Source organism: Salvelinus fontinalis, chromosome 29 (genome assembly GCF_029448725.1).
Source record: "Salvelinus fontinalis isolate EN_2023a chromosome 29, ASM2944872v1, whole genome shotgun sequence".
Taxonomy (NCBI): domain Eukaryota; kingdom Metazoa; phylum Chordata; class Actinopteri; order Salmoniformes; family Salmonidae; genus Salvelinus; species Salvelinus fontinalis.
In genome coordinates this window covers 13,335,877-13,386,610 of record NC_074693.1, presented here as the reverse complement: position 1 = coordinate 13,386,610, position 50,734 = coordinate 13,335,877, and the positions used below count along the sequence as shown (strand labels likewise).

Genomic DNA, 50,734 nt, shown 5'->3' with positions numbered 1-50,734 from the left:
AGGAATCTGATGACGTATTCCATGTCATGCAGTGCTGAAGCAACAGAGAGCAGTATATCAAATCAAAGTTCATTGGTCACATACACAGATTTGCAGATGTTATCGCAGGTGCAGCGAAACGCTTATGTTTTTTTTTTAGCTCCAACAGTGCAGTTATATCTAGCAATATAATAACCAAAACATTTTTAAAAAGCAAGAAATTAGCAAATATCAGAACGAGCAATGTCAGCTAGTGATGACTGTTAAACAGTCTGATGACCTGGAGATAGAATCTGTTTCTCAGTCTCTCGGGTCCCAGCTTTGATGCACCTGCACTGCCTCCGCCTTCTAGATGATAGTGGAGTGAACAGCACGTGGCTCAGGTGGCTGAGGTCATTGGTGATCTTCTTGGCCTTCCTGTGACACCGGGTGCTTGTGGGCGGTGCAGTTGCCGTACCAGGCGGTGATACAGCCCGACAGAATGCTCTCAATGGTGTATCTGTAGAAGTTTGTGAGGGTCTTAGGTGCCAACCCGAATTTCCTCCACCGCGGCCTCCGTCGATGTGGATGGAGGCGTGCTCTCTCTGCTGTCTACTGTAGTCCACTATCTGTTCATTTGTTTTGTTAACTTTGAGATAGAGGTTATTTTCCTGGCACCACTCCACCAGCGATTTCACCTCCGCCCTGTAGGCTGTCTCGTCGTAGTTGTTAATCAGGACCACCGCTGTTGTGTCGTAAGCAAACTTGATTAATAGAGTTGGAGATGTGGGTAAGCCACGCAGTCATGAATGTGCAGCGCAACGGGCGATTACGTCGTCAGTGGATCTGTTGGGGCGGTATGCAAATTGCAGTGGGTCTATGGTGTCGGGTAAGTTGGAGGTGATATGATCCCGAGCTAGCCTCTCAGTGCACTTCATGATGACAGAAGTGATGGCTACAGGAGATAGTCATTTATATTACATTTGTTGTTATTAAAGTTGTATTTACTTTTTCCTTATATCCACAGAACAAACAAACAAATAAAAATGTAATAAAACATTGCACAGCATTAAAACATTGAGCCTGGCATCCAAGCATATCCTCCAACATATCAAACAGTCAAATATTATCTCACAAGCTACAATACAGAACTAAATCGGTTCACAAGCTACAATACAGAACTAAATGGGTTCACAAGCTACACTACAGAACTAAATGGGTTCACATACTACAGTACAGAACTAAATGGGTTCACAAGCTTCACTACAGAACTAAATGGGTTCACAAGCTACAATACAGAACTAAATGGGTTCACAAGCTTCACTACAGAACTAAATGGGTTCACATACTACAGTACAGAACTAAATTGGTTCACAAGCTTCAATATAGAACTAAATGGGTTCACAAGCTACAATATAGAACTAAATGGGTTCACAAGCTACAATATAGAACTAAATGGGTTCACAAGGTACAATACAGAACTAAATGGGTTCACAAGCTTCAATACAGAACTAAATGGGTTCACAAGCTTCACTACAGAACTAAATGGGTTCACAAGCTTCAATACAGAACTAAATGGGTTCACAAGCTTCAATACAGAACTAAATGGGTTCACAAGCTACAATACAGAACTAAATGGGTTCACAAGCAGAAGTAATAACCTCCCAGTCTTAGAAACATGACAAATACACGCCCAGCTTCTAGAATTGTCGTTTCTACCAGTGATCCTAGCAATAATTTGCTCATAAGATGCCACCGCCAAAATTGATTCTACACTGTTTCAGTGCAGGAGGGCCCTTCCAGATTCTAATGATGACTCTAGCTACTGTAACCATACCAACAGTGATTCTATCCACTGTTTCAGAGTAGAAGTGACCCTTCAGATTCTAATGATGACTAGCTACTGTAACCATACCAACAGTGATTCTATCCACTGTTTCAGAGTAGAAGTGACCCTTCAGATTCTAAGGATTACTCTAGCTGCTGTAACCATACCAACAGTGATTCTATCCACTGTTTCAGAGTAGAAGTGACCCTTAAGATTCTAAGGATTACTCTAGCTGCTGTAACCATACTAACAGTGATTCTATCCACTGTTTCAGAGTAGAAGTGACCCTTCAGATTCTAAGTATTACTCTAGCTGTTGTAACCATACCAACGGTGACTCTATTCACTGTTTCAGATTAGGAGTCAACCTTCCAGATTCTAAGGAATGGTCTGTTTATAAACGTCCATGTTCCCAGTACCCTTGCCGTGGTTAAATGTGGTGGTTTGCGTTTTCGGTTTTGTGTGAATGCTGCCAGCTATCCACTGTTTCTGGTTTGGATAAGTCCTAATCGTTACAGTAGGAACAACATCCTCTATGCACTTCATGATGAACCCAGTCACAGAGTCAGTGTATACGTCTATGCTAACGTTATTCCCAAAGGTGACCCGGAACATTTCCCAGTCCGGGTGATCAGATTAATCTTGAAGCATAGATTCTGATTGGTCAGACCAACTTTGAACAGTCCTTATCACGGGTGTCTCTAGTTTAAGTTTCTGCTTTTAGGTGGGGAGGAGCAGGATGGAGGCATGATCTGATTTGCTGAAGGGAGGGAGGGGGAGGGTACTTGTAGATGTTCCAGAAGGTAGAGTAACAATGGTCAAGCATGTTCTCTTTGCGTGTAAAACAAGAGATGTGTTGGTAGAATTTCAGGAGCGTTTTCCTCAGATTTCATTTTTTAAAGTCCCCAGCTACAATAAATACAGCCTCAGGATATGCAGTTTCCAGTTTGTGCAAAGTCCACTGTAGTTCTTTGAGAGGGGTTGCAGTGTCGGCTTGGGAGTGAATATACACGGCAGTGACAATAACCAAAGAAAATTATCTTGGGATGTAATGTGGTCGGAATTTGATGGTGAGATATCCCAGATTGGGAGAACAAAAGGACTTGAGTTCCTATAAGTTACCACATTCGCACCATGAGTTGTTAATCATTACATACCCTTCCACCTTTGTTTTCCCAGAGAGTATGTTACAGCCCCTTATGTCTCTCTGAAAGGAGATCCTCGCCCTGAGCTCGTGTCTTTTATTGTCCAGGGACTGAACGTTAGCGAGTAACATACTCAGAAGCAGTGGATGGTTCGCTCACTGCCTGAGCCTGGCTAAAACCCTTCCTCTCCTCCCACTCCTCCAGCATCAACATTTTGATGTGGCACCCGAGATGAATGGGTCTGCCTCGTGAAGTCCAAACAGAGGATCCAGGTCAGGGAAGTCGAATTCCTGGTTGGATTTCTGGTGAGTGACCGCCGATCTAATGTCCAAAATGTATTTTAAGGCTGTAGGAAATAATACTAGAAACGTTTTGAGCAAATAATGTAAGAAATAACGCACAAAAAAAAGTACAAACACTGCAAAGTTTGCTAGGAGTTAGGAACAGGGTAACAGTGTCTGTCGGCTCCATCTTGCATATATAACATCTCAGTGATCACATTGCTGTGTAATCTGGCTAACTATATGGGGAGAAAATAGCCTTGAGTGTCTGCAGTAGACAGCTACTTTTTGTTCTATAACCATGACAGTAATCCAGGGCATAGTTTCACATTCTGCTCAGGGAAAAGCAGAGAAAAACATACTTATCTTTCCCTGGGATGTGATTAATAGGTATCAAAGATACTGCACTTACTTGCACATGATCATCTGATGATTTATCACTCCAGTGTTAATCTGCTAAATTTTAATTATTCGCTCCTATGGCCTATGTATTGCCTACCTCCTCATGCCTTTTGCACACAATGTATATAGACTCATTTTTTCCCCCTACTGTGTTATTGAATTGTTTATTGTTTACTCCATGTGTGTTGTTGTCTGTTCACACTGCTATGCTTTATCTTGGCCAGGTCGCAGTTGTAAAGGAGAACTTGTTCTCAACTAGCCTACCTGGTTAAATAAAGGTGAAATTAAAAAAAAATGAAAAATAGAAAATATAGTGGCAGATGAACTAATCCTATAAAAAGTCTCAAAATGCCATCCTACTTTTGGGTTGGGAACATTTTAATCTCCAAAATCTGTCTTCCCTGTTTGTGCTGGAAGGTGCATGAGCAGGAAAGCCAGGTGACTTCTGGGAAGCTAACAGGGGAGAAGTAGTGGCCAGTATTGCTGGCAGTGATGTAAACACAGTCATGATCCAGCTATGAGGGCTGTCAATATCTGTGTTTCTCTCTCTCTCTTTCTGATTCCCACTGTCCCACACACTCATGGGCAGATTATGCGTGTAGACGAAGAATCTGCCTGGACTGAATGGGATGCATGACACAACTGCGACCGCAAAAATTTTGGCAAAATCAACCATTCCTCGCAAATTTGACCAATCTGCACACTATTTCCGCATAAAACAGTAAAATCATTGCAATATTATCACATAAAACTGACCCATCACTGCAGTAAAAAAAAAGAGGGCTTGCAATTTCAACCAATCATCGCACATTTACCCGCATAATATGGTTCAATCAACCACACGTCAACAAACTTTTTCCCTCGTCAGCGCATTTTTTCAACAAAATTGGACAAAATCATTGCAAATTGCCATGCAAAATGTCAGAATTGCGGCAGAAAAATCTGGCATTTTATCCCACAAATATCACAAAACATGTCCGCGAAATCCCGGGTGAACAGGATAACGAGCAGCATTAGTTCCGTTTTTGGGGTTTTCATCACTGGATATTTGGATGTGTGAGGATTGGGCAAAGACTGTGCTTAGGGTGGCTTCATGTGCTCGTGGGAAATGGGAAACTGGGAAGTGGGAAGTCTGACATGATTGTGTTCACGTGCCTTTTGAAATCGGAACAATTGTTCAACCACTAAGATTTTAGCTAGCTTGATAAACTAGCTAACATTGCTAATAATAATAGGTAGCTAGCTCGCTTAACATTGACATATGGTCAAACTGGCTACATTCTCCATATTGATAAGGTTGTACTTGTCAAAAATTGATTTGTTGTCATCTTTTGGTTGAAAAGGTAAAATGTCCTTTCCCTTTCTCTCTGCCTCTCTCTCACTTTTCTCTCTCTCTCTCCCCTCTCCTATTCCCCCAAGTTCTGATCTCTCTGCCCCTCCCCCATCTCTGTCACTATCGCTCTCTCTCTCCTCCTTTCCCCTCTCTCTCTCTCCCCTCTCTCCCTCTCTTCCCATCTTCCCCTCTTGCTCTCTCTCTCCCGCTCTTTCCCTCTTGCTCTCTCCCTCGTTCTCTTTCTCCCCCCCCTCCCTCTCTCCCTCTCCCCCTCTTACCCTCTTCCCCTCTCTCTCTCCTCCTTTCCCCTCTCTCTCTCTCCCCTCTCTCCCTCTCCCTCTCTTCCCCTCTTCCCCTCTTGCTCTCTCTCTCCCTCTCTCTCTCCCGCTCTTTCCCTCTTGCTCTCTCCCTCGTTCTCTTTCTCCCCCCCTCCCTCTCTCTCTCTCCCCCTCTCCAGTCTTGCCTCAGATTACTCTCTGACCGGAATGGCTCCCTCCACAGCCAGCAGAGACAGAAATAGCACAGTCACAATCTCTCACACAGAATGCTCAGCTCTGGCAAAGTCCCAAACCGGTAGGCCTCACAGCTCACACACACCAATCATACCTCTCTCTCTCTCACTAAGGTTCAAACTATTATAACAGCGGGATAGTAGATCTGAATATGGTTGTACAGAAGGCCCTGCATGTTGTTTAAATCTGGCTCCTCTCATAACCTAACATGATTGCAACATCCACTCAGGTGGAGGTGGCTCCTCTGCATGCAACCTGGACTCAGAGGTAGACGTAACATAATATGCACGATTTAAATCAGGTTCATTTTAGTTTTGAATTAAAGTTGAAAATACATATTTTACGGACGTTGAAATCAGATTTCATTTTCGGGTTCTGAATGAAAGTTGAAAAAACATAATTTACAAATGTTGAAAATACTTGTTTTTTTGGTCATGTATTCTATGGATATTTCAACTGAACATAAAGTACGTTCTCAATGAATAATAATGTTTTATAGCCATCCCTAGCACATTAGAGGCTGCTGCCTATTAACATAGACTTGAAATCACTGGCCACTTTAATAAATGGAACACTAGTCACTATAATAATGTTTACATATCTTGCATTACTCATCTCATATGTCTACACTGTATTCTATTCTATTCTACTGTATCTTAGTCTATGCCACTCTGACATTGCTCGTCCACATACACCACCAGTCAAAGTTTTAGAACACCTACTCATTCAAGGGTTTTTCTTTAAATTGACTATTTCCTAAATTGTAGAATAATAGTGAAGACATCAAAACTATGAAATAACACATATGGAATCATAAAGTAAATCAAAAAAGTGTTAAACAAATCAAAATATATTTTATATTTGAGTTTCTTCAAATAGCTTCCCTTTGTCTTGACAGCTTTGCACACTCTTGGCATTCTCTCAACCAGAGATTGTCCCCTAGTTCCCTATTTTAGCAAGGTGGAGATTAAGTACCAAACAAATGTCCTTTTAAGTTCTTAGTACTGAACAAAACAAACAAATTCTTTGTACTGGAGGCAAAGTGCTGGTAAAGGATGTGTGGGGTTAGGGGCTCCCGAGTGGCGCACTTCATCTTGGTGCAAGAGGCGCCACTACAGTCCCTGGTTCAAATCCAGGCTGTATCACATTCGACCACAATTGGGAGAGTCCCATAGGGCAGTGCAGCGTCGTGCGGGTTTGGCTGGGTGAGGCCATCATCGTAAATAACTGACTTGCCTAGTTAAATACAGGTAAAGGAAGTCTACCTATCCTGAGATGGTATATTACCCAGAGGCTCACTCCACCCAATGGGCTTCCACTCTATTCACTTTGTGGGTGGTGTGAGCCGCTCCCCATATCAATACGTTTTTAATAAAGTAAATATCCTCATAGGTGATTGACATTGTCTCTCCTCATTATGGGTAATTTTAAATCTCCACTACACCCGACCGGACAATAGTGTGCAACTGCGGCCCGCAATTCAAGGTGTTCGAGCATCCCATTGGTCCCTGGATGAATGCCCCCCCCCCCCCCCCCCCCCCCCCCAACCCGAGCACGACATGACACGTTTGAATGTGGGTCAAAAGGGAAATAAAATTATTATCTGAGTTTTCTCACGCCCCCGCTTCCCAGAGTCCTCCTTGCTAGCTAGCGGGAGTGACACCGGTAGACAGTGTCCTTCGCTCCTACCTGCCGAACACCTGCGTTAACAGAACTGCTGGAAAACAGTGCCCAACAGGCGGGGACGAAGGACACTGTCTACCAGTCGCCTGCTAGTTAGCTAGCTAGTACACAGTGTTGATTCCGCCTGCTGTGTACCGGACCAGCTGGCAGTGTCCGGTAGACAGTGTCCTTCACTCCTGCCTGCCGAACACCTGACCTCGTAGTCATTAACAGAACTGCAGGGAAACAGTGGCCGACAGGCTGGGACGAAGGACACTGTCTACCGGTGTACGGCTTGCTAGCTACCATTGTCACCTCCGCCCCTTCTTCTGTGAGGTTTATCGGCGGCTGGCATCCAACGTTATTGTGCATTAAAGCCACCTACTGTACTGGACCGGCCCCACCTCCCTCCTGTCCTAGATTAAAAATGGACCAATAGAAGTATAAAGAGGGTTTCCAGCAGATGCCAGAATTCCCACATTTGCCAGGTCGCAATTGTAAATGAGAACGTGTTCTCAATTTGCCTACCTGGTTAAATAAAGGTTAAATAAATAAATAAATAAATAAAACATGCAGGAACACCCTGAATTGCTGGCTGCAATTGCATCCCTCTTTGACCTGACAGGACCAAAAATAAGTCCTAAAAGAAGGTCCATGCTTAGTGGGTATATGGAGCGTCCAGAAAGACCAAACAGCACAAGTAAATTAGTTGTTTACATCTTTGTTCATTTACCGTAAAACCATTTTTATTCAGTGTGGAAGGGCTCGCTGTTTGAAAGGGAAACTCTTTTTGACGCACTGCCGGTGAGCGCCGCAGTTATTACGTCAGCTCGAGGACACGGAATAAGACAGCTGGCTGTTTCAACACCGGGCAAAACGCAGGAGAGAGCAGGTCAGCACTGCGGCGCGGGTTGATTTGGATCAAATTAGTTCTGTAAAAGAGGTGAGTTTGCATTTTGCATTGTAACGAGTTTCCTTATAGTGTCAAATGCTCAACCAATATAGGCTAAGATAATGTTGTCGCAAGTCACGTAAAGACAATAACGGAGCTATAACGGTTTGTTTGGGCTATTATTAGCCTAGCCCAAGCGTATAATAGCAAGTTTGTGATATGAGACTAATAAACAGACAGTCCCATTTTACAAACCAAGAAGTGTAAAGAACAACATAGAGAAAAGAGTGGAGAAATGTTGTCAATGTAAAGCAATGGATTGAACATAGACATGAGTCATGTTTATCATTAATGTCCATTGTGTAAATAGTCAAATTCTAAGTTACGCTTTATGAATATAAAGTTGTATAATTTGTTTTTGGGTGGGAGACTGGGAGATGGGGTGTGGTCGTGGACAGTCTGTGGCTATAGGGATTGTGGATTAGACTATTTTAGGAGACTGAACACTGCTGTGGGCTTATCTTAAACAAACTAAGATACTTTTCTTACATTCTTTATCTCATATCCTCACTAATGGAGAAACTCTCAGAAATCATACAATTGACTGCACAACTGCGTGCTATGCCAGAGGGCAGCTTGTCCTCACTGAGTGCTTCTCCTGCAGTATATATTCTTTAGGAGAATCTGAATGACTCTCATTTGGAAGTCCAACAGCATTCCTTTTACTTATACACAATTTCTTAAGCTACACTGTTTTTCCATCTACTGTACAATCCATCATCATAGACCATGTGTGCTTTGGTTCAACGTTGAGATGCTACAAAACAGTTCAACAAGAGCGTCAGAACAAGTTTAACGTAACCTTTGTAAAAGTCGATGTTTCATTATTAGATGTTCTATGTCCCTTTCTCCACCTCACCAGATGCTAAAGCTAGCTACCACTCTGAAAGGGATCACTGTAGCCTTACTGAACTGCAGGAGAGGAAGCAGCCAACATTTTTCCTGTGGAAAACGTGGCTATGCTTTAACCACTAGGCCATAAGCCAACCACCCTACATTTACCGGGGAACGCGTCAGCATGTGGGTGGTCCCCTTCGTCTCTTCTCCCTGCATAATCCTATAGCAAGCCTACTAGTGACTTATATTATGAAACAGTATTTTGATCTTCCAATGCAGTCTTCTCTAGTGCTGGTTCTGTGGGTGTCGTTGTTGTGTTGAAAGAGCAGAACCCTGACCGCCACCAATCAATGACATATCAAGTATATTTTCATTAGCCTATGGTCCAATAGCATCTCTTTGTTCATCCGGCCATACACGTTGATCACAATCATATCATGTATCCCCACCTATTTAAGGAATACCTAGGATAGGATAAAGTAATCCTTCTAACCCCCCCCCCCCCCTTAAAAGATTTAGATGCACTATTGTAAAGTGGTTGTTCCTCTGGATGTCATAAGGTGAATGCACCAATTTGTAAGTCGCTCTGGATAAGAGCGTCTGCTAAATGACTTAAATGTAAATGTAAATGTAAACGTTGACAGTTAGGATCGATAAGATGGCACAGCCAGAAGAGGACTGGCCAACCCCTTTGGTTTCTGTAAAAAGCACTTTGTGACAACTGTGAGTTGTAAAAAGTGCTCTATAAATACATTTGATTGGTTGATATTGATACCATCTTAAACAGCATGTCACAATGTTTCGTACATATCTTGTCTTGCAGGTCGATTGTTTCCTGCATATCCTTAAAAGACCAAATATGGGAATGGTAAGTCAATATGGTAATCCTGTGTCTGCCATTCTCTCAGTGCTATGTGTAGCTACAGTAAAGCTATAAGGATAAACATATCTTATTCCATAATGACTGTATGATAATGAGGTAAGGACAGAGGAGGGGTCAGATGAGCAGTCATCGGCCTTGGGGCGTCTGTTTATTGTAATGGCAGCAGGCTAGTATAAGGTGTCACTTCCCTCTGGCAACCTGGACATGCCATTGACAGACACACAGAGAGAGCTCCAGAAGGCATACGGCAGGCCCGCTTCTCTATCTAATACCTAGTCTCGGACCCCCAGGTTCCGCTCACGTAAGCTCTGAAAGTCCAGTCAACAAGAGGAGATTTGCAAGGATGGCCCTGCTAGACTATCTAGTATCAAAACCATGTCCAAGGATGGCCCTGCTAGACTATTTAATATCAAAACCATGTCCAAGGATGGCCCTGCTAGACTATCTAGTATCAAAAACCATGTCCAAGGATGGCCCTGCTAGACTATTTAATATCAAAACCATGTCCAAGGATGGCCCTGCTAGACTATCTAGTATCAAAACCATGTCCAAGGATGGCTCTGCTAGACCATCTAGTATCAAAACCATGTCCAAGGATGGCCCTGCTAGACCATCTAGTATCAAAACCATGTCCAAGGATGGCTCTGCTAGACCATCTAGTAGCAAAACCATGTCCAAGGATGGCTCTGCTAGACCATCTAGTAGCAAAACCATGTCCAAGGATGGCTCTGCTAGACCATCTAGTATCAAAACCATGTCCAAGGATGGCTCTGCTAGACCATCTAGTAGCAAAACCATGTCCAAGGATGGCTCTGCTAGACCATCTAGTATCAAAACCATGTCCAAGGATGGCTCTGCTAGACCATCTATTAGCAAAACCATGTCCAAGGATGGCCCTGCTAGACCATCTAGTATCAAAACCATGTCCAAGGATGGCTCTGCTAGACCATCTAGTATCAAAACCATGTCCAAGGATGGCTCTGCTAGACTATCTAGTATCAAAACCATGTCCAAGGATGGCCCTGCTAGACCATCTAGTATCAAAACCATGTCCAAGGATGGCTCTGCTAGACTATCTAGTATCAAAACCATGTCCAAGGATGGCCCTGCTAGACCATCTAGTATCAAAACCATGTCCAAGGATGGCTCTGCTAGACTATCTAGTATCAAAACCATGTCCAAGGATGGCCCTGCTAGACCATCTAGTATCAAAACCATGTCCAAGGATGGCCCTGCTAGACCATGTCCTTTGCGGTTCGGCTGGATCTGTTGGTTGGAGCATGTTATTAGCTACACCAGAGTAGCAAAACAAACGACAAGTTAGCCATAGCACAGACAGACTGGTGCCAAGGATAGTGCAGTGTCTGGATGGAAGTTGCGAGCAGCCAAGCACTGCTGTAGTTTAGTTTTAGCATCAAAACAAATAGCTCTAGTAATTCACTTGTATCATCTGAACATACTGTGATTATTATCTATGTTCTACTACGCTTATTTGCTGCTTGAACAGTCTGTTTGCTGAAAGGACCGTTGCTATAGGCCCGTTGGTTTGGTCCTGTTGCTATGTGGGTGGGACCTCCCAGCTGTCCTGGGGAATGATGGTCTCTATGGTAGAGCTGTAGTAGGGGCACATCTGAGCATGGGCAGTGGCCTCCTTGGCTGTCTGGCTGGCTGGATTTCAGGGTAGGAGACATTGGCTGTGTGCCTCAATGCAGCAGAAAGAATCTCCACAGAAACAGCAGCTGAATGGATATGTTTCTCAGATACAGGATAAGAAATACATATCAGATATAGGCTGGGGATTCTTCAAGACAGATCTATAGTCTCTGAGCTATTTATTTGGTTCTTGTTTATCACGTGATCTTCAACGTGTATTTTCACGTGATATGAACACGGGTATTTTCCGCACTGCATATTTGATTGAATTGCAGTCCTGGCGGCTGTATTGTGTTTCATTGTTACTGTATTGATTTGAAGTCAGCTTCTCTGAAGCCGTGTCAGACCCCTGCAGAATGAGCAGGTCTCTGTGTGTGTAACCTGACTCCCCGTTCCTCCCTGCACACACACTGCTGTTCTGGAGGGGGCAGCTGTAGGCAGGGGGGCAGACTGGTGTCAGCTGTCTGTCTGCCTGTTAGCCCTCTGCTCAGGGCAGGCTTGGCCACAGAGACTGCAGCCACAGTCCTTTCTGCTCCCTGTACACCCACACAGTCCCTTCCTGCTCCCTGTACACCCACACAGTCCCTTCCTGCTCCCTGTACACCCACACAGTCCTCCCTGCCCCCTGTACACCCACACAGCCCCTCCCTGCTCCCTATACACCCACACAGCCCCTTCCTGCCCCCTGTTCACCCACACAGCCCCTCCCTGCTCCCTATACACCCACACAGCCCCTTCCTGCCCCCTGTACACCCACACAGCCCCTTTCTGCCCCCTGTACACCCACACAGCCCCTTTCTGCCCCCTGTACACCCACACAGCCCCTTCCTGTCCCATGTACACCCACACAGCCCCTTCCTGTCCCATGTACACCCACACAGCCCCTTCCTGCCCCCTGTACACCCACACAGCCCCTTCCTGCCCCATGTACAACCACACAGCCCCTTCCTTCCCCCTGTACACCCACACAGCCCCTTCCTGCCCCCTGTACACCCACACAGTCCCTTCCTGCTCCCTGTACACCCACACAGCTCCTTCATGCTCCCTGTACACCCACACAGCCCCTTCCTGCCCCCTGTACACCCACACAGCCCCTTCCTGCCCCCTGTACTCCCACACAGCCCCTTCCTGCCCCCTGTACACCCACACAGCCCCTTCCTGCCCCCTGTACACCCACACAGCCCCTTCCTGCTCCCTGTACACCCACACAGCCCCTTACTGCCCCCTGTACACCCACACAGCCCCTTCCTGCCCCCTGTTCACCCACACAGCCCCTTCCTGCCCCCTGTACACCCACACAGTCCCTTCCTGCTCCCTGTACACCCACACAGCTCCTTCATGCTCCCTGTACACCCACACAGCCCCTTCCTGCCCCCTGTACACCCACACAGCCCCTTCCTGCCCCCTGTTCACCCACACAGTCCTTCCTGCCCCCTGTACACCCACACAGCCCCTTCCTGCTCCCTGTACACCCACACAGCCCCTTCCTGCTCCCTGTACACCCACACAGCCCCTTCCTGCCCACTGTACACCCACACAGCCCCTTCCTTCCCCCTGTACATCCACACAGCCCCTTACTGCCCCCTGTACATGCACACAGCCCCTCAAAGGCCATCACATACTCCCACACAGCCCACAAACACACCCACAACCCCTCATTTCCCTGTGACTTTAATTAAACCTGGGATAGGCCCAGAGCAATTCCTGGACCCTCATTCATTCTTCTGTGCCCAACTAGTCATACCAAGCTTCCAGTTGGCTCAATCAACCTTTTCCCCCCTGCTCTGAAACTCATTGTTATGAATGAAAATGTGTTCTTTAACAACTGACCTGATAAAGTGGATAAAATATAATTAATATTTTTCTAGGGGTTCCGAGGCACAGTAACCGATGCTCCAGACTTTGATGCCAGTGTAGATGCAGAGACGCTCTACAATGCCATGAAAGGCATCGGTGAGTCACACTGTAGCTACGCTCAAGATCCACTGTAGGGCAGGGGTACACTAGCCTGGTAAAACCAAACAGAGCACTGCACTGCACTTTGTTTCAGTTTACTTCAGTTCTGTCTGGTTTTATTAACCAGGCTAGAGATACACAACTCCAACACCAGTATTCACGGCTGTTTAGAACAGGGCTGTCCAACCCTGTTCCTGGAGAGATACCCTCCTGTAGGTTTTCACTCCAACCCTGTTCCTGGAGAGAGACCCTCCTGTAGGTTTTAACTCCAACCCTGTTCCTGGAGAGAGACCCTCCTGTAGGTTTTAACTCCAACCCTGTTCCTGGAGAGTTACCGTCCTGTATGTTTAAAACTCCAACCCTGTTCCTGGAGAACTACCCTCCTGTAGGTTTTAACTCCAACCCTGTTCCTGGAGAGCTACCCTCCTGTAGGTTTTAACTCCAACCCTGTTCCTGGAGAGATACCCTCCAGTAGGTTTTAACTCCAACCCTGTTCCTGGAGAGATACCCTCCTGTAGGTTTTAACTCCAACCCTGTTCCTGGAGAGATACCCTCCTTTAGGTTTTAACTCCAACCCTGTTCCTGGAGAGCTACCGTCCTGTAGGTTTTAACTCCAACCCTGTTCCTGGAGAGATACCGTGCTGTAAGTTTTCACTCTAACCCTAATCTAGCACACCTGATTCTGGTAATTAGCTGGTTGATAAGCAAAAATATAGAGGAGGGTAGCTCATAGGAATAGATTAGAATCATTCTATTTCAGTGGTGTAGCTCTCCAGAAACAGGGTTGGACAGCCCTGGCTTACAAGGTTTTAAAGTCAAATGTTACTAATGATGTTACTGTTGATCTTCCTCTGTGCTCTGCAGGCAGCGACAAGGAGGCCATCTTGGATTTGGTCACTGGCAGAAGCAATGCTCAGAGACAGGAGATTGTACAGGCGTACAAGTCTAGCTATGGGAAGGTACAGGAACATCACATCATAACATCTAATATCACGTCTATCCTCACGTTTCTGTACCTTTCCAGAGCTGGACCTGGATTGCATTGAAATCATATATTTTTTTAGGGGGAGGGGGGATTCATGTACATAAACATCACTATATATCATCTGGTGTTGAATGCTTTGCGATAAATACCAGAAAGTACCCATTGTTACTGTGACCCACTCTATGATCTATAGTTAATACCAGGTAAATACTGGATCAGTACCAGCTAAAACCACAGTGTAAAATTTAGCTATACCACAAATTGCACAATTCAGTGTGCCATTTATTAGAAGGTACAATACATTCTTATTTAAATTCCAGAGGTGCATGCATCAAGGGAAATAGTTTGTGAACATTAGCTAACATTTCCCATTTGTGTTGTTTTATACTAACGTTAGTATAACATTTCCCATTTGTGTTGTTCTATGCTAACATTAGCTAACATTTACCGTTTTTGTTGTTTTATGCTAACGTTAGCTAACATTTCCCATTTGTGTTGTTTTATGCTAACGTTAGCTAACAGTCTGTGAAGGTAGTGTGCAGAGAACGTCAGTGTCTGTTTCGGGGTCTAAACTGCCGCTACAAATATTAATGTAACCTTTTAGGCTTTCTTTTACATGTAGTAGGAATAGCAAAGTAATTTGCAGTTTGACTATTGTCCCTAAACTACCTCAGTTATCCTTACAAAACATGATCTGTTTGATGTTTCACTGTAACATTTTGGAATATTCATTCAAATCGTTCAACTGAAATTGTTGCTAAGCAACATGTTTGCCGCTAACAGAAGCGTTGTTGAACTCACTATACTCTACTGAGCCCATTGTGTCACAAATCATGACAGGATAACTTCAAAACAGACACGTGTCTTACTAATTGTGTTGAATTAAGGTAAGTTTGTCCAGTCAATTTGCAATTCACAATTCAGTGTGCACACACCGTGAGAGGGTAACTTCATAATAGACGTCTCTCTTCCCCAGGACCTGATAGATGACCTGAAGTATGAGCTGACGGGGAATTTTGAGCGCCTCATCGTCAGTCTGATGAGACCCCAGGCCTACCATGACGCCAAAGAGATCCACGATGCCATCGAAGTAAGATAATGTATTAGAGATCCGTGATGCCATCAAAATAAGATAATGTAGTAGAGATCCGTGATGCCATCAAAGTAAGATAATGTAGTAGAGATCCGTGATGCCATCAAAGTAAGATAATGTAGTAGAGATATGTGATGCCATCAAAGTAAGATAATGTAGTAGAGATCTGTGATGCCATCAAAATAAGATAATGTAGTAGAGATCCGTGATGCCATCAAAGTAAGATAATGTAGTAGAGATCCGTGATGCCATCAAAGTAAGATAATGTAGTAGAGATCTGTGATGCCATCAAAGTAAGATCATGTAGTAGAGATCCGTGATGCCATCAAAGTAAGATAATGTAGTAGAGATCCGTGATGCCATCAAAATAAGATAATGTAGTAGAGATCCGTGATGCCATCAAAGTAAGATAATGTAGTAGAGATCCGTGATGCCATCAAAGTAAGATAATGTAGTAGAGAGCCGTGATGCCATCAAAATAAGATAATGTTGTAGAGATCCGTAATGCCATCAAAGTAAGATAATGTAGTAGAGATCCGTGATGCCATCAAAATAAGATAATGTAGTAGAGATCCGTGATGCCATCAAAGTAAGATAATGTAGTAGAGATCCGTGATGCCATCAAAGTAAGATAATGTAGTAGAGAGCCGTGATGCCATCAAAATAAGATAATGTTGTAGAGATCCGTAATGCCATCAAAATAAGATAATGTAGTAGAGATCCGTGATGCCATCAAAATAAGATAATGTAGTAGAGATCTGTGATGCCATCAAAGTAAGATAATGTAGTAGAGAGCCGTGATGCCATCAAAATAAGATAATGTTGTAGAGATCCGTAATGCCATCAAATGGTTAAATTTTGGAAGTAAAAAGTTAAGAAACAGGAAAATTATCAGAATTGAGAATAGCCACATCAGACACCAACTGTTACACAGTCCAGTTAGTAACTTGTGCCATTCTGTATTTAATGTAATGCTTTATTTTCTAAGGGGGCAGGAACAGATGAGAAGTGCCTGATTGAAGTCTTGGCCTCCAGGAACAACCAACAGATACACGACCTGGTGGAAGCATACAAGGATGGTAAGATATATTTCCTTCCTCCCATTACATAGTAAGATATATTTCCTTCTTCCCCTTAGATGGTAAGATATATTTCCTTCCTCCCATTACATAGTAAGATATATTTCCTTCTTCCCATTAGATGGTAAGATATATTTCCTTCTTCCCATTAGATGGTAAGATATATTTCCTTCCTCCCATTACATAGTAAGATATATTTCCTTCTTCCCATTAGATGGTAAGATATATTTCCTTCCTCCCATTACATAGTAAGATATATTTCCTTCTTCCCATTAGATGGTAAGATATATTTCCTACCTCCCATTAGATGGTAAGATATATTTCCTCCCTCCCAATAGATGGTAAGATATATTTCCTCCCTCCCAATAGATGGTAAGATATATTTCCTCCCTCCCATAAGTCGCTCTGGATAAGAGCGTCTGCTAAATGACCTAAATGTAAATGTAAATTAGATGGTAAGATATACCGTAATTTCCGGACTATAAGCCGCTACTTTTTTCCCACGCTATGAACCTTGCGCTTTATACAATGATGCAGCTAATTTATGGATTTTTCCCGCTTTCACAAATTCATGCCACCAAAAAACTGAGCACCGTCACATAATGTGAAGTAAATCGAGCGCGCTCAAACTTTCCATCATTCTGATTACGGTAGTCATTTTGTCACCCTCATCATGGCAAAGACACGGAGAAATGCATATGATGCAGCTTTCAATTTGAAGGCGATCGATCTGGCTGTTGGAAAAGGAAATAGAGCTGCTGCACGGGAGCTTGGCCTTAATGAGTCGATGATAAGACGTTGGAAACAGCAGCGTGAGAAACTGACTTAGTGCAAAAAGACAACAAAAGCTTTCAGAGGAAAGAAAAGCAGATGGCCCGAACTAGAAAATGAGGCTTGGATGACAAGTGGGGAGAAATCCTTCACTAAAACGGGCCGCATGCGAAGAGCAACTTATGGTCATGTCTGCCAGTGGGTCCTGACAGCGTGGAGCTGCTGCGTATTGAAGAGGGCAGCATAAGCTCAGCAGGGAATTTGCCTCCGGATGAAATTGAGGAGAGCACAATGAAAACGATCCAACATCGGATGAAGCAATTCTGAGGCTATTCAACTCCGACACCAAAGGAGATGACTTCAGTGGTTTCAGTGCACAGGAGGAAGATAGTGACCAAGGACTTTCTTGGTAGGCTACTGTTTACTGCTATTTAAAAAAAAAAAATAATGTTACTAGCCTGTTTCGTTAAAGCCTATTTATTTTTGTTACAAGATGTGTTTCGTTAAAGCCTATTTATTTTTGTTACAAGCCGTGTTTCGTTTAAAGGCTGTGTAAAGTTCATTTGTTTCAATGTACTGGTAGGCACCTGCGGCTTATAGACACGTGCGGCTTATTTATGTACAAAATAAAAAAAACATTTAAATTCAGTGGGTGCGGCTTATATTCAGGTGCGCTTAATAGTCCAGCAATTACGGTATTTCCTCCCTCCCATTAGAAGGTAAGAATATATATTTCCTCCCTCCCATTAGAAGGTAAGAATATATATTTCCTCCCTCCCATTAGAAGGTAAGAATATATATTTCCTCCCTCCCATTAGAAGGTAAGAATATATATTTCCTCCCTCCCATTAGAAGGTAAGAATATATATTTCCTCCCTCCCATTAGAAGGTAAGAATATATATTTCCTACCTCCCATTAGAAGCTGAATGGTGGAGATGCCTGCAGATCCATCAAACAATCGATCTTGATCTTGAGCATCAAAACATAATCACAATGAGTGCAAAAAGCCAAATAAAGTTACAGTATGACACACACCATATTATAATAATAATAATGTATTCAACTGTTATAGCATGTTTTACTAAATCTCAAACAGCTATAAGCAACAAGAAAAAAATAAAAAAAGATACAATTTAGAAAAAAACAAAACAAATAGTTCATGACCGATCATGGCAGGCAGGGTAGTTAATTAATGTCTTGAGGCAGTCGACACCAGGAGGAAGGCTCGAGGAGAGGCAGTTCAGAGGTGAAACAGAGGGGGGGGGGGGTCACATCCAGGGGGTGTCAGACTGGTCCAGAGCTGTTCATCAAGGGCACCCTGGCCCTTGATGAAGTAATCTCTGAGTAATCTCAGTAGTAATCTCTGAAGTCAATCTCCATGGGTAGAACTCCTTCACTACAGTACCGATGTGTAGCATCCACCAGGGTAAACCCACGACAGCCGCGAAAGCACCAGAAAAGCACACTGCACATCAGTCCAGAAGCTAATCACTGGAGAAAACTGCTCAAAACTTCAACTTCAGCATCTTCAACGAGTCTGCCATCTCCAAACAACACCCCCTTACTTTGAATCAAAACATAGCTAGCTAACTAGTTTGCTAGCAACCTAGCTATCTGAGCTTCTTGATGACAGTGACACATTAGTTAGGTGAATCCAACTGACTTACCAGTCATGCCATGCCGATAGCTAACAAATTAGCTAACAAAAGCAAAAATGTTATTAAAAAAATGCAGTCAAAAGTACTTCAAATGTATTCAAGATTTACACATTTACAGGAGCTCCTAGCCTAGGCTGCTATTCCGGCGTCATGGCAATGATTGAACCTCAAATATAGTACATCACAGCTATAGTATGAAATACACCTGCATTCAGCTGACACACCAGATACAGATATATGATTTTGATTTGATCACTCTTTTGTTGCTGAGAATGTGGCTACACAGCAGGAAATGCAAACGTGTAGTGTATTCAAGGCTTCTGAATTTTGTCATTTCCACTTGAATTCCCATTTCCTGTTGCTGCAGCTACAGTGTGACATACTCTACAAAAGTATGTGGACACCCCTTCAAATTAGTGGATTCGGCTGTGTGTGTGTGTTTATATATATATATATTTCAGCCACACCCGTTGCTGACAGGTGTATAAAATCGAGCACACAGCCATGCAATCTCCATTGACAAATATTAGCAGTAAAATGGCCTTACCGAAGAGCTCAGTGACTTTCAACGTGGCACCATCATAGGATGCCACCTTTCCAACATGTCAGTTTGTCAAATTTATTCCCTGCTGGAGCAGCCCCGGTCAACTGTAAGTGCTGTTATTGTGAAGTGGAAACGTCTAGGAGGAACAACAGCTTAGGCCATACAAGCTCACAGAATGGGACCGCCGAGTGCTGAATCGTGTAGCTCATAAAAATCGTCTGTCCTCGGTTGTAACACTCACTACCGAGTTACAAACTGCCTCTGGAAGCGACGTCAGCACAAGAACTGCTTGTCGGGAGCTTTATGAACTGGGTTTCTATGGCCAAGCAGCCACACACAAGCCTAAGATCACCATGTGCAATGCCAAGCATCGGCTGGAGTGGTGTGAAGCTCGCCACCATTGGACTCGGAGCAGTGGAAACTTGTTCTCTGGAGTGATGAATCACGCTTCACCATCTGACTGACGAATCTTGGTTTGGCGGATGCCAGGAGAACGCTACCTGCCCCAATACATAGTGCCGACTAAAGTTTGGTGGAGGAGGAATCATGGTCTGGGGTTGTTTTTCATGGTTTGGGCTAGGCCCCTTAGTTCCAGTGAAGGGAAATCGCTACAACATAGAATGACATTCTAGATGTTTCTGTGCTTCTAACTTTGTGGCAACAGTTTGGGGAAGGCCCTTTCCTGTTTCAGCATGACAATGCCCCCGTTCACAAAGCGAGGTCCATACAGAAATGGTTTTCCGAGATCGGTGTGGAAGAACTTGACTGGCCTGCACAGAGCCCTGACCTCAACCCCATCGAATACCTTTGGGATGAATTGGAACGCCGACTGCGAGCCAGGCCTAATCGCCCAACATCAGTGCCCGACCTCACTAATGCTCTTCAATCAATCAATCAATCAATCAAATGTATTTATAAAGCCCTTCATCAGCTTATGTCACAAAGTGCTGTACAGAAACCCAGCCTAAAACCCCAAACAGCAAGCAATGCTGGTGTAGAAGCACGGTGGCTAGGAAAAGCTCCCTAGAAAGGCCAGAACCTAGAAAGAAACCTAGAGAGGAACCAGGCTATGAGGGATGGCCAGTCCTCTTCTGGCTGTGCCGGTTGGAGATTATAACAGAACATGGCCAAGATGTTCTAATGTTCATAAATGACCAGCATGGTAAAATAATAATAATCACAGTAGTTGTCGAGAGTGCAACAGGTCAGCACCTCAGGAGTAAATGTCAGTTGGCTTTTCATAACCGATCATTCAGAGTATCTCTACCGCTCTTGCTGTCTCTAGAGAGTTGAAAACAGCAGGTCTGGGACAGGTAGCACGTCCGGTGAACAGGTCAGGGGTTCCATAGCCGCATGGCTGAATGGAAGCAAGTCCCTGCAGCAATGTTCCAAAATCTAATGGAAAGCTTTCCCAGAAGAGTGGTGGCTGTTATAGCAGCAAATGGGGGACCAACACCATATTAATGGCCATGATTTTGGAATGAGATGTTTGACGAGCAGGTGTCAACATACTTCTGGTCATGTGGTGTATGACAAACACAGCATGTTCCAGTGAAATCCTGGTTGTGTTATTAACTGTCTGTGTTCTTACTGTCTTCAGCTTACGGCTCAGACATCGAGGAGGACGTTACAGGAGAGACCTCAGGGCACTTTAAGAAGATGCTGGTTGTTTTACTCCAGGTAAGTTGTTTTACAAGGTCACAGCCATGGAAACAGGACATGTAATTGATCTAAATGTGATTTGACTATTTGAAAGGCTGTCAATAGCTTGTTTTCTAGTTGTTGTTTTTTTCGCAAGTAGATCTAGTCTGGGTACCAATCTGTTACCTAACTTGTTGTTGTCCTAACCAAGGCATTTGTATAGCTGTTTAGTCAGACTTCGTGTGTGTGTGTGTGTGTGTGTGTGTGTGTGTGTGTGTGTGTGTGTGTGTGTGTGTGTGTGTGTGTGTGTGTGTGTGTGTGTGTGTGTGTGTGTGTGTGTGTGTGTGTGTGTGTGTGTGTGTGTGTGTGTGTGTGTGTGTGTGTGTTCAGGGAACCAGAGATGAACCAGGAGTAGTGCATGCTGACCTAGTGGAGGAGGACGCTCAGGTGAGTGTTTTAAAGCAGTAGAACACGTTCACCATAACAGAAACACCAAACATTTGTTACCCTTTCTAACCCTATCAACCTCACCCTGTTCTTCCTGTCTCTAACTATCCCTTTTCAACACTTTCAGGTGCTGTTTGCAGCCGGGGAGGAGCAATGGGGCACAGAGGAGTCCATATTCATTATGTTGCTGGGAAACCGCAGTTTCGACCACCTCCAGATGGGTGAGTATAACACCGGGGTACATAAACATGAAGCTGAGAGCGACAACAGTATCATGACATCAGCCTGACCAGAACACTGGCTAGGTCCCAAATGGCACCCTACTCCCTACATAGTGCTCTGTCTATAAGCCATAGATGTTAACAGTAGTGCACTATGGAACGAATAGGGTTCCATTTGGAACGCATTCATTATGACGTCAGTGTGACATTTACTAGTGTGAATCGGTCATTTCTTCTCACACCCACAACACACAGGGATCCTGGTTGTATCAGGCTGTTGAGTTATGTGTCTGTGGTCTGGTCTCAGTAGTTCACTCACTAGGATACCATGCCAGGGAATGACTCCGTTCTCTGTCTTCTTCCTGCAGTGTTTGATAAGTACCAGGAGATAGCAGAGACGTCCATAGAGGACAGTATCAAGAATGAGCTGTCTGGGGACTTTGAGAGACTCATGTTGGCTGTCGGTACGTGTTGACTCTTTCTGAGAGCAAACATGAAAATCCTTTCGCCTGGTTAAAAATCAGACGGAATCAACTTGAAATCAAATTGAACACCACCGTTGAGTACACTCACTGTCGTTTAGTCTGGTCTAATCATACCTAGTCAAGTCATCCACGAACTCTTATTTCAACATGTCTGTCTTGTGCTCACTGTCTCCTACAGTCCAGTGCATCAGGAGTGTACCTATGTACTTCGCCAAGCGTCTCTACAAGTCTATGAAGGTAAAATCAACTGCTTATTCTTATTCAAGTCTTTCAGTCTCAGCTCCGCTCATATCAACCTCAATCTGAACAACAAGCTCTCAATTCAATTCAAGGGGCTTTATTGGCAAAGCAAGTGAAATGGATAAACAAAAGTGAAATTAACAATAAAAAGTGAACAGTAAATCTCTCTCTCTCTCTCTCTCTCGCCATCCCTCCTTCTCTCCAGGGTCTTGGTACGCAAGACAACACTCTGATCAGGATCATGATCTGTCGTTCTGAGATAGACATGCTGGATATCCGGGAGTGCTTTCGTATGTGCTATGAGAAGTCCCTGTACAATATGATCAAGGTGATACAACTTAACTTATCTTAAACCCGTAGATGCTTTGATCCTATAGATTGTAACCTCTAGACGTTACAATGCCTCTTATTTGAAGTTCTGTCATAGTTCTTCGTCACCTTGTCTAGTGACTGAGATAAGAGTAACGTTATGACTCTATACTGTACATCTCCCTGTCTATCTGTATATATCTCTGTCTATCTGGCTGTCTAACTAGCTATCTGTCTATCTGTATATTTCCCTGTCTGTCTAACTAGCTATATGTCTATCTAACTAAATATCTGTATATCTAACTAGCTATCTAACTAACTATCTGTAAATCTCCCTGTCTATCTAACTAGCTATATGTCTATCTAACTAAATATCTGTATATCTAACGAGCTATCTAACTAACTATCTGTACATCTCCCTGTCTATCTAACTAGCTATATGTCTGTCTAACTAGCTATGTGTCTATCTAACCAGTTATCTAACTAAATATCCTTATATCTCCATGTCTGTCTAACTAGCTATATGTCTATCCAACTAAATAAATGTATATCTAACTAGCTATATCCCTGTTTATCTGTATGTCTCTCTGTCTATCTGGCTGTCTAACTAGCTATATGTCTATCTACCTAGCAATCTAACTAACTATCTGTAAATCTCCCTGTATATCTAACTAGCTATATCCCTGTTAATCTGTATGTCTCTCTGTCTATCTAACTAGCTACTGTATCTCTCTATCTGTCTATCCAACAAGCTATATCTCTATCTGCATATTTCCCTGTCTGTCTAACTAGCTATCTGTATGTCTAACTAGATATCTGTCTATCTGTACATCTCCATGTCTATCTAACTAGCTATCTGTATATCTAAATATCTAAATAGCTATCTGTCTATCTGTACATCTCCATGTCTATCTAACTAGCTATCTGTATATGTATACACCACCTTCTGTATACACCACCTTCCGGAGACACCTGAAACCCCACCTCTTCAAGGAATACCTAGGATAAAGCAATCCTTCTGCCCCCCCCCCCTTAAAAGATCTAGATGCACTATTGTAAAGTGGCTGTTCCACTGGATGTCATTAGGTGAATGCACCAATTTGTAAGTCGCTCTGGATAAGAGCGTCTGCTAAATGACTTAAATGTAAATGTAAATGTATATCTAAATAGCTATCTGTCTATCTGTACATCTCCATGTCTATCTAACTAGCTATCTGTATATCTAAATAGCTATCTGTCTATCTGTACATCTCCATGTCTATCTAACTAGCTATCTGTATATCTAAATAGCTATCTGTCTATCTGTACATCTCCATGTCTATCTAACTAGCTATCTGTATATCTAAATAGCTATCTGTCTATCTGTACATCTCCATGTCTATCTAACTAGCTATCTGTATATCTAACTAGCTGTCTATCTGTATATTTCCCTGTCTGTCTAACTAGCTATCTGTATATCTAAATAGCTATCTGTCTATCTCCATGTCTATCTGTATATCTAACTAGCTGTCTGTATATCTAACTAGCGGTCTATCTGTACATCTCCATGTCTATCTAACTAGCTATATGCCTATCTAACTAACTATCTCCCTGTCTATCTGTATAAATCTCTGTCTATCTAGCATCTGTAGATCTAACTGTCTGTATGTATATCTAACTAGCTATCTGTACATCTCCCTGTCTATCTAACTAGCTATTTGTCTATCTAACTAAATATCTGTATATCTAACTAGCTATCTAACTAACTATCTGTATATCTCCATGTCTATCTCCCTGTCTATCTGTATGTCTCTCCGTCTATCTGTCTATCTAACAAGCTATCTGTCTGTCCAACTAGCTATCTGTCTAACTAGCTATATCTCTATCTGTATATCTCCCTGTCTATCTAACTAGCTATCTGTATATCTAACTAGCTATCTAACTATCTGTATATCTCCCTGTCTATCTAACTAACTATCTCTCTATCTCCCTGTCTATTGTATATATCTCTGTATATATGTCTGTCTAACTAGCTTTCTGTATATCTAACTAGCTGTATGTATATTTAACTAGCTATCTGTCTAACTAACTAAACTGAGTTTAAATGTATTTGGCTAAGGTGTATGTAAACTTCTGATTTCAACTGTATCTCCCTGTCTATATTTATGTCTCTCTGTCTATCTAACTAGCTATATGTATATCTCCCTGTCTGTCTAACTAGCTATCTGTCTATCTAACTAGCTATATGTATATCTCCCTGTCTGTCTAACTAGCTATCTGTCTATCTAACTAGCTATTTGTATATCTGTATATCTCCCTGTCTATTTGTATATCTCCCTGTCTGTCTAACTAGCTATCTGTCTATCTAACTAGCTATTTGTATATCTGTATATCTCCCTGTCTATTTGTATATCTCCATGTCTGTCTAACTAGCTATCTGTCTATCTAACTAGCTATTTGTATATCTGTATATCTCCCTGTCTATTTGTATATCTCCCTGTCTGTCTAACTAGCTATCTGTCTGTCCAACTAGCTATTTGTATACAGTAATCCCTCGTTTATCGCGGGGGTTACGTTCCGAAAATGACCCGCGATAAGTGAAATCCGCGAAATAGAAAACTTTTTTTTTTTTTACAATTAGCAACTATTACATGTATACAAATACAGTGACTCACGTGTAGGCCGTTTCACTGCTCTTCAGACTGGGCCGCTGCATCCTGACTGCGCTCTGCAGTGTTCTCTTCTTCTGAAGCCCGCGGTGCAGGTGTGTTTGTTCGGGAGAAGAACATAGTGATAGGCAGCTGTTGTCGCTCTTTTTTCTTCTTTGCAAAAAGATCCTTGTACACCGACATGCCACCATCGATTACGTTGGAGAACTGTAATGAACGGCTCATCAAAGGGTCCCATTCCTCAGCTACTCGCTTAAGTTCAGTGGCCATTCGCACCATGGTTGCTAAGCGACCAAGCGTTAGTCCTTCCTCCTCATCTCTCGTGTCCAATTCGTAGCATGTTTTGATACAAGAAGCGGGAGTGAGTTTTTAGCGAATCAGAATGCAGAGCACAATGCACAAAAAAAAAAAAAAAATGCATTATGAAAATCCGCGAAATAGCGAATCCGCGATAAGTGAACCGCGAAGTGGCGAGGGATCACTGTATCTAACTAGCTATCTCTCTATCTGTATATCTCCCTGTCTGTCTATCTATCTATCTGTCTATATCTCCCTGTCTACTGTATATCTAACTAGATGTATGTATATTTAGCTATCTGTCTATCTAACTAGCTATCTGTCTATCTAACTAGCTATCTGTCTATCTAACTTGCTATCTGTCTATCTAACTTGCTATCTGTCTATCTAACTTGCTATCTGTCTATCTAACTTGCTATCTGTCTATCTAACTTGCTATCTGTCTATCTAACTTGCTATCTGACTATCTAACTTGCTATCTGTCTATCTAACTTGCTATCTGTCTATCTAACTTGCTATCTGTCTATCTAACTTGCTATCTGTCTATCTAACTTGCTTTCTGACTATCTAACTTGCTATCTGTCTATCTAACTTGCTATCTGTCTATCTAACTTGCTATCTGTCTATCTAACTTGCTATCTGTCTATCTAACTTGCTATCTGTCTATCTAACTTGCTATCTGTCTATCTAACTATCTACATGTCTATCTAACTAGCTCTTTCCCTGTCTATCTGTATACCTCTGTCTGTCTAATTATCTATATGTCTATCTGTATATCCCTCAGTCTGTCTGTCTGTCTAACTAGCCAGCTGTCTAACTAGCCATCTATCTAACTAGCCACATGTCTGTCTAACTAGCCACATGTCTGTCTAACGATATATCTGTCTATCTAACTAGCTATCTGTCTATCTAACTAGCTATCTGTCTATCTAACGATATATCTGTCTATCTAACTAGCTATCTGTCTAACTAGCTATCTGTCGAACTAGCTATATGCCTATCTGTATAGCTCCCTGTCTGTCTAACTAGCTATCTGTTTGTCTAACTAGTTATCTGTCTGTCTAACTAGCTATCTGTCTATCTAACTAGCTATATGTTTGTCTCACTAGTTATCTGTCTATCTGTATATCTCCATATCTATCTAACTTGCTTTCTGTATAGCTGTATATCTCCCTGTCTATCCAAATAGCTATGCGTCTATCTATCTAGCTGTCAGTCTATCTGTATATGTCCCTGTCTATCTAACTAGCTGTCTGTCTATCTATCTAACTAGCTGTCTGTCTATATGTCCCTGTCCAGCTAACTAACTATCTGTATATCTATCTAACTAGCTGTCTGTCTATCTATCTAACTAGCTGTCTGTCTATCTATCTAACTAGCTGTCTGTCTATATGTCCCTGTCCAGCTAACTAACTATCTGTATATCTATCTAACTAGCTGTCTGTCTATCTATCTAACTAGCTGTCTGTCTATCTATCTAACTAGCTGTCTATCTATCTAACTAGCTGTCTGTCTATATGTCCCTGTCCAGCTAACTAACTATCTGTATATCTCCCTGACTGTATATATTTTAACATGGTGTCTTAATGTTCTGTCTGGTCTTCTACCCATCAGGAAGACACATCAGGAGATTACAAGAGGACTCTGCTCGCCCTATGTGGTGGAGATGATGAGTAAGTTAGTTACTGCTGATTGATGGAGCTTATCATTACTGGGATTTTTTAGTAGTTCATTTTCACCGCTTGGGGGTGACATTGCACCATCTCAATTTATCCACAGTTGGCAGATTCGACAATGCCTTTTTCTGAGAAAACATTAAGCCAAGGAGCTGAAACCCAAAGCTTCCCTAAAAAGTGAGATAATTTCGAATGAAATGTGGTCATAGTTCAGGAATGAGTCAGAGGAGAAATACTGTTCTTATATAACTCTCAACGGGCAAGCCTGAAGGGTCAGAACAGGGTCTGCTTATAGTGTAAGGGGTGGGGGAGTGCTAAGCTGACACAAGGAATTGTGCTCATGCTATTGATATTGTGGTCATACTAAGATGGTCATACTGTGAATAATTTTGCTATTTGATTTTGAATTATATAACCCCTTTATGTATCAATATTTAAAAAAAATAGGTATTTGATAAAATAACAATTTTGGCCTTTACTACTAAAGCCGATAGAAACGCATTGAATAATACATTCATAAATGTCAAAAAAGGACAGTCAGAAAATAAATCATAAAGGCAAGGTTCTGAAGTGTCTCTGTTATATCTAGGCGATACAGTGCATTCGGAAAGTATTCAGACCCCTTCGCTTTTTCAAAATGTTGTTACGTTACAGCCTTATTCTAAAATAGATTCAATTATATTTTTTCCTCATCTACACACAATACCCCATAATGACATCACAATACCCCATAATGACATCAAAATACCCCATAATGACAAAGTGAAAACGGGATTTTAGAAATACCTTATTTACATAAGTATTCAGACCCTTTGCTATGAGACTCAAAATGGAGCTCAGGTGCATCCTGTTTCCATTGATCATCCTTGAGATGTTTCTACAACTTGATTGGAGTCCACATGTGGTAAATTCAATTGATTGGACATTATTTGGAAAGGCACACACCTGTCTATAAAAGGTCCCACAGTTGACAGTGCATGTCAGAGCAAAAACCAAGCCACGAGGTCGAAGGAATTGTCCGTAGAGCTCCGAGATAGGATTGTGTCGAGGCACAGATCTGGGGAAGGATATCAAAACATTTCTGCAGTATTGAAGGTCCCCAAGAACACAGTGGCCTCCATCATTCTTAAATGGAAGAAGTTTGGAACCGCCAAGACTCTTCCTAGAGCTGGCCGCCCAGCCAAACCGAGCAATCGGGGGAGAAGGGCCTTGGAGGTGACCAAGGATCCGATGTCTCCCGACACTTGTGGGGGTCGTAGAGCAAAACGGAAAACGCCATCGTGAAAGGCTCATCTTTCCATATAGTGGTCATAATAGTTTGTAGTTCACACCATTTGGACACTACAGACGTTTAACGCGACAAGACCAATTTTCGGGACGTCTCATGTTCTGACAACACTGCTGTAGCTCTGCCACCTTCCACCGCAGATGCGGAAGTGCGACATCGGCGGATGCGGTGGATTGAGTTGCATCCAATGATATCTCTAGTTTAAACTGAAGGATTTTGATGGGGATTTTTTGGTTATTTAACTTAGATTGATATACCCGTGCGTTAATCAACTCTAAGGGGTTAAAACAGCCATAAACCCCGTTGTGACAGGGGAAATGGAAGCTTGTTGTGTGCAACAGGGAGGGGCAATGCAAGCTTCACACATTTTTTTATATTTTTTTGCTAAAATATTTATATTCGGGTAACGATGACGTGGACGTGGATTTTAAGGCAGCCCCCAGCACCTCTCTGGCCCACAGCACCTCTCTGGCCCCCAGCACCTCTCTGGCCCACAGCACCTCTCTGGCCCACAGCACCTCTCTGGCCCCCAGCACCTCTCTGGTCCCCAGCACCTCTCTGGTCCCCAGCACCTCTCTGGCCCACAGCACCTCTCTGGCCCCCAGCACCTCTCTGGCCCCCAGCACCTCTCTGGCCCCCAGCACCTCTCTGGCCCCCAGCACCTCTCTGGCCCCCAGCACCTCTCTGGCCCCCAGCACCTCTCTGGCCCCCAGCACCTCTCTGGCCCCCAGCACCTCTCTGCCCCCCAGCACCTCTCTGCCCCCCAGCACCTCTCTGCCCCCCAGCACCTCTCTGGCCCCCAGCACCTCTCTGGCCCCCAGCACCTCTCTGAGTCAGAGGAAAATGCGGAAGACACATTTGGTTTGAATGCATTCACTTGTGTAACTGAATAGTGAATTCCCCATTTCCTTCCTATTTGTGGGTAACAGGGTGACGTGTAATGCTTGACCCACTCAGGTTTTTCACCACAAAACACCAGGAAATATCCAGAAAGAGTACAACCCAGCTCACATGCTTTTACACGAGGAATTGATTATTCAATGTTTCTTTAGAAAACAAAATTCTAAAGCAATAGTTAATTAAACTAGTTAATAAAACTAGTTAACAAAGCTAGTTAATAAAAATAGTTAATTAAACGAGTTAATTAAACAAGTTAATTAAGCGAGTTAATAAAACTTGTTAATAAAACTTGTTAATTAAACTTGTTAATTAAACTAGTTGATAAAACAAGTTAAGAAAACTAGTTAATAAAACTAGAGTTCAGTTCACGTAACAGGGTTGACCTTAAAATGAGGGACAGATATATATATATGTTAATCACTGATCAAATTAAATAAATAATTATCCTAAGAAAGGATTTGTAACTGTAGCAAGCCTTTTTTCATATAAATAAATCAGATTTATTGAATTCTCCATGTGGTCTATACTAAAGGGCACGTCATTTAATATAACAGGCTTTTGAAAAAATGCAATATTGGTGCACAATTTCTACTTTAAATATCAAAGGGACGCAAAAAGGTACTCTTTTCATAGAACGACACAGCTACTTTAGGGAAGTATTATTAGGAGAGAAAACAGAGATGTCAAGAGAACATGATGTCGTGTGGAACATGTCAGGTCTCAGAATAGCATATCTTATCTTGGAAATGAACCCAGTGTTTAGATATTAGATAGTCAGTTTTGTTGTAGGGGGGGTCAGGGTTAGATCTGTGTTTTCTTGTTGAGGGGGGTCAGGGTTAGATCTGTGGTTTTGTTGTTGGGGAGTCAGGGTTAGCTCTGTGGTTTTGTTGTGGGGGGTCAGAGTTAGATCTGTGGTTTTGTTGTGGGGGTCAGGGTTAGCTCTGTGGTTTTGTTGTTGTGGGGGTCAGGGTTAGCTCTGTGGTTTTGTTGGGGGGGTCAGGGTTAGCTCTGTGGTTTTGTTGTGGGGGGTCAGAGTTAGATCTGTGGTTTTGTTGTTGGGGGGGGGTCAGGGTTAGCTCTGTGGTTTTGTTGTTGGGGGGGTCAGGGTTAGATCTGTGGTTTTATTGTTGTGGGGGGGGGTCAGGGTTAGCTCTGTGGTTTTGTTGTTGGGGGGGGTCAGGGTTAGATCTGTGGTTTTATTGTTGTGGGGAAGTCAGGGTTAGCTCTGTGGTTTTGTTGTTGGGGGGGGGGGTCAGGGTTAGCTCTGTGATTTTGTTGTTGGGGGAGTCAGGGTTAGCTCTGTGGTTTTGTTGTGGGGGGGGGGGGGGGTCAGGGTTAGCTCTGTGGTTTTGTTGTTGTGGTGGGGTCAGCGTTAGCTCTGTGGTTTTGTTGGGGGGGTCAGGGTTAGCTATGTGGTTTTGTTGTGGGGGGGTCAGAGTTAGATCTGTGGTTTTGTTGTTGTGGGGGGTCAGGGTTAGCTCTGTGGTTTTGTTGTTGGGGGGGGTCAGGGTTAGATCTGTGGGGTTGTTGTGGGGGGGTCAGGGTTAGCTCTGTGGTTTTGTTGTTGGGGGGGTCAGGGTTAGCTCTGTGGTTTTGTTGGGGGGGGGGGGTCAGAGTTAGCTCTGTGGTTTTGTTGTTGGGGGGGTCAGGGTTAGCTATGTGGTTTTGTTGTCGGGGGGGGGGTCAGGGTTAGCTCTGTGGTTTTGTTGTTGGGGGGGGTCAGGGTTAGCTCTGTGGTTTTGTTGTTGGGGGGGTCAGGGTTAGATCTGTGGGGTTGTTGTGGGGGGGTCAGGGTTAGCTCTGTGGTTTTGTTGTTGGGGGGGTCAGGGTTAGCTCTGTGGTTTTGTTGTCGGGGGGGGGTCAGGGTTAGCTATGTGGGTTTGTTGTCGGGGGGGGGTCAGGGTTAGCTCTGTGGTTTTGTTGTGGGGGGGTCAGGGTTAGCTCTGTTGTTTTGTTGGGGGGGGGTCAGAGTTAGCTCTGTGGTGTTGTTGGGGGGGGGGTCAGCGTTAGCTCTGTGGTGTTGTTGTGGGGGGGTCAGGGTTAGCTCTGTGGTTTTGTTGGGGGGGGTCAGAGTTAGCTCTGTGGTGTTGTTGGGGGGGGGGGTCAGCGTTAGCTCTGTGGTGTTGTTGTGGGGGGGGGTCAGGGTTAGCTCTGTGGGGTTGTTGTGGGGGGGTCAGAGTTAGCTCTGTGGGGTTGTTGTGGGGGGGGGTCAGGGTTAGCTCTGTGGTTTTGTTGTGGGGGGAGTCAGGGTTAGCTCTGTGGTGTTGTTGTTGGGGGGGTCAGAGTTAGATCTGTGGTTTTGTTGAGGGGGGTGTCAGGGTTAGCTCTGTGGTTTTGTTGTGGGGGGGTCAGGGTTAGCTCTGTGGTTTTGTTGTTGGGGAGGTCAGGGTTAGCTATGTGGTTTTGTTGTTGGGGGGGTCAGGGTTAGCTATGTGGTTTTGTTGTGGGGGGGTCAGAGTTAGATCTGTGGTTTTGTTGTTGTGGGGGGTCAGGGTTAGCTCTGTGGTTTTGTTGTTGGGGGGGGTCAGGGTTAGATCTGTGGGGTTGTTGTGGGGGGGGTCAGGGTTAGCTCTGTGGTTTTGTTGGGGGGGGGTCAGCGTTAGCTCTGTGGTTTTGTTGTTGGGGGGGTCAGGGTTAGCTATGTGGTTTTGTTGTCGGGGGGGGGGTCAGGGTTAGCTCTGTGGTTTTGTTGTGGGGGGGGGGGTCAGGGTTAGCTCTGTGGTTTTGTTGTGGGGGGGTCAGGGTTAGCTCTGTGGTTTTGTTGGGGGGGGGGGTCAGAGTTAGCTCTGTGGTGTTGTTGGGGGGGGTCAGCGTTAGCTCTGTGGTGTTGTTGTGGGGGGGTCAGGGTTAGCTCTGTGGTTTTGTTGGGGGGAGTCAGAGTTAGCTCTGTGGTGTTGTTGGGGGGGGGGTCAGCGTTAGCTCTGTGGTGTTGTTGTGGGGGGGGGTCAGGGTTAGCTCTGTGGTTTTGTTGGGGGGGGGTCAGAGTTAGCTCTGTGGTGTTGTTGTTGGGGGGGTCAGAGTTAGATCTGTGGTTTTGTTGTGGGGGGGTCAGAGTTAGATCTGTGGTGTTGTTGTTGTTGGGGGGGGGGGGGGGGGTTGAGTTGACTCATGATTAGATTTGATTAGATACATTTTATTATTAAAGTGTCTTGCATCTTCAGGATGCCCAGCCCAGATTGGCTTATAAGCCACTGTCTGTTTTTGTGATTCATTCTGTTCCATACTCCTTGACCCATTAGTCTATAATTGGTCATTGCAGCCTTGCAGGAGAGTTCTTCCCAGAGGCTGCTCAGCTAGCCTACAAGATGTGGGAAACAAGCGCCATGACAAAAGTCCAGGTTTGGCCTGTGCCCTCTGCCCACACATCCCAAATGGCACCCTATTCCCCCATTCAATATGTGTCCCAAATGGCCCTATTTAGTGCACTAGTGGACTCTGGTCTAAAGTAGCGCACTGTATAGGGTCACATTTGGGACACAGCATTTCAGAGTTGCTCATAGTATAGATTGCATGTTTGTTCTGGCTCTGCCATGCATCTCAATACCTTTACAACGATCTATTCCCTTGCTGTGACCCCTCAACCCGTGTTGATAACTCTACCATCTATTCCCTTGCTGTGACCCCTCAACTCGTAGTGATAACTCTACCATCTATTCCCTTGCTGTGACCCCTCAACCCGTGTTGATAACTCTACCATCTATTCCCTTGCTGTGACCCCTCAACCCGTGTTGATAACTCTACCATCTATTCCCTTGCTGTGACCCCTCAACTCGTGTTGATAACTCTACCATCTATTCCCTTGCTGTGACCCCTCAACCCGTGTTGATAACTCTACCATCTATTCCCTTGCTGTGACCCCTCAACTCGTAGTGATAACTCTACCATCTCTTCCCTTGCTGTGACCCCTCAACTCGTAGTTATAACTCTACCATCTATTCCCTTGCTGTGACCCCTCAACTCGTAGTGATAACTCTACCATCTATTCCCTTGCTGTGACCCCTCAACCCATGTTGATAACTCTACCATCTATTCCCTTGCTGTGACCCCTCAACCCATGTTGATAACTCTACCATCTATTCCCTTGCTGTGACCCCTCAACCCATGTTGATAACTCTACCATCTCTTCCCTTGCTGTGACCCCTCAACTCGTAGTGATAACTCTACCATCTATTCCCTTGCTGTGACCCCTCAACTCGTAGTGATAACTCTACCATCTATTCCCTTGCTGTGACCCCTGAACCCGTGTTTACCTGTCCATGTTTGCTTCTCTGAGTGTGTTGACATTTCAGAAGGAGGATTATGCAACAACGGCTTTGCCTTTACTGTAGGTGTGTGTGTGTGTGTGTGTGTGTGTGTGTGTGTGTGTGTGTGTGTGTGTGTGTGTGTGTGTGTGTGTGTGTGTGTGTGTGTGTGTGTGTGTGTGTGTGTGTGTGTGTGTGTGTGTGTGTGTGTGTACTATATCTGATTTGACCCCTGCCCCCTCTCATTCTCTCTTCTTCAGCTCAGACCAACCATCCATCCTGCCAGTGATTTTGACCCAGCTGATGATGCTCAGACCCTGAGGAAAGCCATGAAAGGCTTTGGTACATTGCCTCCCATGGAAAACACATCGCCTTCACTCTAACCGTGTTAATGACATTGTTGTAACTGGTTCATGCATCATATGATATTGTATGAAACGGATATATGGAAGTGTTTGATAAAACAGTTATTTATTACCATTGTTTCCGCCATGTTCTCAGGCACAGATGAAGATGTCATCATTGACATTGTGGCTAACAGGAGCAACGAGCAGAGACAGGAGATCAGACAGGCCTTTAAGTCCATCCTCGGCAGGGTAAGACAGACATCCCACCATATCCAAAACTCAATGTGTTTGCTGGAATGTGATGACATCATTCCAGTGAGTGGGCGATGCACAGCAGCCATTTTGTGCCAGTAGTTCCACACATGATCTACAGATGTACACAGGATAAGATGGTCATCTGTTCTGTGTGTTAACTATGACCTCTCCTATAGGACCTGATGAAGGATCTGAAGTCTGAGCTCTCTAAGAACCTGGAGAGGCTGATTATCAGTCTGATGCTGACGCCCGCTGAGTTTGACGCCAAGATGATGAGGAAAGCGATGGAGGTAGGAGGAGATGGTGGTCAGTGTATCTACAGTGCATTCGTAAAGGATTCAGACCCCTTGACTTTTTCCACATTTTGTTATGTTACAGCCTTATTCTAAACTTTATGAAATTACTTTTTTCCCCCCTCATCAATCTACACACAATACCCAATAATGAAAAAGGCAAAAACAGATTTTTAGAAATGCTTGCAAATTTATATTTAAAAAAACAAACCAAAAAAAACACCCTGAATCAGGAGTAAAGAACTATGTTCAGATTTTCCAGTTGGAGGGCGGGGCTTTGTGCTCGTCTCTGTGTGTGTGGAGGAAAGGTGTTCTAGACTTTATTTCCCTCTGGTTGCACATTTAACATCCTGGTAGAAATTAGGGACAACGGATTGAAGTTACCCTGCATTAAAGTCCCCGACCACTAGGAGCGCCGCCTCTGGATGAGCGGTTTCCTGTTTGCTTATGGCAGTATACAGTGTACAGTTACGAACAACGCGGAAAAATGAATAGCCTGTAAGACGGCAGCCTTCCCCTCCGGCACTAGAACGTTTTTACCTTGTCATTATTGGGTATTGTATGTATATATATATATATATATATATATATATAGAGAGAGAGAGAGATCTTGTCATTATTGGGTATTGTATGTATATATATATAGAGAGAGAGAGAGATCTTGTCATTATTGGGTATTGTATGTATATATATATATAGAGAGAGAGAGAGAGAGAGAGATCTTGTCATTATTGGGTATTGTATGTATATATATATAGAGAGAGAGATCTTGTCATTATTGGGTATTGTATGTATATATATATAGAGAGAGAGAGATCTTGTCATTATTGGGTATTGTATGTATATATATATATAGAGAGAGAGATCTTGTCATTATTGGGTATTGTATGTATATATATATATATAGAGAGAGAGATCTTGTCATTATTGGGTATTGTATGTATATATATATAGAGAGAGAGAGAGAGAGAGAGAGATCTTGTCATTATTGGGTATTGTATGTATATATATATAGAGAGAGAGAGAGAGAGATCTTGTCATTATTGGGTATTGTATGTATATATATATATAGAGAGAGATCTTGTCATTATTGGGTATTGTATGTATATATATATAGAGAGAGAGAGATCTTGTCATTATTGGGTATTGTATGTATATATATATATATAGAGAGAGAGATCTTGTCATTATTGGGTATTGTATGTATATATATATATAGAGAGAGAGATCTTGTCATTATTGGGTATTGTATGTATATATATATAGAGAGAGAGAGAGAGAGAGAGAGATCTTGTCATTATTGGGTATTGTATGTATATATATATATATAGAGAGAGAGATCTTGTCATTATTGGGTATTGTATGTATATATATATAGAGAGAGAGAGAGAGAGAGAGAGATCTTGTCATTATTGGGTATTGTATGTATATATATATATATATAGAGAGAGAGAGAGATCTTGTCATTATTGGGTATTGTATGTATATATATATAGAGAGAGAGAGAGATCTTGTCATTATTGGGTATTGTATGTATATATATATAGAGAGAGAGATCTTGTCATTATTGGGTATTGTATGTATATATATATATAGAGAGAGATCTTGTCATTATTGGGTATTGTATGTATATATATATATAGAGAGAGATCTTGTCATTATTGGGTATTGTATGTATATATATATATATAGAGAGAGATCTTGTCATTATTGGGTATTGTATGTATATATATATATATATAGAGAGAGATCTTGTCATTATTGGGTATTGTATGTATATATATATATAGAGAGAGATCTTGTCATTATTGGGTATTGTATGTATGTATATATATATAGAGAGAGAGATCTTGTCATTATTGGGTATTGTATGTATATATATATATAGAGAGAGATCTTGTCATTATTGGGTATTGTATGTATATATATATAGAGAGAGAGATCTTGTCATTATTGGGTATTGTATGTATATATATATAGAGAGAGAGAGAGAGAGAGAGAGATCTTGTCATTATTGGGTATTGTATGTATATATATATATAGAGAGAGAGATCTTGTCATTATTGGGTATTGTATGTATATATATATATATATAGAGAGAGAGATCTTGTCATTATTGGGTATTGTATGTATATATATATATATATAGAGAGAGAGAGAGAGAGATCTTGTCATTATTGGGTATTGTATGTATATATATATATATATATAGAGAGAGAGATCTTGTCATTATTGGGTATTGTATGTATATATATATAGAGAGAGAGATCTTGTCATTATTGGGTATTGTATGTATATATATATATATAGAGAGAGAGAGAGAGAGATCTTGTCATTATTGGGTATTGTATGTATATATATATATATATAGAGAGAGAGAGATCTTGTCATTATTGGGTATTGTATGTATATATATATAGAGAGAGAGATCTTGTCATTATTGGGTATTGTATGTATATATATATAGAGAGAGAGATCTTGTCATTATTGGGTATTGTATGTATATATATATATATATAGAGAGAGAGATCTTGTCATTATTGGGTATTGTATGTATATATATATATATATATATATATAGAGAGAGAGAGAGAGAGATCTTGTCATTATTGGGTATTGTATGTATATATATATATATATATAGAGAGAGAGAGATCTTGTCATTATTGGGTATTGTATGTATATATATATATATATATATATATATATATATATATATATATAGAGAGAGAGAGAGATCTTGTCATTATTGGGTATTGTATGTATATATATATAGAGAGAGAGAGAGAGAGAGAGATCTTGTCATTATTGGGTATTGTATGTCGATTGTTGAAGGAAAAAAATGTAACGTATTTTCCGAATGCACTGTAATATATAGAAATGTATTTACACACTGAATGTTTGTGAAGGATCTCTCGGTATGATACATATCTAGTAGACAAGTCTTACTACGAGATCTTCTGCTCTGTGTGATACAGGTTTAGTATGTTCCAGAGAGAGAGAGAGAGAGAGAGAGATAGAGAGAGACAGAGACACACAGAGACACAGACACACACAGAGACACAGACACACACAGAGACACACAGAGACACACAGAGACACACAGAGACACACAGAGACACACAGAGACACACAGAGACACACAGAGACAGACACACAGAGACACACAGAGACACACAGAGACAGAGACACACAGAGACACACAGAGACAGAGACACACAGAGACACACACACACACACACACACACAGAATTGAGTCAGCCTGGCAGACACAGTGTTGACCAAGGTAGGCGTTTCCATGTTGACTAACTCCAAAGATTCTAAAAGATAAATCTCAGCATTTAGAAGACATGCAATGGATTTGATGTTTGGCTGTTCAAACAAACCAGAATGACAACACCCCTTTCCTATTCCGGGAGTCACACAAACTGTTTCAATATTTTTCCAGGGTGCGGGGACAGATGAACACGCTCTGATTGAGATCCTTGTAACCAGGAGCAACGAAGAGATCCAGGCCATGAACGCAGCCTACCAGGATGGTGAGGCCTATAGCGCACTTTAAGTTTTAGTTACTGTTACTAGCCGGCCTCCACTCAGTACCCTGCCCTGAACCTTAGTTACTGTTACTAGCCGGCCTCCACCCAGTACCCTGCCCTGAACCTTAGTTACTGTTACTAGCCGGCCTCCACCCAGTACCCTGCCCTGAACCTTAGTTACTGTTACTAGCCGGCCTCCACCCAGTACCCTGCCATGAACCTTAGTTACTGTTACTAGCCGGCCTCCACCCAGTACCCTGCTCTGAACCTTAGTCACTGTTACTAGCCGGCCTCCACCCAGTACCCTGCCCTGAACCTTAGTCACTGTTACTAGCCGGCCTCCACCCAGTACCCTGCCCTGAACCTTAGTCACTGATACTAGCCGGCCTCCACCCAGTACCCTGCCTTGAACCTTAGTCACTGATACTAGCCGGCCTCCACCCAGTACCCTGCCTTGAACCTTAGTCACTGATACTAGCCGGCCTCCACCCAGTACCCTGCCTTGAACCTTAGTCACTGTTACTAGCCGGCCTCCACCCAGTACCCTGCCCTGAACCTTAGTTACTGTTACTAGCCGGCCTCCACCCAGTACCCTGCCCTGAACCTTAGTTACTGTTACTAGCCGGCCTCCACCCAGTACCCTGCCCTGAACCTTAGTTACTGTTACTAGCCGGCCTCCACCCAGTACCCTGCCCTGAACCTTAGTTACTGTTACTAGCCGGCCTCCACCCAGTACCCTGCCCTGAACCTTAGTTACTGTTACTAGCCGGCCTCCACCCAGTACCCTGCCCTGAACCTTAGTTACTGTTACTAGCCGGCCTCCACCCAGTACCCTGCCATGAACCTTAGTTACTGTTACTAGCCGGCCTCCACCAAGTACCCTGCCCTGAACCTTAGTTACTGTTACTAGCCGGCCTCCACCCAGTACCCTGCCCTGAACCTTAGTTACTGTTACTAGCCGGCCTCCACCCAGTACCCTGCCTTGAACCTTAGTCACTGATACCAGCCGGCCTCCACCCAGTACCCTGCCTTGAACCTTAGTCACTGATACTAGCCGGCCTCCACCCAGTACCCTGCCTTGAACCTTAGTCACTGATACTAGCCAGCTACCAGCCTGTACTCTGCCCCTAGGCTTCCCAAAGTCGGTCTGGGCAGCAGTAGTTATATAAGAGGAGCCTTGACTAGAATACAGTATATACATATGAAATGGGTAACCCTCCTCTGCCCTGCACCTTAGAGGCTGCTGCCCTATGTGCATAGTCATGGAACACGGGTCACTTTAATAATGTTTACATGCTGTTTTCTCATTTCATATGTATAAGCTGTATTCTAGTCAAGGCTCATCCTATATAACTACTGCTGTACACATTTTCATATACTGTCTATACACACCAGTATATACGTACAGTATGTGCTGTGTATATACAGTACCAGTCAAAAGTTTGGACACACCTACTCATTCAAGGGTTTTTCTTTATTTTTACTATGGTGTATCGCTGCAGAATGCTGTGGTAGCCATGCTGTTTAAGTGTGCCTTGAATTCTAAATAAATCACTGACAGTGTCACCAGCAATGCACCATCACACCTCTTCCTCCATGCTTCACGGTGGGAACCACACATGTGGAGATCATCCGTTCACCTACTCTGCTTCTCACAAAGACACAGCGGTTGGAACCAAAAATGTCAAATTTGGACTCATCAGACCAAAGGGCAGATTTCCACCGGTCTAATGTCCATTGTTTGTGATTCTTGGTCCAAGCAAGTATCTTCTTCTTATTTGTGTCCTTTAGTAGTGGTTTCTTTGCAGCAATTCGACCACGAAGGCCTGATTCACACAGTCTACTCTGAACAGTTGATGTTGAGATGTGTCTGTTACTTGAACTCTGTGAAGCATTTATTTGGGCTACAATTTCTGAGGCTGGTAACTCTAATGAACGTATCCTCTGCAGCAGAGGTAACTCTGGTTCTTCCATTCCTCTGGCGGTCCTCATGAGAGACAGTTTCATCGTAGTGCTTGATGGTTTTTGCGACTGCACTTTTCTGGATTGACTGACCTTCATGTCTTAAAGTAATGATGGAATGTCGTTTCTCTTTGCTTATTTGAGCTGTTCTTGCCCTAATATGGACTTGTTTTTTTACCAAATAGGGCTATCTTCTGTATACCACCCCTACCTTGTCACAACACAGATGATTGGCACAAACGCATTTAGAAGGAAAGAAATTCCACAAATTAATTTTATACAAGGCACACCTGTTGATTGAAATGCATTACAGGTGACTACCTCATGAAGCTGGTTGAGAGAATGTCAAGAGTGTGCAAAGCTGTCATCAAGGCAAAGGGTGGCTACTTTGAAGAATGTCAAATAAATAAATATTGATTTGTTTAACACTTTTTTTTGGTTACTACATGATTCCATATCTGTTATTTCATAGTTTTGATGTCTTCACTATTATTCTACAATGTAGAAAATAGTAAAAATAAAGAAAAACCCTTGAATGAGTAGGTGTGTCCAAACTTTTGACTGGTACTGTATATGCATATAGCAATTATTGGTACCATGATATTTATATTACGGACTCTGACATCACTCTTTCGGATATTTCTTATTTTCTTCATTTTTTATTTGTTGTGGTATTTGCGTGTATTTTTTGTTTGTATTGTTAAGTAATACTACACGGTTGGAGCTAGAAACATCCGCATTTCTCTGCACCTGCGATAACATCTGCATAATATGTGTACACTAACTAATACAATTTGATTTGCTCTTTGAACTGTAGTACCTATTGCTGCCTTTAGGGGGAGCCAGTTGTTCTAGTAGCTGTTACTAAACCATAACACACTAAAGCATTAAACGGGTATTGTAGCTATAAACAGCTATGAAGCATGAATAATAACCATGTATTGACCTTGGTCTGATGTCTTGCAGGCTATAAGAAGAGCATGGAGGAAGCTATCCAGTCGGACACCTCAGGACGCTTCAGTCAGATCCTCACATCGCTGGTGCAGGTAACGTTTATTCCCTCATACGTCTACAAAACAAAGGATCATAATATGGCCGTCCATATACACTGCTCAAAAAAATAAAGGGAACACTTAAACAACACAATGTAACTCCAAGTCATCCACACTTCTATGAAATCAAACTGTCCAGTTAGGAAGCAACACTGATTGACAATAAATTTCACATGCTGTTGTGCAAATGGAATAGACAAAAGGTGGAAATTATAGGCAATTAGCAAGACACCCCCAAAAAAGGAGTGATTCTGCAGCATCCTCCATGTGCTCGCCAGAGGTAGCCTGACTGCCATTAGGTACCGAGATGAGATCCTCAGACCCCTTGTGAGACCATATGCTGACACATGCACATTTGTGGCCTGCTGGAGGTCATTTTGCATGGCTCTGGCAGTGCACCTCCTGGCACAAAGGCGGAGGTAGCGGTCCTGCTGCTGGGTTGTTGCCCTCCTACGGCCTCCTCCACGTCTCCTGATGTACTGGCCTGTCTCCTGGTAGCGCCTCCATGCTCTGGACACTACGCTGACAGACACAGCAAACCTTTTTGCCACAGCTCGCATTGATGTGCCATCCTGGATGAACTGCACTACCTGAGCCACTTGTGTGGGTTGTAGACTCCGTCTCATGCTACCACTAGAGTGAGAGCACCGCCAGCATTCAAAAGTGACCAAAACATCAGCCAGGAAGCATAGGAACTGAGAAGTTGTCTGTGGTCACCACCTGCAGAATCACTCCTTTTTTGGGGGTGTCTTGCTAATTGCCTATAATTTCCACCTTTTGTCTATTCCATTTGCACAACAGCATGTGAAATGTATTGTCAATCAGTGTTGCTTCCTAATTGGACAGTTTGATTTCACAGAAGTGTGATTGACTTGGAGTTACATTGTGTTGTTTAAGTGTTCCCTTTATTTTTTTGAGCAGTGTATATTCTATAGGAATGAGTGAAGTCTATTCTACATTAAAAAAATACCCGCTGTGCTCTTCCTCCCCCCAGGGGGCGAGAGAGCAGGGTCCAGCCGACTGGGACAGAGCACTGGTGGATGCCCAGGTGAGTACATCATGCACCATGACTGGCGCTCATTCCATTTTCAATGGGGTTTATTGTGGAATATTGTTGATGCTCTTTTCAGGAACTGGCCGATGCCTGTAACGAAGACTCTGACGACATGGAGATTAAGTTCATGAGTATCCTCTGTACCAGGAGCTTCCCACATCTCAGGAGAGGTACCAGAGAAACACTGTTTATCACTACTGACCACATCTCAGAGAGAGTTACCAGAGAAACACTGTTTATCACTACTGACTTCATCTCAGAGAGTTACCAGAGAAACACTGTTTATCACTACTGACCACATCTCAGAGAGTTACCAGAGAAACACTGTTTATCACTACTGACTTCATCTCAGAGAGTTACCAGAGAAACACTGTTTATCACTACTGACCACATCTCAGAGAGTTACCAGAGAAACACTGTTTATCACTACTGACTTCATCTCAGAGAATTACCAGAGAAACACTGTTTATCACTACTGACCACATCTCAGAGAGTTACCAGAGAAACACTGTTTATCACTACTGACCACATTTCAGGAGAGGTACCAGAGAAACACTGTTTATCACTACTGACCTCATCTCAGAGAGTTACCAGAGAAACACTGTTTATCACTACTGACCTCATCTCAGGAGAGTTACCAGAGAAACACTGTTTATCACTACTGACCACATCTCAGAGAGTTACCAGAGAAACACTGTTTATCACTACTGACCACATCTCAGAGACAGTTACCAGAGAAACACTGTTTATCACTACTGACCACATCTCAGAGAGTTACCAGAGAAACACTGTTTATCACTACTGACCTCATCTCAGAGAGAGTTACCAGAGAAACACTGTTTATCACTACTGACCACATCTCAGAGGAAGTTACCAGAGAAACACTGTTTATCACTACTGACCACATCTCAGAGTTACCAGAGAAACACTGTTTATCACTACTGACCACATCTCAGAGAGTTACCAGAGAAACACTGTTTATCACTACTGACCACATCTCAGAGGGAGTTACCAGAGAAACACTGTTTATCACTACTGACCACATCTCAGAGAGTTACCAGAGAAACACTGTTTATCACTACTGACCACATCTCAGAGGGAGTTACCAGAGAAACACTGTTTATCACTACTGACCACATCTCAGAGAGTTACCAGAGAAACACTGTTTATCACTACTGACCACATCTCAGAGGGAGTTACCAGAGAAACACTGTTTATCACTACTGACCACATCTCAGAGTTACCAGAGAAACACTGTTTATCACTACTGACCACATCTCAGAGAGTTACCAGAGAAACACTGTTTATCACTACTGACCACATCTCAGAGACAGTTACCAGAGAAACACTGTTTATCACTACTGACCACATCTCAGAGACAGTTACCAGAGAAACACTGTTTATCACTACTGACCACATCTCAGAGAGTTACCAGAGAAACACTGTTTATCACTACTGACCACATCTCAGAGAGTTACCAGAGAAACACTGTTTATCACTACTGACCACATCTCAGAGACAGTTACCAGAGAAACACTGTTTATCACTACTGACCACATCTCAGAGAGTTACCAGAGAAACACTGTTTATCACTACTGACCACATCTCAGGAGAGTTACCAGAGAAACACTGTTTTATCACTACTGACCACATCTCAGAGAGAGTTACCAGAGAAACACTGTTTATCACTACTGACCACATCTCAGAGAGTTACCAGAGAAACACTGTTTATCACTACTGACCACATCTCAGAGACAGTTACCAGAGAAACACTGTTTATCACTACTGACCACATCTCAGAGAGTTACCAGAGAAACACTGTTTATCACTACTGACCACATCTCAGAGAGTTACCAGAGAAACACTGTTTATCACTACTGACCACATCTCAGAGGGAGTTACCAGAGAAACACTGTTTATCACTACTGACCACATCTCAGAGAGTTACCAGAGAAACACTGTTTATCACTACTGACCACATCTCAGAGGGAGTTACCAGAGAAACACTGTTTATCACTACTGACCACATCTCAGAGTTACCAGAGAAACACTGTTTATCACTACTGACCACATCTCAGAGAGTTACCAGAGAAACACTGTTTATCACTACTGACCACATCTCAGAGACAGTTACCAGAGAAACACTGTTTATCACTACTGACCACATCTCAGAGAGTTACCAGAGAAACACTGTTTATCACTACTGACCACATCTCAGAGAGTTACCAGAGAAACACTGTTTATCACTACTGACCACATCTCAGAGACAGTTACCAGAGAAACACTGTTTATCACTACTGACCACATCTCAGAGAGTTACCAGAGAAACACTGTTTATCACTACTGACCACATCTCAGAGAGTTACCAGAGAAACACTGTTTATCACTACTGACCACATCTCAGAGACAGTTACCAGAGAAACACTGTTTATCACTACTGACCACATCTCAGAGAGTTACCAGAGAAACACTGTTTATCACTACTGACCACATCTCAGGAGAGTTACCAGAGAAACACTGTTTTATCACTACTGACCACATCTCAGAGAGAGTTACCAGAGAAACACTGTTTATCACTACTGACCACATCTCAGGAGAGTTACCAGAGAAACACTGTTTAATCACTACTGACCACATCTCAGAGAGAGTTACCAGAGAAACACTGTTTATCACTACTGACCACATCTCAGAGACAGTTACCAGAGAAACACTGTTTTATCACTAATGCAATATTAGATAGACATATTATTGGACATACAAGCCTCGATATCTGGCTTTTACGATCAATGATTGGCATGTCATTTTTTATATTTTTTTCAGTATTCCAAGAGTTTGTCCGATGCAGCAATAAGGACATTGAACAGATCATCAAGAAGGAGATGTCTGGAGACGTGAAACAGGCCATGTATGGCATAGGTAAGGCCCTTGATTGGATGGCTGTGCGTACACTGTTTTTTGTAGTTAGGCCCTTGACCCCAGAGTGGAGTATAGGCCGTTGAGGCTGTTGACAAATTACATCTTACAGGTTTGGATATTGTAATATTTAGTTTTTTTGTTGACCTATCATATTTCTCTTTCTCGTTGCAGTTCGGAGTGTAAAGAACCAGCCTAGTTACATTGCTGACCGCCTGTACAAAGCCATGCAGGTAGGTCTATTTCTGCTGCTTTTAGGAACGGCTCCCATCGCAGTCCAGCCATGTTTCACTGCCCTGTGGATAGCTAGATAAATCCAGTTTTTAACTAGGCTAGCTGTTAGTACTAGCAGGCCTAAAGGGGATGGATTTTCTAAGCACTTCATGTTGTTGTTTCGGTCTACCTGCTAGAGCAGGCTATGTATGTTTTGTGTTTTGTTGTGTTTTGTATTGTGTAGTGTGTTTTTGTTTTGTAGTGTGTTTTGTGTTGTTGTGTTTTGTATTGTATATTGTGTTTTGTGTTGTTTTTTATTGTGTTTTGTGTTTTGTGTTGTTTGTTTGTGTTGTTTGTATTGTGTTTTGTATTGTGTTTTGTGTTGTTGTGTTTGTATTGTGCATTGTGTTTTGTGTTGTGTGTTGTGTTTTGTATTGTGTTTTGTGTAGTTTGTATTGTGTTTTGTGTTTTTGTGTTTTGTGTTGTTTGTATTGTGTTTTTGTGTTTTGTGTTGTTTGTATTGTGTTTTTTATTGTGTTTGTTTTGTATTGTGTTTGTATTGTGTGTGTGGACCCCAGAAAGAGTATAGCTGTTTCTTCATCGACTGTGAATACTAGGGATCCAACTATACTGAACTAAAATATAAACACAACATGTAAAGTGTTGGTCCCATGTTTCATGAGCTGAAATAAAAGCTCCCAGAAATGTTCCATACACACAAAAATATTATTTCTCTCAAATGTTGTGAACAAATTTGTTTACATCCCTGTTAGCCTGTATTTCTCCTTTACCAAGATAATCAATCCACCTGACAGGTGTGGCATATCAAGAAGCTGATTAAACAGCATGATCATTAGACAGGTGCACCTGGGGACAATAAAAGTGCTGGGGACAATAAAAGGCCACTCTAAAATGTGCAGTTTTGTCACACAACACAATTCCACAGATGTCTCAAGATTTGAGGGAGCGTCAATTGACATGCTGACTGCAGGAATGTCCACCAGAGCTGTTGCCAGATAATTTAATGTTCATTTCTCTACCATAAGCCGTTTCCAACGTCGTTTTAGAGAATTTGGCAGTACCTCCAACCGGCCTCACAACCGCAGACCACGTGTGGGTGAGCGGTTTGCTGATGTCAACGTTGTGAACAGAGTGCCCCATGGTGGGATTATGGTATGGGCAGGCATAAACTACGATGAACATTTTACCAATAGCAATTTGAATGCACAAAAAGACTGCGATAAGATCCTGAGGCACATTTTGTTTTCAGTATCTGTGACCAACAGATGCATATCTGTATTCCCAGTCATGTGAAATCAATAGATTAGGGCCTTGTGAAATTCGAGTTGTTTTTTTGGGGGGGAGGGATTTTATATATTTTTGATCAGTATATATGTATAAACATGTTTTCTCTATCCTCTGCAGTGTATATATGTGTATACATTTATAAACATGTTTTCTCTATCCTCTGCAGTGTATATATGTGTATACATTTATAAACATGTTTTCTCTATCCTCTGCAGTGTATATATGTGTATACATTTATAAACATGTTTTCTCTATCCTCTGCAGTGTATATATGTGTATACATTTATAAACATGTTTTCTCTATCCTCTGCAGTGTATATATGTGTATACATTTATAAACATGTTTTCTCTATCCTCTCTGCAGTGTATTGGCACAGACGACAGGGCTCTGATCCGCATCATGGTCTCACGCAGTGAAGTCGACCTTTTCAATATCCGCAAAGAGTTCAAGGAGACTCACGACTGCTCTCTCCATGAATTCATCCAGGTAGAAACCATGGTTGTAAGTTTTCATATTTTACATGTCGAGTAACACTCGACGTGTGCGTGTGCGTGTGCGCGTGCGCGAGTGTCCTGTTTTCTGTTGTACTACTGTGCTGCTACACATCCTATTTTTGGCGAGACGGGTGGAACGGGGAACGGTGCGCTATAGCTTCCTGTGTTGGGCGGGGCTTGTGGGGCTGCGGCTGCCATACAGCTGTTTAGGAATTTCCCCTGCATGCTCGACTTCCTCTCTATAGGCCGACACCCGTGATTGGCTGGAAGATGTCGAGGCAGGAAGTGCCCAATAACAGGTCTATACTGGCTCTCACATGTAAAAGACCAGGGTTGTGTACTGAATGGCACCCTGTTCTTCTATGGGCCCTGGTTGAAAGTAGTGCACTATATAGAACATAGAGTAGGATTCTATTTGGGACACGTACACCAGTACTAACTTCTGCAGGTGAGGGTGGCCCTTAAATAATGTCAATGATATTATCTATGTACCAGAGGAGGATTTAAGAGCTATAATGGAATGGTGGGGGTTGATATATGGATTGGTTGAAAGAGTCTCACTTGCTGTAAATACAGTTGTGTCATAAAAATACAATCTAACCCGATCCGGAGACATTCTTTATTGCTGTCGGCGTAAAGTAAATTGCCGTTTTGCTAATATAATGTATTTCAAAACCAATTTTGAACTTCGATTCTGACAAGTTATAACGTCTTTGCTTTCTATAAATGTCTGTCCACTAACCTTGTGTGTCTGTGTGATGTACTGTGTGTGTCTCTGTGTTACTGTGTCTGTGTGATGTACTGTGTGTGTCTCTGTGTTACTTGTGTCTGTGTGATGTACTGTGTGTGTTACTGTGTCTGTGTGATGTACTGTGTGTGTCTCTGTGTTACTGTGTCTGTGTGATGTACTGTGTGTGTCTCTGTGTTACTTGTGTCTGTGTGATGTACTGTGTGTGTTACTGTGTCTGTGTGATGTACTGTGTCTCTGTGTTACTGTGTCTGTGTGATGTACTGTGTGTGTCTCTGTGTTACTTGTGTCTGTGTGATGTACTGTGTGTGTTACTGTGTCTGTGTGATGTACTGTGTGTGTCTCTGTGTTACTGTGTCTGTGTGATGTACTGTGTGTGTCTCTGTGTTACTTGTGTCTGTGTGATGTACTGTGTGTGTTACTGTGTCTGTGTGATGTACTGTGTCTCTGTGTTACTGTGTCTGTGTGATGTACTGTGTGTGTCTCTGTGTTACTTGTGTCTGTGTGATGTACTGTGTGTGTTACTGTGTCTGTGTGATGTACTGTGTGTGTCTCTGTGTTACTGTGTCTGTGTGATGTACTGTGTGTGTCTCTGTGTTACTTGTGTCTGTGTGATGTACTGTGTGTGTTACTGTGTCTGTGTGATGTACTGTGTGTGTTAATGTGTCTGTGTGATGTACTGTGTGTGTCTCTGTGTCTGTGTGATGTACTGTGTGTGTGTTGCTTGTGTCTGTGTGATGTACTGTGTGTGTCTCTGTGTTAATGTGTCTGTGTGACATTATTGAGTTGACAATGTTTTTACTGTGGGAGCTGTTCATATACCTAACTGATTACCCCGCTCTGAATAACTTAGAATATTTATATAGCTATATAATATATGATATTGGCCAATATACCACAAACCCCTGAGGTGCCTTATTGCTATTATAAACTGTTTACCAACGTAATTATAAGAGTAAAAACAACCCAGTTTATAACTTAGATTATAACCTGGGTGGTTCGAGCCCTGAATGCTGATTGGCTGACAGCCGTAGTAAATCAGACCGTATACCACGATTCGTCGGGTCTAAGAACAGCCCTTAGCCGTGGTATATTGGCCATATACCACACCCCCTCAGGCCTTATTGTTTAATTATATAATATATGATATAATAACATGTACTGTATAAACACTCAGTAAAAGAGACCCTAAATACTCCTTCCTCTCCTTGTGTGTTAAATGTGTATGCATCCCAAATGGTCCCCTATTATTACATAGTGCCATGTGGGACGGAGTCTGTTTTAGTAAGTTCCTAAAAGCTGCTGCTTCCTCTCTCAGGGTGATACCTCAGGGGACTACCGTAAGACCCTGCTGATGCTGTGTGGAGGACAAGACTAGAAGCAGAACCACCCAGCAGGCTTCCAGAAGGTCCCAGAACACTCTAGAAGCAGAACCACCCAGCAGGCTTCCAGAAGGCTCCAGAACACCAGTGGAGCTTCTGGAACACTCTAGAACACCAACTGAAGCTGTCAATCTACCGGTCAACTGTGCTGTGCGTACATCCACATTGAACCCAGTGGGGATAGTCAGTCTGCTCTGTTTGTCCCTCACCGCTGCCACTCCTCTGCCAAAGTGACCTATGACCTCAACAACCTCCCCACAGAGTCTATGTTCCTTTCTTCTTTCCTAGCTTTCTTCAAGTAATCACAGATCTAAATTGGTTCAAGTGATGTTCAGGTGGTGACCTTGCTATGCTAACACCTATCCATAACTAATGATGCATTTTTAAAGTATTGGAACATTGGAGCTCTGTGCTGTCACTTCTGTGTCAGATAGCTGTCACCTCTGTGTCAGATAGCTGACACCTGTGTGTCAGATAGCTGACACCTGTGTGTCAGATAGCTGTCACCTCTGTGTCAGTCTTTTTCATGTCAAATGTTTCTTTTTCTTTCTTTTTTTACAGAACCCCTGTAGTGTTCGTGGTATTTACATTGAAAGTGAGAGATAGGAAACTGCTTGGCTATGTGTCTAACTGTCAACCTATTGAGGGCTTCAAGTGTTTTGTATGGCACTTCTACAATGCAATAGGTCATCCATCCAATGAATACTGTATGGTTTTAGGAACGTTACATTGTGTCTCCTCAAAATAAAAGGAACGCATCGTAGTACTGTATTCTGTTGGCGTTTATTGTTTGAAGACAGATTTCACTGATAAGATATGACCTATATTATGATAAATGCATATAAAATGCATACATTTTAAAACGGCTTTGAATACATTTCAACCAAATTGCTCATAGGTCCACATTTCTGTGTAATCTGCACTAATGACAGAGTAATGACTCATTTGGACTGAGATCGTGTTACGGTAATGCCCTGTGTTGATTTCTTCTGATAGTGCTCCACATACAGCAGGACCAGGGTTAAGGCCGTGTCAATATCTCTACGTACCAGAATGGCACCTTATCCCGTATATAGTGCACTGCTTTTGACCACAACCCTATGAGCCCTGGTCAAAAGCAGTGCGCCATATAGGGATTAGAACGCTATTTGGACCATGTGGTTCACTATGTTTAGCTATCTGGGTAGCTTCTGGGTGCCGTTCAGTGATTAAATATTGATATTGGCAAAGGGGCACTGGGCAGAGCTTTAG

The 50,734-nt window shown here is 42.8% G+C and overlaps 1 protein-coding gene across 3 annotated transcripts; it reads left to right on the top strand.

Moving 5' to 3' along the window:
• The first annotated feature begins 7,754 nt into the window (after nt 1–7,754).
• LOC129827455 (annexin A6-like) lies at nt 7,755–50,246 on the top strand. 3 transcript variants are annotated; one of them, XM_055888329.1, is made up of 26 exons: nt 7,755–8,063; nt 9,733–9,777; nt 13,314–13,398; nt 14,266–14,360; nt 15,363–15,476; nt 16,468–16,558; nt 21,133–21,212; nt 21,564–21,620; nt 21,748–21,841; nt 22,210–22,305; nt 22,505–22,563; nt 22,772–22,894; nt 27,435–27,493; nt 32,944–33,022; nt 34,186–34,267; nt 34,427–34,521; nt 34,704–34,817; nt 38,269–38,359; nt 41,285–41,364; nt 42,365–42,418; nt 42,501–42,594; nt 45,245–45,340; nt 45,512–45,570; nt 47,223–47,360; nt 49,420–49,509; nt 49,557–50,246. In XM_055888329.1, the coding sequence occupies exons 2-25, from the start codon at nt 9,769–9,771 to the stop codon at nt 49,477–49,479; spliced, it is 2,004 nt and encodes a 667-aa protein (XP_055744304.1). In that variant the 5' UTR covers nt 7,755–8,063; nt 9,733–9,768; the 3' UTR covers nt 49,480–49,509; nt 49,557–50,246. The 3 variants fall into 3 exon arrangements, with proteins under 3 accessions (XP_055744304.1, XP_055744303.1, XP_055744305.1); XM_055888328.1 differs by having other exon boundaries at nt 7,756–8,063; nt 49,420–50,246; XM_055888330.1 differs by having other exon boundaries at nt 7,757–8,063; nt 47,223–47,345; nt 49,420–50,246.
• The last annotated feature ends 488 nt before the right edge of the window (nt 50,247–50,734 follow it).

Excerpts from the sequence above, each read along its gene's own strand:
- LOC129827455 (XM_055888329.1), top strand. Across the intron at positions 13,399-14,265 it reads CAATGCCATGAAAGGCATCG|GCAGCGACAAGGAGGCCATC; the intron begins GTGAGTCACACT and ends TGTGCTCTGCAG. Across the intron at positions 42,595-45,244 it reads CTTCCCACATCTCAGGAGAG|TATTCCAAGAGTTTGTCCGA; the intron begins GTACCAGAGAAA and ends TATTTTTTTCAG.